Source organism: Agelaius tricolor, unplaced genomic scaffold (genome assembly GCF_023055355.1).
Source record: "Agelaius tricolor isolate 1412-34295 unplaced genomic scaffold, bAgeTri1.0.p SCAF_7, whole genome shotgun sequence".
Lineage (NCBI taxonomy): Eukaryota > Metazoa > Chordata > Aves > Passeriformes > Icteridae > Agelaius > Agelaius tricolor.
In genome coordinates, this window is record NW_027269267.1 from 51265482 (window position 1) to 51337570 (window position 72089).

Here is a 72089-nt window from a genome sequence, read left to right on the forward strand (position 1 = left end):
ATAAAACAGATCACATAGTAGGAAAAATACTAAGGCTAGCAAGTATTATATCACTGATAATTTTATGAGCTAAAAAATAGTTGTTTTCTTCTTAAAAATCAGAAAGAAAAAAAAAATACAACAAAAGAAACCCTGCATCTTGTTATATAAAAATGCTTGGTTTTGTTTGTTTCATTTATGCTGATCTTTTAAAATGTTTCTTATGCTATGGGAGGGGTTTCTGTATTACATTAAAAAAATCTATGAAAAGGTATTTCTGTACATATGAAAAGTCAAAATAGGAAAAATAAAAAGTTAGTCAATACAATAGACATGTTTAAAAACTATGATACTGAAGGGAGGGAGGGAGGGAGGGAGGGAGGGAGGGAGGGAAGGAAGGAAGGAAGGAAGGAAGGAAGGAAGGAAGGAAGGAAGGAAGGAAGGAAGGAAGGAAGGAAGGAAGGAAGGAAGGAAGGAAGGAAGGAAGGAAGGAAGGAAGGAAGGAAGGATTCAAAATAAATTATCAATATAATTAAATTTAAAAATAAGTCTCTGTTTAAAGTGGTAACATTTACTGATAAAAAGTATTTTTCTGTAATATTTGACTAGCTGCAGATGTAATTAGGTATATTAAGTATAATTATATAGTTGTGTGTATGAATATACACATAAATTATATGATATGGTGAGGATAAAGACAACTTAGATGGAGTGATCTTCCTGTACTTTAGACTGTAGATATATACATCTGATTTTACAAACTATCATTTTACAAGCTGCAGAAAGTGCATGACTCATTCAATGTGTCAGATGAATGCACTGAAGGGTGACTACCCCTTTACAGTGTCTGTTCTGTCCTTTGTCAGAGAAAGGAGGCTGAGGAGACCAGGGAAGGTTACACTGAGGCTGTATGTAGGGATAAATAAATCCTCTTGCCATAGTTTTGTCTCTTCTTTCTCTTCTGATTATTAAAAAAAATCATGTATCTAATATCACCTTCTGCTATACAAAACTTTTGTATTCATTAGTTTATTTTCACTTACAAGTGGATCTTATAAATAGCAAAAATCAAGCACAGATGTAGATAATGTAGCAATGATGACGAAAAGTGCTTAATAATTAACCTTAAGTTAGAGTGAGGCTTTCCTAAAAGTTAATGAGGTGGTTATTAGATTAATTAGGGCCCAAGAAGGAAATTATAACTTAGATTATATAAAAATAATACATGACAAATGGCACACCACATGGTCTTTTAACGCACTATTAAATTGCAACTGTTGCTGGTAAAAAAAATATATACAAGGACTCTCAGGAAAACTCCATGTAATATATCATTTTCTTCCTCATAACAATTACCTGTCAGTGTAGAAATATGGTCTGAGAAATAATTCAAATTAAATAGCAGTTTTTCAGATGTCAGAGCTCCTACACAGCTCTTACGACTTTCTAGAAGGATTATATTTATTACATTGCATGAAATAAACATACACAGTGGTCAAATTAACAAAATTATTTTGTCCCTGGTAACTATTAAAAGTTTCATATACAGTGAATGTCCATCACAGAAAATTAAAACTATGAAAGGAGCACAATATAGTCATGATTTTCCATGTTCAAATACCAACTGATGACCTCTTACATTCTGCAAGTATTTATATCATATTATTTGGTCCATCAGCAAACAACTATAATTGGATAACCCAGTCATTCAAAGTACCAATCATTATTTCCCATTAACGAAAGTGTTCTACCAACATGCTTATGCATCCTTCAAACTATCTAGTAAATATGGGACAATCACTGTATCTTCACCTTATCCAATTATTTTAAGAACGAGAAGGACTAGTGGGACCTTTAGTAAAATAAAGGACACAAAATGAACACAACTTGTTTTTCTGGAAAAACTAAGGATGAGAGGGAATGTAATTGTTGCCTACAAATAAACCAGTGGTAAACCCAAGGGACACAAAAGAGTTATTTAGCTAACAGACAGTGCTGGCACAAGCATAAATGGGTATAGAATAGCTGTGCATAATCAATAGAGCCTTGAGAGAGAATGTATGTGTGTGAGTTGAGGAATGAATCCTGGAGAAAGTGTTTAACAAGAATAATAGAAACAAAACCAAACCAAGAAGGAAACAAAGACTCCTAAAAAAAAGAAAAGAAACACCCAAAAGAGAGAAAAAGCCGAGGAACTGCTAGGAAAGAAAAGGGTTAATTTATGAAGTGAATTATACAAAGTGATTAAATGTAAAGAGAGGAAGAACGGACCCATGACCTAGAAGCCCCTTTCAAATTCAATATTTCATTATAGTTTTTTAATTTGATTTCTGAAAACAAAGCTAAAAAAAGTAGAGTATATTGCAAAAAAGGCTAAAAAATACAGTTTTAAAACAAGGCCAAGGAGTAAAATCATACTAAAAAAGAGTTGAAAAGATTTCTGAAAATATGTTGAATGACAGACAACAGAGCAGTTGATTAAAACTGAACTTCAGAAAATATCCAGATTTTGCATTGATAATATCCTTGGTTGTGTATAAAAAGACTGAGAAAGATGACTTTTTTTTTCTCCCCCTGGAAAAGGGGAAAAAAAATATAAACCATATAAAATAAGAACAATTTTTGATAACAATGGAAAAATCAGCAGAAATGTTGCCAACACTACATAGAGGTCTGAGGTCTTCTGGATTTCATTTTCAGTATTTTAAGACAATTCTACTCTAAAAATCACAACAATATCAGTGATGTATTTTGTTGGAAATTAATACCTCCTTATATTTCAGAGCTTGAAAGATGAGCTGTAGACCACACTGTTGAATCTATAAGAGTTTATGTCATCAAAAAGCACCAAAAAGACAGGCTTACAAACACTCTGGAAAGGAGGTAGGATCAAATGAAATGCAATTGAAAAAAACCCCAAAAACTCCAGAAAATTGGGAGATGTGTTGTCCTCCAAAACTGCTCTGTGAGGAAATGAGCTGCAGTGCAAAGGACCAAAGGAGGCCAAAACTAAGCAGAGAGATGTTGCAAAAGCAGGGGGAAAAGTTAAGGAGGAAGACACAACGTGGAAGGGAAGATATGAGGGACATGGCATGGATACGTTAAAAAAAAAAAAAAAAATCTTGCCCAAAGTCAAAGCCATCAAATGCAGGCCATATGCCATCAAATGCAGGCAAATGCAGCAAAGCTTGGAAAATGGATCCCTGCTTAAGGCCAAAACAGATAAGAAGGACTTAGAAACACACTGGAATGGAGATACCATGAAAGGAATTGCATTTGGAGGAGAAAAAAAAAAAATTTGGGAAATTTGAGAAATTAGTGACTACATGGAGATGGACCAGGATTGTATCAAGTGCAGGGAAAAGGACCAAAAGAGGGTAAAACAAGAGCTCACAGATGCTGCAAAAGCAGGGGGAAAAGTTAAGGAGGAAGACACAGCTTGGAGGGAAAGATAGGAGGAATATGGCATAGATACTTATTAAAAAAAAAAAAGAAAAAAAATCTTGCCCAATGTCAAAGCCATCAAAAGGCATGGCATGCCATCAAGTGCAGGCACATGCTGCAAAGATTCCTCTAGTGGTCCCCATTGAAATCGCAAGATTCCCTTTCCCTTCCCGAAAGGAAATTTCATTTCCTTTCGGGAAGGGAAAGGGAATCTTGCGAACCCAAAAAGAAAGGCTTACAAACACTCTGGAAAGGAGATAGGATCAAATGAAATGCAATTGAAAAAACCCCAAAAACTCCAGAAAATTGGGAGATGTGTTGTCCTCCAAAACTGCTCTGTGAGGAAATGAGCTGCAGTGCAAAGGACCAAAGGAGGCCAAAACTAAGCAGAGAGATGTTGCAAAAGCAGGGGGAAAAGTTAAGGAGGAAGACACAACGTGGAAGGGAAGATATGAGGGACATGGCATGGACACTTTAAAAAAAAAAAAAAAAAATCTTGCCCAAAATCAAAGCCATCAAATGCAGGCCATATGCCATCAAATGCAGGCAAATGCAGCAAAGCTTGGAAAATTGATCCCTGCTTAAGGCCAAAACAGATAAGAAGGACTTAGAAACACACTGGAATGGAGATACCATGAAAGGAATTGCATTTGGAGGAGGAAAAAAAAAAATTTGGGAAATTTGAGAAATTAGTGACTACATGGAGATGGACCAGGATTGTATCAAGTGCAGGGAAAAGGACCAAAAGAGGGTAAAACAAGAGCTCACAGATGTTGCAAAAGCAGGGGAAAAAGTTAAGGAGGAAGACACATCTTGCAGGGGAAGATATGAGAGACATGGCATGGATATGTTAAAAAAAGAAAAAAAAAAAATCTTGCCCAAAGTCAAAGCCATCAAATGCAGGCCATATGCCATCAAATGCAGGCCATATGCCATCAAATGCAGGCAAATGCAGCAAAGCTTGGAAAATTGATCCCTGCTTAAGGCCAAAACAGATAAGAAGGACTTAGAAACACACTGGAATGGAGATACCATGAAAGGAATTGCATTTGGAGGAGGAAAAAAAAAAATTTGGGAAATTTGGGAAATTAGTGACTACAAGGAGATGGACCAGGATTTTATCAAATGCAGGGAAAAGGACCAAAAGAGGGTAAAACAAGAGCTCACAGATGCTGCAAAAGCAGGGGGAAAAGTTAAGGAGGAAGACACAGCTTGGAGGGAAAGATAGGAGGAATATGGCATAGATACTTATTAAAAAAAAAAAAGAAAAAAAATCTTGCCCAAAGTCAAAGCCATCAAAAGGCATGGCATGCCATCAAGTGCAGGCACATGCTGCAAAGATTCCTCTAGTGGTCCCCATTGAAATCGCAAGATTCCCTTTCCCTTCCCGAAAGGAAATGAAATTTCCTTTCGGGAAGGGAAAGGGAATCTTGCGAACCCAAAAAGAAAGGCTTACAAACACTCTGGAAAGGAGATAGGATCAAATGAAATGCAATTGAAAAAAACCCCAAAAACTCCAGAAAATTGGGAGATGTGTTGTCCTCCAAAACTGCTCTGTGAGGAAATGAGCTGCAGTGCAAAGGACCAAAGGAGGCCAAAACTAAGCAGAGAGATGTTGCAAAAGCAGGGGGAAAAGTTAAGGAGGAAGACACAACGTGGAAGGGAAGATATGAGGGACATGGCATGGACACTTTAAAAAAAAAAAAAAAAATCTTGCCCAAAATCAAAGCCATCAAATGCAGGCCATATGCCATCAAATGCAGGCAAATGCAGCAAAGCTTGGAAAATTGATCCCTGCTTAAGGCCAAAACAGATAAGAAGGACTTAGAAACACACTGGAATGGAGATACCATGAAAGGAATTGCATTTGGAGGAGGAAAAAAAAAAATTTGGGAAATTTGGGAAATTAGTGACTACAAGGAGATGGACCAGGATTTTATCAAGTGCAGGGAGAAGGACCAAAAGAGGGTAAAACAAGAGCTCACAGATGCTGCAAAAGCAGGGGGAAAAGTTAAGGAGGAAGACACAGCTTGGAGGGAAAGATAGGAGGAATATGGCATAGATACTTATTAAAAAAAAAAAAGAAAAAAAATCTTGCCCAAAGTCAAAGCCATCAAAAGGCATGGCATGCCATCAAGTGCAGGCACATGCTGCAAAGATTCCTCTAGTGGTCCCCATTGAAATCGCAAGATTCCCTTTCCCTTCCCGAAAGGAAATGAAATTTCCTTTCGGGAAGGGAAAGGGAATCTTGCGAACCCAAAAAGAAAGGCTTACAAACACTCTGGAAAGGAGATAGGATCAAATGAAATGCAATTGAAAAAAACCCCAAAAACTCCAGAAAATTGGGAGATGTGTTGTCCTCCAAAACTGCTCTGTGAGGAAATGAGCTGCAGTGCAAAGGACCAAAGGAGGCCAAAACTAAGCAGAGAGATGTTGCAAAAGCAGGGGGAAAAGTTAAGGAGGAAGACACAACGTGGAAGGGAAGATATGAGGGACATGGCATGGACACTTTAAAAAAAAAAAAAAAAAATCTTGCCCAAAATCAAAGCCATCAAATGCAGGCCATATGCCATCAAATGCAGGCAAATGCAGCAAAGCTTGGAAAATTGATCCCTGCTTAAGGCCAAAACAGATAAGAAGGACTTAGAAACACACTGGAATGGAGATACCATGAAAGGAATTGCATTTGGAGGAGGAAAAAAAAAAATTTGGGAAATTTGAGAAATTAGTGACTACATGGAGATGGACCAGGATTGTATCAAGTGCAGGGAAAAGGACCAAAAGAGGGTAAAACAAGAGCTCACAGATGTTGCAAAAGCAGGGGAAAAAGTTAAGGAGGAAGACACATCTTGCAGGGGAAGATATGAGAGACATGGCATGGATATGTTAAAAAAAGAAAAAAAAAAAATCTTGCCCAAAGTCAAAGCCATCAAATGCAGGCCATATGCCATCAAATGCAGGCAAATGCAGCAAAGCTTGGAAAATTGATCCCTGCTTAAGGCCAAAACAGATAAGAAGGACTTAGAAACACACTGGAATGGAGATACCATGAAAGGAATTGCATTTGGAGGAGGAAAAAAAAAAATTTGGGAAATTTGGGAAATTAGTGACTACATGGAGATGGACCAGGATTTTATCAAGTGCAGGGAAAAGGACCAAAAGAGGGTAAAACAAGAGCTCACAGATGCTGCAAAAGCAGGGGGAAAAGTTAAGGAGGAAGACACAGCTTGGAGGGAAAGATAGGAGGAATATGGCATAGATACTTATTAAAAAAAAAAAAGAAAAAAAATCTTGCCCAAAGTCAAAGCCATCAAAAGGCATGGCATGCCATCAAGTGCAGGCACATGCTGCAAAGATTCCTCTAGTGGTCCCCATTGAAATCGCAAGATTCCCTTTCCCTTCCCGAAAGGAAATGAAATTTCCTTTCGGGAAGGGAAAGGGAATCTTGCGAACCCAAAAAGAAAGGCTTACAAACACTCTGGAAAGGAGATAGGATCAAATGAAATGCAATTGAAAAAAACCCCAAAAACTCCAGAAAATTGGGAGATGTGTTGTCCTCCAAAACTGCTCTGTGAGGAAATGAGCTGCAGTGCAAAGGACCAAAGGGGGCCAAAACTAAGCAGAGAGATGTTGCAAAAGCAGGGGGAAAAGTTAAGGAGGAAGACACAACGTGGAAGGGAAGATATGAGGGACATGGCATGGACACTTTAAAAAAAAAAAAAAAAAATCTTGCCCAAAGTCAAAGCCATCAAATGCAGGCCATATGCCATCAAATGCAGGCAAATGCAGCAAAGCTTGGAAAATGGATCCCTGCTTAAGGCCAAAACAGATAAGAAGGACTTAGAAACACACTGGAATGGAGATACCATGAAAGGAATTGCATTTGGAGGAGGAAAAAAAAAAATTTGGGAAATTTGAGAAATTAGTGACTACATGGAGATGGACCAGGATTGTATCAAGTGCAGGGAAAAGGACCAAAAGAGGGTAAAACAAGAGCTCACAGATGTTGCAAAAGCAGGGGAAAAAGTTAAGGAGGAAGACACATCTTGCAGGGGAAGATATGAGAGACATGGCATGGATATGTTAAAAAAAGAAAAAAAAAAAAAATTCTTGCCCAAAGTCAAAGCCATCAAATGCAGGCCATATGCCATCAAATGCAGGCAAATGCAGCAAAGCTTGGAAAATTGATCCCTGCTTAAGGCCAAAACAGATAAGAAGGACTTAGAAACACACTGGAATGGAGATACCATGAAAGGAATTGCATTTGGAGGAGGAAAAAAAAAAATTTGGGAAATTTGGGAAATTAGTGACTACAAGGAGATGGACCAGGAATTTATCAAGTGCAGGGAAAAGGACCAAAAGAGGGTAAAACAAGAGCTCACAAATGCTGCAAAAGCAGGGGAAAAAGTTAAGGAGGAAGACACAACGTGGAAGAGAAGATATGAGGGACATGGCATGGACACTTTAAAAAAAAAAAAAAAAAATCTTGCCCAAAATCAAAGCCATCAAATGCAGGCCATATGCCATCAAATGCAGGCCATATGCCATCAAATGCAGGCAAATGCAGCAAAGCTTGGAAAATTGATCCCTGCTTAAGGCCAAAACAGATAAGAAGGACTTAGAAACACACTGGAATGGAGATACCATGAAAGGAATTGCATTTGGAGGAGGAAAAAAAAAAATTTGGGAAATTTGGGAAATTAGTGACTACAAGGAGATGGACCAGGATTTTATCAAATGCAGGGAAAAGGACCAAAAGAGGGTAAAACAAGAGCTCACAGATGCTGCAAAAGCAGGGGGAAAAGTTAAGGAGGAAGACACAGCTTGGAGGGAAAGATAGGAGGAATATGGCATAGATACTTATTAAAAAAAAAAAAGAAAAAAAATCTTGCCCAAAGTCAAAGCCATCAAAAGGCATGGCATGCCATCAAGTGCAGGCACATGCTGCAAAGATTCCTCTAGTGGTCCCCATTGAAATCGCAAGATTCCCTTTCCCTTCCCGAAAGGAAATGAAATTTCCTTTCGGGAAGGGAAAGGGAATCTTGCGAACCCAAAAAGAAAGGCTTACAAACACTCTGGAAAGGAGATAGGATCAAATGAAATGCAATTGAAAAAAACCCCAAAAACTCCAGAAAATTGGGAGATGTGTTGTCCTCCAAAACTGCTCTGTGAGGAAATGAGCTGCAGTGCAAAGGACCAAAGGAGGCCAAAACTAAGCAGAGAGATGTTGCAAAAGCAGGGGGAAAAGTTAAGGAGGAAGACACAACGTGGAAGGGAAGATATGAGGGACATGGCATGGACACTTTAAAAAAAAAAAAAAAAATCTTGCCCAAAATCAAAGCCATCAAATGCAGGCCATATGCCATCAAATGCAGGCAAATGCAGCAAAGCTTGGAAAATTGATCCCTGCTTAAGGCCAAAACAGATAAGAAGGACTTAGAAACACACTGGAATGGAGATACCATGAAAGGAATTGCATTTGGAGGAGGAAAAAAAAAAATTTGGGAAATTTGAGAAATTAGTGACTACATGGAGATGGACCAGGATTGTATCAAGTGCAGGGAAAAGGACCAAAAGAGGGTAAAACAAGAGCTCACAGATGTTGCAAAAGCAGGGGAAAAAGTTAAGGAGGAAGACACATCTTGCAGGGGAAGATATGAGAGACATGGCATGGATATGTTAAAAAAAGAAAAAAAAAAAATCTTGCCCAAAGTCAAAGCCATCAAATGCAGGCCATATGCCATCAAATGCAGGCAAATGCAGCAAAGCTTGGAAAATTGATCCCTGCTTAAGGCCAAAACAGATAAGAAGGACTTAGAAACACACTGGAATGGAGATACCATGAAAGGAATTGCATTTGGAGGAGGAAAAAAAAAAATTTGGGAAATTTGGGAAATTAGTGACTACATGGAGATGGACCAGGATTGTATCAAGTGCAGGGAAAAGGACCAAAAGAGGGTAAAACAAGAGCTCACAGATGCTGCAAAAGCAGGGGGAAAAGTTAAGGAGGAAGACACAGCTTGGAGGGAAAGATAGGAGGAATATGGCATAGATACTTATTAAAAAAAAAAAAGAAAAAAAATCTTGCCCAAAGTCAAAGCCATCAAAAGGCATGGCATGCCATCAAGTGCAGGCACATGCTGCAAAGATTCCTCTAGTGGTCCCCATTGAAATCGCAAGATTCCCTTTCCCTTCCCGAAAGGAAATGAAATTTCCTTTCGGGAAGGGAAAGGGAATCTTGCGAACCCAAAAAGAAAGGCTTACAAACACTCTGGAAAGGAGATAGGATCAAATGAAATGCAATTGAAAAAAACCCCAAAAACTCCAGAAAATTGGGAGATGTGTTGTCCTCCAAAACTGCTCTGTGAGGAAATGAGCTGCAGTGCAAAGGACCAAAGGGGGCCAAAACTAAGCAGAGAGATGTTGCAAAAGCAGGGGGAAAAGTTAAGGAGGAAGACACAACGTGGAAGGGAAGATATGAGGGACATGGCATGGACACTTTAAAAAAAAAAAAAAAAAATCTTGCCCAAAGTCAAAGCCATCAAATGCAGGCCATATGCCATCAAATGCAGGCAAATGCAGCAAAGCTTGGAAAATGGATCCCTGCTTAAGGCCAAAACAGATAAGAAGGACTTAGAAACACACTGGAATGGAGATACCATGAAAGGAATTGCATTTGGAGGAGGAAAAAAAAAAATTTGGGAAATTTGAGAAATTAGTGACTACATGGAGATGGACCAGGATTGTATCAAGTGCAGGGAAAAGGACCAAAAGAGGGTAAAACAAGAGCTCACAGATGTTGCAAAAGCAGGGGAAAAAGTTAAGGAGGAAGACACATCTTGCAGGGGAAGATATGAGAGACATGGCATGGATATGTTAAAAAAAGAAAAAAAAAAAAAATTCTTGCCCAAAGTCAAAGCCATCAAATGCAGGCCATATGCCATCAAATGCAGGCAAATGCAGCAAAGCTTGGAAAATTGATCCCTGCTTAAGGCCAAAACAGATAAGAAGGACTTAGAAACACACTGGAATGGAGATACCATGAAAGGAATTGCATTTGGAGGAGGAAAAAAAAAAATTTGGGAAATTTGGGAAATTAGTGACTACAAGGAGATGGACCAGGAATTTATCAAGTGCAGGGAAAAGGACCAAAAGAGGGTAAAACAAGAGCTCACAAATGCTGCAAAAGCAGGGGAAAAAGTTAAGGAGGAAGACACAACGTGGAAGAGAAGATATGAGGGACATGGCATGGACACTTTAAAAAAAAAAAAAAAAAATCTTGCCCAAAATCAAAGCCATCAAATGCAGGCCATATGCCATCAAATGCAGGCCATATGCCATCAAATGCAGGCAAATGCAGCAAAGCTTGGAAAATTGATCCCTGCTTAAGGCCAAAACAGATAAGAAGGACTTAGAAACACACTGGAATGGAGATACCATGAAAGGAATTGCATTTGGAGGAGGAAAAAAAAAAATTTGGGAAATTTGGGAAATTAGTGACTACAAGGAGATGGACCAGGATTTTATCAAATGCAGGGAAAAGGACCAAAAGAGGGTAAAACAAGAGCTCACAGATGCTGCAAAAGCAGGGGGAAAATTTAAGGAGGAAGACACAGCTTGGAGGGAAAGATAGGAGGAATATGGCATAGATACTTATTAAAAAAAAAAAAGAAAAAAAATCTTGCCCAAAGTCAAAGCCATCAAAAGGCATGGCATGCCATCAAGTGCAGGCACATGCTGCAAAGATTCCTCTAGTGGTCCCCATTGAAATCGCAAGATTCCCTTTCCCTTCCCGAAAGGAAATGAAATTTCCTTTCGGGAAGGGAAAGGGAATCTTGCGAACCCAAAAAGAAAGGCTTACAAACACTCTGGAAAGGAGATAGGATCAAATGAAATGCAATTGAAAAAAACCCCAAAAACTCCAGAAAATTGGGAGATGTGTTGTCCTCCAAAACTGCTCTGTGAGGAAATGAGCTGCAGTGCAAAGGACCAAAGGAGGCCAAAACTAAGCAGAGAGATGTTGCAAAAGCAGGGGGAAAAGTTAAGGAGGAAGACACAACGTGGAAGGGAAGATATGAGGGACATGGCATGGACACTTTAAAAAAAAAAAAAAAAAATCTTGCCCAAAATCAAAGCCATCAAATGCAGGCCATATGCCATCAAATGCAGGCAAATGCAGCAAAGCTTGGAAAATTGATCCCTGCTTAAGGCCAAAACAGATAAGAAGGACTTAGAAACACACTGGAATGGAGATACCATGAAAGGAATTGCATTTGGAGGAGGAAAAAAAAAAATTTGGGAAATTTGGGAAATTAGTGACTACAAGGAGATGGACCAGGATTTTATCAAGTGCAGGGAAAAGGACCAAAAGAGGGTAAAACAAGAGCTCACAGATGCTGCAAAAGCAGGGGGAAAAGTTAAGGAGGAAGACACAGCTTGGAGGGAAAGATAGGAGGAATATGGCATAGATACTTATTAAAAAAAAAAAAGAAAAAAAATCTTGCCCAATGTCAAAGCCATCAAAAGGCATGGCATGCCATCAAGTGCAGGCACATGCTGCAAAGATTCCTCTAGTGGTCCCCATTGAAATCGCAAGATTCCCTTTCCCTTCCCGAAAGGAAATGAAATTTCCTTTCGGGAAGGGAAAGGGAATCTTGCGAACCCAAAAAGAAAGGCTTACAAACACTCTGGAAAGGAGATAGGATCAAATGAAATGCAATTGAAAAAAACCCCAAAAACTCCAGAAAATTGGGAGATGTGTTGTCCTCCAAAACTGCTCTGTGAGGAAATGAGCTGCAGTGCAAAGGACCAAAGGAGGCCAAAACTAAGCAGAGAGATGTTGCAAAAGCAGGGGGAAAAGTTAAGGAGGAAGACACAACGTGGAAGGGAAGATATGAGGGACATGGCATGGACACTTTAAAAAAAAAAAAAAAAAATCTTGCCCAAAATCAAAGCCATCAAATGCAGGCCATATGCCATCAAATGCAGGCAAATGCAGCAAAGCTTGGAAAATGGATCCCTGCTTAAGGCCAAAACAGATAAGAAGGACTTAGAAACACACTGGAATGGAGATACCATGAAAGGAATTGCATTTGGAGGAGGAAAAAAAAAAATTTGGGAAATTTGAGAAATTAGTGACTACATGGAGATGGACCAGGATTGTATCAAGTGCAGGGAAAAGGACCAAAAGAGGGTAAAACAAGAGCTCACAGATGTTGCAAAAGCAGGGGAAAAAGTTAAGGAGGAAGACACATCTTGCAGGGGAAGATATGAGAGACATGGCATGGATATGTTAAAAAAAGAAAAAAAAAAAATCTTGCCCAAAGTCAAAGCCATCAAATGCAGGCCATATGCCATCAAATGCAGGCCATATGCCATCAAATGCAGGCAAATGCAGCAAAGCTTGGAAAATTGATCCCTGCTTAAGGCCAAAACAGATAAGAAGGACTTAGAAACACACTGGAATGGAGATACCATGAAAGGAATTGCATTTGGAGGAGGAAAAAAAAAAATTTGGGAAATTTGGGAAATTAGTGACTACAAGGAGATGGACCAGGATTTTATCAAGTGCAGGGAAAAGGACCAAAAGAGGGTAAAACAAGAGCTCACAGATGCTGCAAAAGCAGGGGGAAAAGTTAAGGAGGAAGACACAGCTTGGAGGGAAAGATAGGAGGAATATGGCATAGATACTTATTAAAAAAAAAAAAGAAAAAAAATCTTGCCCAAAGTCAAAGCCATCAAAAGGCATGGCATGCCATCAAGTGCAGGCACATGCTGCAAAGATTCCTCTAGTGGTCCCCATTGAAATCGCAAGATTCCCTTTCCCTTCCCGAAAGGAAATTTCATTTCCTTTCGGGAAGGGAAAGGGAATCTTGCGAACCCAAAAAGAAAGGCTTACAAACACTCTGGAAAGGAGATAGGATCAAATGAAATGCAATTGAAAAAAACCCCAAAAACTCCAGAAAATTGGGAGATGTGTTGTCCTCCAAAACTGCTCTGTGAGGAAATGAGCTGCAGTGCAAAGGACCAAAGGAGGCCAAAACTAAGCAGAGAGATGTTGCAAAAGCAGGGGGAAAAGTTAAGGAGGAAGACACAACGTGGAAGGGAAGATATGAGGGACATGGCATGGACACTTTAAAAAAAAAAAAAAAAAATCTTGCCCAAAATCAAAGCCATCAAATGCAGGCCATATGCCATCAAATGCAGGCAAATGCAGCAAAGCTTGGAAAATGGATCCCTGCTTAAGGCCAAAACAGATAAGAAGGACTTAGAAACACACTGGAATGGAGATACCATGAAAGGAATTGCATTTGGAGGAGGAAAAAAAAAAATTTGGGAAATTTGGGAAATTAGTGACTACAAGGAGATGGACCAGGATTTTATCAAGTGCAGGGAAAAGGACCAAAAGAGGGTAAAACAAGAGCTCACAGATGCTGCAAAAGCAGGGGGAAAAGTTAAGGAGGAAGACACAGCTTGGAGGGAAAGATAGGAGGAATATGGCATAGATACTTATTAAAAAAAAAAAAGAAAAAAAATCTTGCCCAAAGTCAAAGCCATCAAAAGGCATGGCATGCCATCAAGTGCAGGCACATGCTGCAAAGATTCCTCTAGTGGTCCCCATTGAAATCGCAAGATTCCCTTTCCCTTCCCGAAAGGAAATGAAATTTCCTTTCGGGAAGGGAAAGGGAATCTTGCGAACCCAAAAAGAAAGGCTTACAAACACTCTGGAAAGGAGATAGGATCAAATGAAATGCAATTGAAAAAAACCCCAAAAACTCCAGAAAATTGGGAGATGTGTTGTCCTCCAAAACTGCTCTGTGAGGAAATGAGCTGCAGTGCAAAGGACCAAAGGAGGCCAAAACTAAGCAGAGAGATGTTGCAAAAGCAGGGGGAAAAGTTAAGGAGGAAGACACAACGTGGAAGGGAAGATATGAGGGACATGGCATGGACACTTTAAAAAAAAAAAAAAAAAATCTTGCCCAAAATCAAAGCCATCAAATGCAGGCCATATGCCATCAAATGCAGGCAAATGCAGCAAAGCTTGGAAAATGGATCCCTGCTTAAGGCCAAAACAGATAAGAAGGACTTAGAAACACACTGGAATGGAGATACCATGAAAGGAATTGCATTTGGAGGAGGAAAAAAAAAAATTTGGGAAATTTGAGAAATTAGTGACTACATGGAGATGGACCAGGATTGTATCAAGTGCAGGGAAAAGGACCAAAAGAGGGTAAAACAAGAGCTCACAGATGTTGCAAAAGCAGGGGAAAAAGTTAAGGAGGAAGACACATCTTGCAGGGGAAGATATGAGAGACATGGCATGGATATGTTAAAAAAAGAAAAAAAAAAAATCTTGCCCAAAGTCAAAGCCATCAAATGCAGGCCATATGCCATCAAATGCAGGCCATATGCCATCAAATGCAGGCAAATGCAGCAAAGCTTGGAAAATTGATCCCTGCTTAAGGCCAAAACAGATAAGAAGGACTTAGAAACACACTGGAATGGAGATACCATGAAAGGAATTGCATTTGGAGGAGGAAAAAAAAAAATTTGGGAAATTTGGGAAATTAGTGACTACAAGGAGATGGACCAGGATTTTATCAAGTGCAGGGAAAAGGACCAAAAGAGGGTAAAACAAGAGCTCACAGATGCTGCAAAAGCAGGGGGAAAAGTTAAGGAGGAAGACACAGCTTGGAGGGAAAGATAGGAGGAATATGGCATAGATACTTATTAAAAAAAAAAAAGAAAAAAAATCTTGCCCAAAGTCAAAGCCATCAAAAGGCATGGCATGCCATCAAGTGCAGGCACATGCTGCAAAGATTCCTCTAGTGGTCCCCATTGAAATCGCAAGATTCCCTTTCCCTTCCCGAAAGGAAATTTCATTTCCTTTCGGGAAGGGAAAGGGAATCTTGCGAACCCAAAAAGAAAGGCTTACAAACACTCTGGAAAGGAGATAGGATCAAATGAAATGCAATTGAAAAAAACCCCAAAAACTCCAGAAAATTGGGAGATGTGTTGTCCTCCAAAACTGCTCTGTGAGGAAATGAGCTGCAGTGCAAAGGACCAAAGGAGGCCAAAACTAAGCAGAGAGATGTTGCAAAAGCAGGGGGAAAAGTTAAGGAGGAAGACACAACGTGGAAGGGAAGATATGAGGGACATGGCATGGACACTTTAAAAAAAAAAAAAAAAAATCTTGCCCAAAATCAAAGCCATCAAATGCAGGCCATATGCCATCAAATGCAGGCAAATGCAGCAAAGCTTGGAAAATGGATCCCTGCTTAAGGCCAAAACAGATAAGAAGGACTTAGAAACACACTGGAATGGAGATACCATGAAAGGAATTGCATTTGGAGGAGGAAAAAAAAAAATTTGGGAAATTTGGGAAATTAGTGACTACAAGGAGATGGACCAGGATTTTATCAAGTGCAGGGAAAAGGACCAAAAGAGGGTAAAACAAGAGCTCACAGATGCTGCAAAAGCAGGGGGAAAAGTTAAGGAGGAAGACACAGCTTGGAGGGAAAGATAGGAGGAATATGGCATAGATACTTATTAAAAAAAAAAAAGAAAAAAAATCTTGCCCAAAGTCAAAGCCATCAAAAGGCATGGCATGCCATCAAGTGCAGGCACATGCTGCAAAGATTCCTCTAGTGGTCCCCATTGAAATCGCAAGATTCCCTTTCCCTTCCCGAAAGGAAATGAAATTTCCTTTCGGGAAGGGAAAGGGAATCTTGAGAACCCAAAAAGAAAGGCTTACAAACACTCTGGAAAGGAGATAGGATCAAATGAAATGCAATTGAAAAAAACCCCAAAAACTCCAGAAAATTGGGAGATGTGTTGTCCTCCAAAACTGCTCTGTGAGGAAATGAGCTGCAGTGCAAAGGACCAAAGGAGGCCAAAACTAAGCAGAGAGATGTTGCAAAAGCAGGGGGAAAAGTTAAGGAGGAAGACACAACGTGGAAGGGAAGATATGAGGGACATGGCATGGACACTTTAAAAAAAAAAAAAAAAATCTTGCCCAAAATCAAAGCCATCAAATGCAGGCCATATGCCATCAAATGCAGGCAAATGCAGCAAAGCTTGGAAAATGGATCCCTGCTTAAGGCCAAAACAGATAAGAAGGACTTAGAAACACACTGGAATGGAGATACCATGAAAGGAATTGCATTTGGAGGAGGAAAAAAAAAAATTTGGGAAATTTGGGAAATTAGTGACTACAAGGAGATGGACCAGGATTTTATCAAGTGCAGGGAAAAGGACCAAAAGAGGGTAAAACAAGAGCTCACAGATGCTGCAAAAGCAGGGGGAAAAGTTAAGGAGGAAGACACAGCTTGGAGGGAAAGATAGGAGGAATATGGCATAGATACTTATTAAAAAAAAAAAAGAAAAAAAATCTTGCCCAAAGTCAAAGCCATCAAAAGGCATGGCATGCCATCAAGTGCAGGCACATGCTGCAAAGATTCCTCTAGTGGTCCCCATTGAAATCGCAAGATTCCCTTTCCCTTCCCGAAAGGAAATTTCATTTCCTTTCGGGAAGGGAAAGGGAATCTTGCGAACCCAAAAAGAAAGGCTTACAAACACTCTGGAAAGGAGATAGGATCAAATGAAATGCAATTGAAAAAAACCCCAAAAACTCCAGAAAATTGGGAGATGTGTTGTCCTCCAAAACTGCTCTGTGAGGAAATGAGCTGCAGTGCAAAGGACCAAAGGAGGCCAAAACTAAGCAGAGAGATGTTGCAAAAGCAGGGGGAAAAGTTAAGGAGGAAGACACAACGTGGAAGGGAAGATATGAGGGACATGGCATGGACACTTTAAAAAAAAAAAAAAAAAATCTTGCCCAAAGTCAAAGCCATCAAATGCAGGCCATATGCCATCAAATGCAGGCAAATGCAGCAAAGCTTGGAAAATGGATCCCTGCTTAAGGCCAAAACAGATAAGAAGGACTTAGAAACACACTGGAATGGAGATACCATGAAAGGAATTGCATTTGGAGGAGGAAAAAAAAAAATTTGGGAAATTTGGGAAATTAGTGACTACAAGGAGATGGACCAGGATTTTATCAAGTGCAGGGAGAAGGACCAAAAGAGGGTAAAACAAGAGCTCACAGATGCTGCAAAAGCAGGGGGAAAAGTTAAGGAGGAAGACACAGCTTGGAGGGAAAGATAGGAGGAATATGGCATAGATACTTATTAAAAAAAAAAAGAAAAAAAATCTTGCCCAAAGTCAAAGCCATCAAAAGGCATGGCATGCCATCAAGTGCAGGCACATGCTGCAAAGATTCCTCTAGTGGTCCCCATTGAAATCGCAAGATTCCCTTTCCCTTCCCGAAAGGAAATGAAATTTCCTTTCGGGAAGGGAAAGGGAATCTTGCGAACCCAAAAAGAAAGGCTTACAAACACTCTGGAAAGGAGATAGGATCAAATGAAATGCAATTGAAAAAAACCCCAAAAACTCCAGAAAATTGGGAGATGTGTTGTCCTCCAAAACTGCTCTGTGAGGAAATGAGCTGCAGTGCAAAGGACCAAAGGAGGCCAAAACTAAGCAGAGAGATGTTGCAAAAGCAGGGGGAAAAGTTAAGGAGGAAGACACAACGTGGAAGGGAAGATATGAGGGACATGGCATGGACACTTAAAAAAAAAAAAAAAAATCTTGCCCAAAATCAAAGCCATCAAATGCAGGCCATATGCCATCAAATGCAGGCAAATGCAGCAAAGCTTGGAAAATTGATCCCTGCTTAAGGCCAAAACAGATAAGAAGGACTTAGAAACACACTGGAATGGAGATACCATGAAAGGAATTGCATTTGGAGGAGGAAAAAAAAAAATTTGGGAAATTTGAGAAATTAGTGACTACATGGAGATGGACCAGGATTGTATCAAGTGCAGGGAAAAGGACCAAAAGAGGGTAAAACAAGAGCTCACAGATGTTGCAAAAGCAGGGGAAAAAGTTAAGGAGGAAGACACATCTTGCAGGGGAAGATATGAGAGACATGGCATGGATATGTTAAAAAAAGAAAAAAAAAAAATCTTGCCCAAAGTCAAAGCCATCAAATGCAGGCCATATGCCATCAAATGCAGGCCATATGCCATCAAATGCAGGCAAATGCAGCAAAGCTTGGAAAATTGATCCCTGCTTAAGGCCAAAACAGATAAGAAGGACTTAGAAACACACTGGAATGGAGATACCATGAAAGGAATTGCATTTGGAGGAGGAAAAAAAAAAATTTGGGAAATTTGGGAAATTAGTGACTACAAGGAGATGGACCAAGATTTTATCAAGTGCAGGGAAAAGGACCAAAAGAGGGTAAAACAAGAGCTCACAGATGCTGCAAAAGCAGGGGGAAAAGTTAAGGAGGAAGACACAGCTTGGAGGGAAAGATAGGAGGAATATGGCATAGATACTTATTAAAAAAAAAAAAGAAAAAAAATCTTGCCCAAAGTCAAAGCCATCAAAAGGCATGGCATGCCATCAAGTGCAGGCACATGCTGCAAAGATTCCTCTAGTGGTCCCCATTGAAATCGCAAGATTCCCTTTCCCTTCCCGAAAGGAAATTTCATTTCCTTTCGGGAAGGGAAAGGGAATCTTGCGAACCCAAAAAGAAAGGCTTACAAACACTCTGGAAAGGAGATAGGATCAAATGAAATGCAATTGAAAAAAACCCCAAAAACTCCAGAAAATTGGGAGATGTGTTGTCCTCCAAAACTGCTCTGTGAGGAAATGAGCTGCAGTGCAAAGGACCAAAGGAGGCCAAAACTAAGCAGAGAGATGTTGCAAAAGCAGGGGGAAAAGTTAAGGAGGAAGACACAACGTGGAAGGGAAGATATGAGGGACATGGCATGGACACTTTAAAAAAAAAAAAAAAAAATCTTGCCCAAAATCAAAGCCATCAAATGCAGGCCATATGCCATCAAATGCAGGCAAATGCAGCAAAGCTTGGAAAATGGATCCCTGCTTAAGGCCAAAACAGATAAGAAGGACTTAGAAACACACTGGAATGGAGATACCATGAAAGGAATTGCATTTGGAGGAGGAAAAAAAAAAATTTGGGAAATTTGAGAAATTAGTGACTACATGGAGATGGACCAGGATTTTATCAAGTGCAGGGAAAAGGACCAAAAGAGGGTAAAACAAGAGCTCACAGATGTTGCAAAAGCAGGGGAAAAAGTTAAGGAGGAAGACACATCTTGCAGGGGAAGATATGAGAGACATGGCATGGATATGTTAAAAAAAGAAAAAAAAAAAAAATCTTGCCCAAAGTCAAAGCCATCAAATGCAGGCCATATGCCATCAAATGCAGGCAAATGCAGCAAAGCTTGGAAAATGGATCCCTGCTTAAGGCCAAAACAGATAAGAAGGACTTAGAAACACACTGGAATGGAGATACCATGAAAGGAATTGCATTTGGAGGAGGAAAAAAAAAAATTTGGGAAATTTGGGAAATTAGTGACTACAAGGAGATGGACCAGGATTTTATCAAGTGCAGGGAGAAGGACCAAAAGAGGGTAAAACAAGAGCTCACAGATGCTGCAAAAGCAGGGGGAAAAGTTAAGGAGGAAGACACAGCTTGGAGGGAAAGATAGGAGGAATATGGCATAGATACTTATTAAAAAAAAAAAGAAAAAAAATCTTGCCCAAAGTCAAAGCCATCAAAAGGCATGGCATGCCATCAAGTGCAGGCACATGCTGCAAAGATTCCTCTAGTGGTCCCCATTGAAATCGCAAGATTCCCTTTCCCTTCCCGAAAGGAAATGAAATTTCCTTTCGGGAAGGGAAAGGGAATCTTGCGAACCCAAAAAGAAAGGCTTACAAACACTCTGGAAAGGAGATAGGATCAAATGAAATGCAATTGAAAAAAACCCCAAAAACTCCAGAAAATTGGGAGATGTGTTGTCCTCCAAAACTGCTCTGTGAGGAAATGAGCTGCAGTGCAAAGGACCAAAGGAGGCCAAAACTAAGCAGAGAGATGTTGCAAAAGCAGGGGGAAAAGTTAAGGAGGAAGACACAACGTGGAAGGGAAGATATGAGGGACATGGCATGGACACTTAAAAAAAAAAAAAAAATCTTGCCCAAAATCAAAGCCATCAAATGCAGGCCATATGCCATCAAATGCAGGCAAATGCAGCAAAGCTTGGAAAATTGATCCCTGCTTAAGGCCAAAACAGATAAGAAGGACTTAGAAACACACTGGAATGGAGATACCATGAAAGGAATTGCATTTGGAGGAGGAAAAAAAAAAATTTGGGAAATTTGAGAAATTAGTGACTACATGGAGATGGACCAGGATTGTATCAAGTGCAGGGAAAAGGACCAAAAGAGGGTAAAACAAGAGCTCACAGATGTTGCAAAAGCAGGGGAAAAAGTTAAGGAGGAAGACACATCTTGCAGGGGAAGATATGAGAGACATGGCATGGATATGTTAAAAAAAGAAAAAAAAAAAATCTTGCCCAAAGTCAAAGCCATCAAATGCAGGCCATATGCCATCAAATGCAGGCCATATGCCATCAAATGCAGGCAAATGCAGCAAAGCTTGGAAAATTGATCCCTGCTTAAGGCCAAAACAGATAAGAAGGACTTAGAAACACACTGGAATGGAGATACCATGAAAGGAATTGCATTTGGAGGAGGAAAAAAAAAAATTTGGGAAATTTGGGAAATTAGTGACTACAAGGAGATGGACCAGGATTTTATCAAGTGCAGGGAAAAGGACCAAAAGAGGGTAAAACAAGAGCTCACAGATGCTGCAAAAGCAGGGGGAAAAGTTAAGGAGGAAGACACAGCTTGGAGGGAAAGATAGGAGGAATATGGCATAGATACTTATTAAAAAAAAAAAAGAAAAAAAATCTTGCCCAAAGTCAAAGCCATCAAAAGGCATGGCATGCCATCAAGTGCAGGCACATGCTGCAAAGATTCCTCTAGTGGTCTCCATTGAAATCGCAAGATTCCCTTTCCCTTCCCGAAAGGAAATTTCATTTCCTTTCGGGAAGGGAAAGGGAATCTTGCGAACCCAAAAAGAAAGGCTTACAAACACTCTGGAAAGGAGATAGGATCAAATGAAATGCAATTGAAAAAAACCCCAAAAACTCCAGAAAATTGGGAGATGTGTTGTCCTCCAAAACTGCTCTGTGAGGAAATGAGCTGCAGTGCAAAGGACCAAAGGAGGCCAAAACTAAGCAGAGAGATGTTGCAAAAGCAGGGGGAAAAGTTAAGGAGGAAGACACAACGTGGAAGGGAAGATATGAGGGACATGGCATGGACACTTTAAAAAAAAAAAAAAAAATCTTGCCCAAAATCAAAGCCATCAAATGCAGGCCATATGCCATCAAATGCAGGCAAATGCAGCAAAGCTTGGAAAATGGATCCCTGCTTAAGGCCAAAACAGATAAGAAGGACTTAGAAACACACTGGAATGGAGATACCATGAAAGGAATTGCATTTGGAGGAGGAAAAAAAAAAATTTGGGAAATTTGGGAAATTAGTGACTACAAGGAGATGGACCAGGATTTTATCAAGTGCAGGGAAAAGGACCAAAAGAGGGTAAAACAAGAGCTCACAGATGCTGCAAAAGCAGGGGGAAAAGTTAAGGAGGAAGACACAGCTTGGAGGGAAAGATAGGAGGAATATGGCATAGATACTTATTAAAAAAAAAAAAGAAAAAAAATCTTGCCCAAAGTCAAAGCCATCAAAAGGCATGGCATGCCATCAAGTGCAGGCACATGCTGCAAAGATTCCTCTAGTGGTCCCCATTGAAATCGCAAGATTCCCTTTCCCTTCCCGAAAGGAAATTTCATTTCCTTTCGGGAAGGGAAAGGGAATCTTGCGAACCCAAAAAGAAAGGCTTACAAACACTCTGGAAAGGAGATAGGATCAAATGAAATGCAATTGAAAAAAACCCCAAAAACTCCAGAAAATTGGGAGATGTGTTGTCCTCCAAAACTGCTCTGTGAGGAAATGAGCTGCAGTGCAAAGGACCAAAGGAGGCCAAAACTAAGCAGAGAGATGTTGCAAAAGCAGGGGGAAAAGTTAAGGAGGAAGACACAACGTGGAAGGGAAGATATGAGGGACATGGCATGGACACTTTAAAAAAAAAAAAAAAAATCTTGCCCAAAATCAAAGCCATCAAATGCAGGCCATATGCCATCAAATGCAGGCAAATGCAGCAAAGCTTGGAAAATTGATCCCTGCTTAAGGCCAAAACAGATAAGAAGGACTTAGAAACACACTGGAATGGAGATACCATGAAAGGAATTGCATTTGGAGGAGGAAAAAAAAAAATTTGGGAAATTTGGGAAATTAGTGACTACAAGGAGATGGACCAGGATTTTATCAAGTGCAGGGAAAAGGACCAAAAGAGGGTAAAACAAGAGCTCACAGATGCTGCAAAAGCAGGGGGAAAAGTTAAGGAGGAAGACACAGCTTGGAGGGAAAGATAGGAGGAATATGGCATAGATACTTATTAAAAAAAAAAAAGAAAAAAAATCTTGCCCAATGTCAAAGCCATCAAAAGGCATGGCATGCCATCAAGTGCAGGCACATGCTGCAAAGATTCCTCTAGTGGTCCCCATTGAAATCGCAAGATTCCCTTTCCCTTCCCGAAAGGAAATTTCATTTCCTTTCGGGAAGGGAAAGGGAATCTTGCGAACCCAAAAAGAAAGGCTTACAAACACTCTGGAAAGGAGATAGGATCAAATGAAATGCAATTGAAAAAAACCCCAAAAACTCCAGAAAATTGGGAGATGTGTTGTCCTCCAAAACTGCTCTGTGAGGAAATGAGCTGCAGTGCAAAGGACCAAAGGGGGCCAAAACTAAGCAGAGAGATGTTGCAAAAGCAGGGGGAAAAGTTAAGGAGGAAGACACAACGTGGAAGGGAAGATATGAGGGACATGGCATGGACACTTTAAAAAAAAAAAAAAAAAATCTTGCCCAAAGTCAAAGCCATCAAATGCAGGCCATATGCCATCAAATGCAGGCAAATGCAGCAAAGCTTGGAAAATGGATCCCTGCTTAAGGCCAAAACAGATAAGAAGGACTTAGAAACACACTGGAATGGAGATACCATGAAAGGAATTGCATTTGGAGGAGGAAAAAAAAAAATTTGGGAAATTTGAGAAATTAGTGACTACATGGAGATGGACCAGGATTGTATCAAGTGCAGGGAAAAGGACCAAAAGAGGGTAAAACAAGAGCTCACAGATGTTGCAAAAGCAGGGGAAAAAGTTAAGGAGGAAGACACATCTTGCAGGGGAAGATATGAGAGACATGGCATGGATATGTTAAAAAAAGAAAAAAAAAAAAAAATTCTTGCCCAAAGTCAAAGCCATCAAATGCAGGCCATATGCCATCAAATGCAGGCAAATGCAGCAAAGCTTGGAAAATTGATCCCTGCTTAAGGCCAAAACAGATAAGAAGGACTTAGAAACACACTGGAATGGAGATACCATGAAAGGAATTGCATTTGGAGGAGGAAAAAAAAAAATTTGGGAAATTTGGGAAATTAGTGACTACAAGGAGATGGACCAGGAATTTATCAAGTGCAGGGAAAAGGACCAAAAGAGGGTAAAACAAGAGCTCACAGATGCTGCAAAAGCAGGGGGAAAAGTTAAGGAGGAAGACACAGCTTGGAGGGAAAGATAGGAGGAATATGGCATAGATACTTATTAAAAAAAAAAAAGAAAAAAAATCTTGCCCAAAGTCAAAGCCATCAAAAGGCATGGCATGCCATCAAGTGCAGGCACATGCTGCAAAGATTCCTCTAGTGGTCCCCATTGAAATCGCAAGATTCCCTTTCCCTTCCCGAAAGGAAATGAAATTTCCTTTCGGGAAGGGAAAGGGAATCTTGCGAACCCAAAAAGAAAGGCTTACAAACACTCTGGAAAGGAGATAGGATCAAATGAAATGCAATTGAAAAAAACCCCAAAAACTCCAGAAAATTGGGAGATGTGTTGTCCTCCAAAACTGCTCTGTGAGGAAATGAGCTGCAGTGCAAAGGACCAAAGGAGGCCAAAACTAAGCAGAGAGATGTTGCAAAAGCAGGGGGAAAAGTTAAGGAGGAAGACACAACGTGGAAGGGAAGATATGAGGGACATGGCATGGACACTTTAAAAAAAAAAAAAAAAAATCTTGCCCAAAATCAAAGCCATCAAATGCAGGCCATATGCCATCAAATGCAGGCAAATGCAGCAAAGCTTGGAAAATGGATCCCTGCTTAAGGCCAAAACAGATAAGAAGGACTTAGAAACACACTGGAATGGAGATACCATGAAAGGAATTGCATTTGGAGGAGGAAAAAAAAAAATTTGGGAAATTTGAGAAATTAGTGACTACAAGGAGATGGACCAGGATTGTATCAAGTGCAGGGAAAAGGACCAAAAGAGGGTAAAACAAGAGCTCACAGATGCTGCAAAAGCAGGGGAAAAAGTTAAGGAGGAAGACACATCTTGCAGGGGAAGATATGAGAGACATGGCATGGATATGTTAAAAAAAGAAAAAAAAAAAAAATCTTGCCCAAAGTCAAAGCCATCAAATGCAGGCCATATGCCATCAAATGCAGGCAAATGCAGCAAAGCTTGGAAAATGGATCCCTGCTTAAGGCCAAAACAGATAAGAAGGACTTAGAAACACACTGGAATGGAGATACCATGAAAGGAATTGCATTTGGAGGAGGAAAAAAAAAAATTTGGGAAATTTGGGAAATTAGTGACTACAAGGAGATGGACCAGGATTTTATCAAGTGCAGGGAAAAGGACCAAAAGAGGGTAAAACAAGAGCTCACAGATGCTGCAAAAGCAGGGGGAAAAGTTAAGGAGGAAGACACAGCTTGGAGGGAAAGATAGGAGGAATATGGCATAGATACTTATTAAAAAAAAAAAAGAAAAAAAATCTTGCCCAAAGTCAAAGCCATCAAAAGGCATGGCATGCCATCAAGTGCAGGCACATGCTGCAAAGATTCCTCTAGTGGTCCCCATTGAAATCGCAAGATTCCCTTTCCCTTCCCGAAAGGAAATGAAATTTCCTTTCGGGAAGGGAAAGGGAATCTTGCGAACCCAAAAAGAAAGGCTTACAAACACTCTGGAAAGGAGATAGGATCAAATGAAATGCAATTGAAAAAAACCCCAAAAACTCCAGAAAATTGGGAGATGTGTTGTCCTCCAAAACTGCTCTGTGAGGAAATGAGCTGCAGTGCAAAGGACCAAAGGAGGCCAAAACTAAGCAGAGAGATGTTGCAAAAGCAGGGGGAAAAGTTAAGGAGGAAGACACAACGTGGAAGGGAAGATATGAGGGACATGGCATGGACACTTTAAAAAAAAAAAAAAAAAAATCTTGCCCAAAATCAAAGCCATCAAATGCAGGCCATATGCCATCAAATGCAGGCAAATGCAGCAAAGCTTGGAAAATTGATCCCTGCTTAAGGCCAAAACAGATAAGAAGGACTTAGAAACACACTGGAATGGAGATACCATGAAAGGAATTGCATTTGGAGGAGGAAAAAAAAAAATTTGGGAAATTTGAGAAATTAGTGACTACATGGAGATGGACCAGGATTTTATCAAGTGCAGGGAAAAGGACCAAAAGAGGGTAAAACAAGAGCTCACAGATGTTGCAAAAGCAGGGGAAAAAGGTAAGGAGGAAGACACATCTTGCAGGGGAAGATATGAGAGACATGGCATGGATATGTTAAAAAAAGAAAAAAAAAAAATCTTGCCCAAAGTCAAAGCCATCAAATGCAGGCCATATGCCATCAAATGCAGGCCATATGCCATCAAATGCAGGCAAATGCAGCAAAGCTTGGAAAATGGATCCCTGCTTAAGGCCAAAACAGATAAGAAGGACTTAGAAACACACTGGAATGGAGATACCATGAAAGGAATTGCATTTGGAGGAGGAAAAAAAAAAATTTGGGAAATTTGGGAAATTAGTGACTACAAGGAGATGGACCAGGATTTTATCAAGTGCAGGGAAAAGGACCAAAAGAGGGTAAAACAAGAGCTCACAGATGCTGCAAAAGCAGGGGGAAAAGTTAAGGAGGAAGACACAGCTTGGAGGGAAAGATAGGAGGAATATGGCATAGATACTTATTAAAAAAAAAAAAGAAAAAAAATCTTGCCCAAAGTCAAAGCCATCAAAAGGCATGGCATGCCATCAAGTGCAGGCACATGCTGCAAAGATTCCTCTAGTGGTCCCCATTGAAATCGCAAGATTCCCTTTCCCTTCCCGAAAGGAAATTTCATTTCCTTTCAGGAAGGGAAAGGGAATCTTGCGAACCCAAAAAGAAAGGCTTACAAACACTCTGGAAAGGAGATAGGATCAAATGAAATGCAATTGAAAAAAACCCCCAAAACTCCAGAAAATTGGGAGATGTGTTGTCCTCCAAAACTGCTCTGTGAGGAAATGAGCTGCAGTGCAAAGGACCAAAGGAGGCCAAAACTAAGCAGAGAGATGTTGCAAAAGCAGGGGGAAAAGTTAAGGAGGAAGACACAACGTGGAAGGGAAGATATGAGGGACATGGCATGGACACTTTAAAAAAAAAAAAAAAAATCTTGCCCAAAATCAAAGCCATCAAATGCAGGCCATATGCCATCAAATGCAGGCCCATGCAGCAAAGCTTGGAAAATTGATCCCTGCTTAAGGCCAAAACAGATAAGAAGGACTTAGAAACACACTGGAATGGAGATACCATGAAAGGAATTGCATTTGGAGGAGGAAAAAAAAAAATTTGGGAAATTTGGGAAATTAGTGACTACAAGGAGATGGACCAGGATTTTATCAAGTGCAGGGAAAAGGACCAAAAGAGGGTAAAACAAGAGCTCACAGATGCTGCAAAAGCAGGGGGAAAAGTTAAGGAGGAAGACACAGCTTGGAGGGAAAGATAGGAGGAATATGGCATAGATACTTATTAAAAAAAAAAAAGAAAAAAAATCTTGCCCAAAGTCAAAGCCATCAAAAGGCATGGCATGCCATCAAGTGCAGGCACATGCTGCAAAGATTCCTCTAGTGGTCCCCATTGAAATCGCAAGATTCCCTTTCCCTTCCCGAAAGGAAATGAAATTTCCTTTCGGGAAGGGAAAGGGAATCTTGAGAACCCAAAAAGAAAGGCTTACAAACACTCTGGAAAGGAGATAGGATCAAATGAAATGCAATTGAAAAAAACCCCAAAAACTCCAGAAAATTGGGAGATGTGTTGTCCTCCAAAACTGCTCTGTGAGGAAATGAGCTGCAGTGCAAAGGACCAAAGGAGGCCAAAACTAAGCAGAGAGATGTTGCAAAAGCAGGGGGAAAAGTTAAGGAGGAAGACACAACGTGGAAGGGAAGATATGAGGGACATGGCATGGACACTTTAAAAAAAAAAAAAAAAAAATCTTGCCCAAAATCAAAGCCATCAAATGCAGGCCATATGCCATCAAATGCAGGCAAATGCAGCAAAGCTTGGAAAATGGATCCCTGCTTAAGGCCAAAACAGATAAGAAGGACTTAGAAACACACTGGAATGGAGATACCATGAAAGGAATTGCATTTGGAGGAGGAAAAAAAAAAATTTGGGAAATTTGAGAAATTAGTGACTACATGGAGATGGACCAGGATTTTATCAAGTGCAGGGAAAAGGACCAAAAGAGGGTAAAACAAGAGCTCACAGATGTTGCAAAAGCAGGGGAAAAAGTTAAGGAGGAAGACACATCTTGCAGGGGAAGATATGAGAGACATGGCATGGATATGTTAAAAAAAGAAAAAAAAAAAATCTTGCCCAAAGTCAAAGCCATCAAATGCAGGCCATATGCCATCAAATGCAGGCCATATGCCATCAAATGCAGGCAAATGCAGCAAAGCTTGGAAAATGGATCCCTGCTTAAGGCCAAAACAGATAAGAAGGACTTAGAAACACACTGGAATGGAGATACCATGAAAGGAATTGCATTTGGAGGAGGAAAAAAAAAAATTTGGGAAATTTGGGAAATTAGTGACTACAAGGAGATGGACCAGGATTTTATCAAGTGCAGGGAAAAGGACCAAAAGAGGGTAAAACAAGAGCTCACAGATGCTGCAAAAGCAGGGGGAAAAGTTAAGGAGGAAGACACAGCTTGGAGGGAAAGATAGGAGGAATATGGCATAGATACTTATTAAAAAAAAAAAAGAAAAAAAATCTTGCCCAAAGTCAAAGCCATCAAAAGGCATGGCATGCCATCAAGTGCAGGCACATGCTGCAAAGATTCCTCTAGTGGTCCCCATTGAAATCGCAAGATTCCCTTTCCCTTCCCGAAAGGAAATTTCATTTCCTTTCAGGAAGGGAAAGGGAATCTTGCGAACCCAAAAAGAAAGGCTTACAAACACTCTGGAAAGGAGATAGGATCAAATGAAATGCAATTGAAAAAAACCCCAAAAACTCCAGAAAATTGGGAGATGTGTTGTCCTCCAAAACTGCTCTGTGAGGAAATGAGCTGCAGTGCAAAGGACCAAAGGAGGCCAAAACTAAGCAGAGAGATGTTGCAAAAGCAGGGGGAAAAGTTAAGGAGGAAGACACAACGTGGAAGGGAAGATATGAGGGACATGGCATGGACACTTTAAAAAAAAAAAAAAAAATCTTGCCCAAAATCAAAGCCATCAAATGCAGGCCATATGCCATCAAATGCAGGCCCATGCAGCAAAGCTTGGAAAATTGATCCCTGCTTAAGGCCAAAACAGATAAGAAGGACTTAGAAACACACTGGAATGGAGATACCATGAAAGGAATTGCATTTGGAGGAGGAAAAAAAAAAATTTGGGAAATTTGGGAAATTAGTGACTACAAGGAGATGGACCAGGATTTTATCAAGTGCAGGGAAAAGGACCAAAAGAGGGTAAAACAAGAGCTCACAGATGCTGCAAAAGCAGGGGGAAAAGTTAAGGAGGAAGACACAGCTTGGAGGGAAAGATAGGAGGAATATGGCATAGATACTTATTAAAAAAAAAAAAGAAAAAAAATCTTGCCCAAAGTCAAAGCCATCAAAAGGCATGGCATGCCATCAAGTGCAGGCACATGCTGCAAAGATTCCTCTAGTGGTCCCCATTGAAATCGCAAGATTCCCTTTCCCTTCCCGAAAGGAAATTTCATTTCCTTTCGGGAAGGGAAAGGGAATCTTGCGAACCCAAAAAGAAAGGCTTACAAACACTCTGGAAAGGAGATAGGATCAAATGAAATGCAATTGAAAAAAACCCCAAAAACTCCAGAAAATTGGGAGATGTGTTGTCCTCCAAAACTGCTCTGTGAGGAAATGAGCTGCAGTGCAAAGGACCAAAGGAGGCCAAAACTAAGCAGAGAGATGTTGCAAAAGCAGGGGGAAAAGTTAAGGAGGAAGACACAACGTGGAAGGGAAGATATGAGGGACATGGCATGGACACTTTAAAAAAAAAAAAAAAAAATCTTGCCCAAAATCAAAGCCATCAAATGCAGGCCATATGCCATCAAATGCAGGCAAATGCAGCAAAGCTTGGAAAATGGATCCCTGCTTAAGGCCAAAACAGATAAGAAGGACTTAGAAACACACTGGAATGGAGATACCATGAAAGGAATTGCATTTGGAGGAGGAAAAAATAAAATTTGGGAAATTTGAGAAATTAGTGACTACAAGGAGATGGACCAGGATTTTATCAAGTGCAGGGAAAAGGACCAAAAGAGGGTAAAACAAGAGCTCACAGATGCTGCAAAAGCAGGGGAAAAAGTTAAGGAGGAAGACACATCTTGCAGGGGAAGATATGAGAGACATGGCATGGATATGTTAAAAAAAGAAAAAAAAAAAAATCTTGCCCAAAGTCAAAGCCATCAAATGCAGGCCATATGCCATCAAATGCAGGCAAATGCAGCAAAGCTTGGAAAATTGATCCCTGCTTAAGGCCAAAACAGATAAGAAGGACTTAGAAACACACTGGAATGGAGATACCATGAAAGGAATTGCATTTGGAGGAGGAAAAAAAAAAATTTGGGAAATTTGGGAAATTAGTGACTACAAGGAGATGGACCAGGATTTTATCAAGTGCAGGGAAAAGGACCAAAAGAGGGTAAAACAAGAGCTCACAGATGCTGCAAAAGCAGGGGGAAAAGTTAAGGAGGAAGACACAGCTTGGAGGGAAAGATAGGAGGAATATGGCATAGATACTTATTAAAAAAAAAAAAGAAAAAAAATCTTGCCCAAAGTCAAAGCCATCAAAAGGCATGGCATGCCATCAAGTGCAGGCACATGCTGCAAAGATTCCTCTAGTGGTCCCCATTGAAATCGCAAGATTCCCTTTCCCTTCCCGAAAGGAAATTTCATTTCCTTTCGGGAAGGGAAAGGGAATCTTGCGAACCCAAAAAGAAAGGCTTACAAACACTCTGGAAAGGAGATAGGATCAAATGAAATGCAATTGAAAAAAACCCCAAAAACTCCAGAAAATTGGGAGATGTGTTGTCCTCCAAAACTGCTCTGTGAGGAAATGAGCTGCAGTGCAAAGGACCAAAGGAGGCCAAAACTAAGCAGAGAGATGTTGCAAAAGCAGGGGGAAAAGTTAAGGAGGAAGACACAACGTGGAAGGGAAGATATGAGGGACATGGCATGGACACTTTAAAAAAAAAAAAAAAAAATCTTGCCCAAAATCAAAGCCATCAAATGCAGGCCATATGCCATCAAATGCAGGCAAATGCAGCAAAGCTTGGAAAATGGATCCCTGCTTAAGGCCAAAACAGATAAGAAGGACTTAGAAACACACTGGAATGGAGATACCATGAAAGGAATTGCATTTGGAGGAGGAAAAAATAAAATTTGGGAAATTTGAGAAATTAGTGACTACAAGGAGATGGACCAGGATTTTATCAAGTGCAGGGAAAAGGACCAAAAGAGGGTAAAACAAGAGCTCACAGATGCTGCAAAAGCAGGGGAAAAAGTTAAGGAGGAAGACACATCTTGCAGGGGAAGATATGAGAGACATGGCATGGATATGTTAAAAAAAGAAAAAAAAAAAAAATCTTGCCCAAAGTCAAAGCCATCAAATGCAGGCCATATGCCATCAAATGCAGGCAAATGCAGCAAACCTTGGAAAATGGATCCCTGCTTAAGGCCAAAACAGATAAGAAGGACTTAGAAACACACTGGAATGGAGATACCATGAAAGGAATTGCATTTGGAGGAGGAAAAAAAAAAATTTGGGAAATTTGGGAAATTAGTGACTACAAGGAGATGGACCAGGATTTTATCAAGTGCAGGGAAAAGGACCAAAAGAGGGTAAAACAAGAGCTCACAGATGCTGCAAAAGCAGGGGGAAAAGTTAAGGAGGAAGACACAGCTTGGAGGGAAAGATAGGAGGAATATGGCATAGATACTTATTAAAAAAAAAAAAGAAAAAAAATCTTGCCCAAAGTCAAAGCCATCAAAAGGCATGGCATGCCATCAAGTGCAGGCACATGCTGCAAAGATTCCTCTAGTGGTCCCCATTGAAATCGCAAGATTCCCTTTCCCTTCCCGAAAGGAAATTTCATTTCCTTTCGGGAAGGGAAAGGGAATCTTGCGAACCCAAAAAGAAAGGCTTACAAACACTCTGGAAAGGAGATAGGATCAAATGAAATGCAATTGAAAAAAACCCCAAAAACTCCAGAAAATTGGGAGATGTGTTGTCCTCCAAAACTGCTCTGTGAGGAAATGAGCTGCAGTGCAAAGGACCAAAGGAGGCCAAAACTAAGCAGAGAGATGTTGCAAAAGCAGGGGGAAAAGTTAAGGAGGAAGACACAACGTGGAAGGGAAGATATGAGGGACATGGCATGGACACATTAAAAAAAAAAAAAAAAAATCTTGCCCAAAATCAAAGCCATCAAATGCAGGCCATATGCCATCAAATGCAGGCAAATGCAGCAAAGCTTGGAAAATTGATCCCTGCTTAAGGCCAAAACAGATAAGAAGGACTTAGAAACACACTGGAATGGAGATACCATGAAAGGAATTGCATTTGGAGGAGGAAAAAAAAAAATTTGGGAAATTTGGGAAATTAGTGACTACAAGGAGATGGACCAGGATTTTATCAAGTGCAGGGAGAAGGACCAAAAGAGGGTAAAACAAGAGCTCACAGATGCTGCAAAAGCAGGGGGAAAAGTTAAGGAGGAAGACACAGCTTGGAGGGAAAGATAGGAGGAATATGGCATAGATACTTATTAAAAAAAAAAAGAAAAAAAATCTTGCCCAAAGTCAAAGCCATCAAAAGGCATGGCATGCCATCAAGTGCAGGCACATGCTGCAAAGATTCCTCTAGTGGTCCCCATTGAAATCGCAAGATTCCCTTTCCCTTCCCGAAAGGAAATTTCATTTCCTTTCGGGAAGGGAAAGGGAATCTTGCGAACCCAAAAAGAAAGGCTTACAAACACTCTGGAAAGGAGATAGGATCAAATGAAATGCAATTGAAAAAAACCCCAAAAACTCCAGAAAATTGGGAGATGTGTTGTCCTCCAAAACTGCTCTGTGAGGAAATGAGCTGCAGTGCAAAGGACCAAAGGAGGCCAAAACTAAGCAGAGAGATGTTGCAAAAGCAGGGGGAAAAGTTAAGGAGGAAGACACAACGTGGAAGGGAAGATATGAGGGACATGGCATGGACACTTAAAAAAAAAAAAAAAAATCTTGCCCAAAATCAAAGCCATCAAATGCAGGCCATATGCCATCAAATGCAGGCAAATGCAGCAAAGCTTGGAAAATTGATCCCTGCTTAAGGCCAAAACAGATAAGAAGGACTTAGAAACACACTGGAATGGAGATACCATGAAAGGAATTGCATTTGGAGGAGGAAAAAAAAAAATTTGGGAAATTTGAGAAATTAGTGACTACATGGAGATGGACCAGGATTGTATCAAGTGCAGGGAAAAGGACCAAAAGAGGGTAAAACAAGAGCTCACAGATGTTGCAAAAGCAGGGGAAAAAGTTAAGGAGGAAGACACATCTTGCAGGGGAAGATATGAGAGACATGGCATGGATATGTTAAAAAAAGAAAAAAAAAAAATCTTGCCCAAAGTCAAAGCCATCAAATGCAGGCCATATGCCATCAAATGCAGGCAAATGCAGCAAAGCTTGGAAAATTGATCCCTGCTTAAGGCCAAAACAGATAAGAAGGACTTAGAAACACACTGGAATGGAGATACCATGAAAGGAATTGCATTTGGAGGAGGAAAAAAAAAAATTTGGGAAATTTGGGAAATTAGTGACTACAAGGAGATGGACCAGGATTTTATCAAGTGCAGGGAAAAGGACCAAAAGAGGGTAAAACAAGAGCTCACAGATGCTGCAAAAGCAGGGGGAAAAGTTAAGGAGGAAGACACAGCTTGGAGGGAAAGATAGGAGGAATATGGCATAGATACTTATTAAAAAAAAAAAAGAAAAAAAATCTTGCCCAAAGTCAAAGCCATCAAAAGGCATGGCATGCCATCAAGTGCAGGCACATGCTGCAAAGATTCCTCTAGTGGTCCCCATTGAAATCGCAAGATTCCCTTTCCCTTCCCGAAAGGAAATGAAATTTCCTTTCGGGAAGGGAAAGGGAATCTTGCGAACCCAAAAAGAAAGGCTTACAAACACTCTGGAAAGGAGATAGGATCAAATGAAATGCAATTGAAAAAAACCCCAAAAACTCCAGAAAATTGGGAGATGTGTTGTCCTCCAAAACTGCTCTGTGAGGAAATGAGCTGCAGTGCAAAGGACCAAAGGAGGCCAAAACTAAGCAGAGAGATGTTGCAAAAGCAGGGGGAAAAGTTAAGGAGGAAGACACAACGTGGAAGGGAAGATATGAGGGACATGGCATGGACACTTTAAAAAAAAAAAAAAAAAATCTTGCCCAAAATCAAAGCCATCAAATGCAGGCCATATGCCATCAAATGCAGGCAAATGCAGCAAAGCTTGGAAAATTGATCCCTGCTTAAGGCCAAAACAGATAAGAAGGACTTAGAAACACACTGGAATGGAGATACCATGAAAGGAATTGCATTTGGAGGAGGAAAAAAAAAAATTTGGGAAATTTGGGAAATTAGTGACTACAAGGAGATGGACCAGGATTTTATCAAGTGCAGGGAGAAGGACCAAAAGAGGGTAAAACAAGAGCTCACAGATGCTGCAAAAGCAGGGGGAAAAGTTAAGGAGGAAGACACAGCTTGGAGGGAAAGATAGGAGGAATATGGCATAGATACTTATTAAAAAAAAAAAGAAAAAAAATCTTGCCCAAAGTCAAAGCCATCAAAAGGCATGGCATGCCATCAAGTGCAGGCACATGCTGCAAAGATTCCTCTAGTGGTCCCCATTGAAATCGCAAGATTCCCTTTCCCTTCCCGAAAGGAAATGAAATTTCCTTTCGGGAAGGGAAAGGGAATCTTGCGAACCCAAAAAGAAAGGCTTACAAACACTCTGGAAAGGAGATAGGATCAAATGAAATGCAATTGAAAAAAACCCCAAAAACTCCAGAAAATTGGGAGATGTGTTGTCCTCCAAAACTGCTCTGTGAGGAAATGAGCTGCAGTGCAAAGGACCAAAGGAGGCCAAAACTAAGCAGAGAGATGTTGCAAAAGCAGGGGGAAAAGTTAAGGAGGAAGACACAACGTGGAAGGGAAGATATGAGGGACATGGCATGGACACTTAAAAAAAAAAAAAAAAATCTTGCCCAAAATCAAAGCCATCAAATGCAGGCCATATGCCATCAAATGCAGGCAAATGCAGCAAAGCTTGGAAAATTGATCCCTGCTTAAGGCCAAAACAGATAAGAAGGACTTAGAAACACACTGGAATGGAGATACCATGAAAGGAATTGCATTTGGAGGAGGAAAAAAAAAAATTTGGGAAATTTGAGAAATTAGTGACTACATGGAGATGGACCAGGATTGTATCAAGTGCAGGGAAAAGGACCAAAAGAGGGTAAAACAAGAGCTCACAGATGTTGCAAAAGCAGGGGAAAAAGTTAAGGAGGAAGACACATCTTGCAGGGGAAGATATGAGAGACATGGCATGGATATGTTAAAAAAAGAAAAAAAAAAAATCTTGCCCAAAGTCAAAGCCATCAAATGCAGGCCATATGCCATCAAATGCAGGCCATATGCCATCAAATGCAGGCAAATGCAGCAAAGCTTGGAAAATTGATCCCTGCTTAAGGCCAAAACAGATAAGAAGGACTTAGAAACACACTGGAATGGAGATACCATGAAAGGAATTGCATTTGGAGGAGGAAAAAAAAAAATTTGGGAAATTTGGGAAATTAGTGACTACAAGGAGATGGACCAGGATTTTATCAAGTGCAGGGAAAAGGACCAAAAGAGGGTAAAACAAGAGCTCACAGATGCTGCAAAAGCAGGGGGAAAAGTTAAGGAGGAAGACACAGCTTGGAGGGAAAGATAGGAGGAATATGGCATAGATACTTATTAAAAAAAAAAAAGAAAAAAAATCTTGCCCAAAGTCAAAGCCATCAAAAGGCATGGCATGCCATCAAGTGCAGGCACATGCTGCAAAGATTCCTCTAGTGGTCCCCATTGAAATCGCAAGATTCCCTTTCCCTTCCCGAAAGGAAATGAAATTTCCTTTCGGGAAGGGAAAGGGAATCTTGAGAACCCAAAAAGAAAGGCTTACAAACACTCTGGAAAGGAGATAGGATCAAATGAAATGCAATTGAAAAAAACCCCAAAAACTCCAGAAAATTGGGAGATGTGTTGTCCTCCAAAACTGCTCTGTGAGGAAATGAGCTGCAGTGCAAAGGACCAAAGGAGGCCAAAACTAAGCAGAGAGATGTTGCAAAAGCAGGGGGAAAAGTTAAGGAGGAAGACACAACGTGGAAGGGAAGATATGAGGGACATGGCATGGACACTTTAAAAAAAAAAAAAAAAAAATCTTGCCCAAAATCAAAGCCATCAAATGCAGGCCATATGCCATCAAATGCAGGCAAATGCAGCAAAGCTTGGAAAATGGATCCCTGCTTAAGGCCAAAACAGATAAGAAGGACTTAGAAACACACTGGAATGGAGATACCATGAAAGGAATTGCATTTGGAGGAGGAAAAAAAAAAATTTGGGAAATTTGAGAAATTAGTGACTACATGGAGATGGACCAGGATTTTATCAAGTGCAGGGAAAAGGACCAAAAGAGGGTAAAACAAGAGCTCACAGATGTTGCAAAAGCAGGGGAAAAAGGTAAGGAGGAAGACACATCTTGCAGGGGAAGATATGAGAGACATGGCATGGATATGTTAAAAAAAGAAAAAAAAAAAATCTTGCCCAAAGTCAAAGCCATCAAATGCAGGCCATATGCCATCAAATGCAGGCCATATGCCATCAAATGCAGGCAAATGCAGCAAAGCTTGGAAAATGGATCCCTGCTTAAGGCCAAAACAGATAAGAAGGACTTAGAAACACACTGGAATGGAGATACCATGAAAGGAATTGCATTTGGAGGAGGAAAAAAAAAAATTTGGGAAATTTGGGAAATTAGTGACTACAAGGAGATGGACCAGGATTTTATCAAGTGCAGGGAAAAGGACCAAAAGAGGGTAAAACAAGAGCTCACAGATGCTGCAAAAGCAGGGGGAAAAGTTAAGGAGGAAGACACAGCTTGGAGGGAAAGATAGGAGGAATATGGCATAGATACTTATTAAAAAAAAAAAAGAAAAAAAATCTTGCCCAAAGTCAAAGCCATCAAAAGGCATGGCATGCCATCAAGTGCAGGCACATGCTGCAAAGATTCCTCTAGTGGTCCCCATTGAAATCGCAAGATTCCCTTTCCCTTCCCGAAAGGAAATTTCATTTCCTTTCGGGAAGGGAAAGGGAATCTTGCGAACCCAAAAAGAAAGGCTTACAAACACTCTGGAAAGGAGATAGGATCAAATGAAATGCAATTGAAAAAAACCCCAAAAACTCCAGAAAATTGGGAGATGTGTTGTCCTCCAAAACTGCTCTGTGAGGAAATGAGCTGCAGTGCAAAGGACCAAAGGAGGCCAAAACTAAGCAGAGAGATGTTGCAAAAGCAGGGGGAAAAGTTAAGGAGGAAGACACAACGTGGAAGGGAAGATATGAGGGACATGGCATGGACACTTTAAAAAAAAAAAAAAAAAATCTTGCCCAAAATCAAAGCCATCAAATGCAGGCCATATGCCATCAAATGCAGGCAAATGCAGCAAAGCTTGGAAAATGGATCCCTGCTTAAGGCCAAAACAGATAAGAAGGACTTAGAAACACACTGGAATGGAGATACCATGAAAGGAATTGCATTTGGAGGAGGAAAAAATAAAATTTGGGAAATTTGAGAAATTAGTGACTACAAGGAGATGGACCAGGATTTTATCAAGTGCAGGGAAAAGGACCAAAAGAGGGTAAAACAAGAGCTCACAGATGCTGCAAAAGCAGGGGAAAAAGTTAAGGAGGAAGACACATCTTGCAGGGGAAGATATGAGAGACATGGCATGGATATGTTAAAAAAAGAAAAAAAAAAAAAATCTTGCCCAAAGTCAAAGCCATCAAATGCAGGCCATATGCCATCAAATGCAGGCAAATGCAGCAAAGCTTGGAAAATTGATCCCTGCTTAAGGCCAAAACAGATAAGAAGGACTTAGAAACACACTGGAATGGAGATACCATGAAAGGAATTGCATTTGGAGGAGGAAAAAAAAAAATTTGGGAAATTTGGGAAATTAGTGACTACAAGGAGATGGACCAGGATTTTATCAAGTGCAGGGAAAAGGACCAAAAGAGGGTAAAACAAGAGCTCACAGATGCTGCAAAAGCAGGGGGAAAAGTTAAGGAGGAAGACACAGCTTGGAGGGAAAGATAGGAGGAATATGGCATAGATACTTATTAAAAAAAAAAAAGAAAAAAAATCTTGCCCAAAGTCAAAGCCATCAAAAGGCATGGCATGCCATCAAGTGCAGGCACATGCTGCAAAGATTCCTCTAGTGGTCCCCATTGAAATCGCAAGATTCCCTTTCCCTTCCCGAAAGGAAATTTCATTTCCTTTCGGGAAGGGAAAGGGAATCTTGCGAACCCAAAAAGAAAGGCTTACAAACACTCTGGAAAGGAGATAGGATCAAATGAAATGCAATTGAAAAAAACCCCAAAAACTCCAGAAAATTGGGAGATGTGTTGTCCTCCAAAACTGCTCTGTGAGGAAATGAGCTGCAGTGCAAAGGACCAAAGGAGGCCAAAACTAAGCAGAGAGATGTTGCAAAAGCAGGGGGAAAAGTTAAGGAGGAAGACACAACGTGGAAGGGAAGATATGAGGGACATGGCATGGACACTTTAAAAAAAAAAAAAAAAAAATCTTGCCCAAAATCAAAGCCATCAAATGCAGGCCATATGCCATCAAATGCAGGCAAATGCAGCAAAGCTTGGAAAATGGATCCCTGCTTAAGGCCAAAACAGATAAGAAGGACTTAGAAACACACTGGAATGGAGATACCATGAAAGGAATTGCATTTGGAGGAGGAAAAAAAAAAATTTGGGAAATTTGAGAAATTAGTGACTACATGGAGATGGACCAGGATTTTATCAAGTGCAGGGAAAAGGACCAAAAGAGGGTAAAACAAGAGCTCACAGATGCTGCAAAAGCAGGGGAAAAAGTTAAGGAGGAAGACACATCTTGCAGGGGAAGATATGAGAGACATGGCATGGATATGTTAAAAAAAGAAAAAAAAAAAATCTTGCCCAAAGTCAAAGCCATCAAATGCAGGCCATATGCCATCAAATGCAGGCAAATGCAGCAAAGCTTGGAAAATGGATCCCTGCTTAAGGCCAAAACAGATAAGAAGGACTTAGAAACACACTGGAATGGAGATACCATGAAAGGAATTGCATTTGGAGGAGGAAAAAAAAAAATTTGGGAAATTTGGGAAATTAGTGACTACAAGGAGATGGACCAGGATTTTATCAAGTGCAGGGAAAAGGACCAAAAGAGGGTAAAACAAGAGCTCACAGATGCTGCAAAAGCAGGGGGAAAAGTTAAGGAGGAAGACACAGCTTGGAGGGAAAGATAGGAGGAATATGGCATAGATACTTATTAAAAAAAAAACAGAAAAAAAATCTTGCCCAAAGTCAAAGCCATCAAAAGGCATGGCATGCCATCAAGTGCAGGCACATGCTGCAAAGATTCCTCTAGTGGTCCCCATTGAAATCGCAAGATTCCCTTTCCCTTCCCGAAAGGAAATTTCATTTCCTTTCAGGAAGGGAAAGGGAATCTTGCGAACCCAAAAAGAAAGGCTTACAAACACTCTGGAAAGGAGATAGGATCAAATGAAATGCAATTGAAAAAAACCCCCAAAACTCCAGAAAATTGGGAGATGTGTTGTCCTCCAAAACTGCTCTGTGAGGAAATGAGCTGCAGTGCAAAGGACCAAAGGAGGCCAAAACTAAGCAGAGAGATGTTGCAAAAGCAGGGGGAAAAGTTAAGGAGGAAGACACAACGTGGAAGGGAAGATATGAGGGACATGGCATGGACACTTTAAAAAAAAAAAAAAAAATCTTGCCCAAAATCAAAGCCATCAAATGCAGGCCATATGCCATCAAATGCAGGCCCATGCAGCAAAGCTTGGAAAATTGATCCCTGCTTAAGGCCAAAACAGATAAGAAGGACTTAGAAACACACTGGAATGGAGATACCATGAAAGGAATTGCATTTGGAGGAGGAAAAAAAAAAATTTGGGAAATTTGGGAAATTAGTGACTACAAGGAGATGGACCAGGATTTTATCAAGTGCAGGGAAAAGGACCAAAAGAGGGTAAAACAAGAGCTCACAGATGCTGCAAAAGCAGGGGGAAAAAGTTAAGGAGGAAGACACATCTTGCAGGGGAAGATATGAGGGACATGGCATGGATATGTTAAAAAAAGAAAAAAAAAAAAAATCTTGCCCAAAGTCAAAGCCATCAAATGCAGGCCATATGCCATCAAATGCAGGCAAATGCAGCAAAGCTTGGAAAATGGATCCCTGCTTAAGGCCAAAACAGATAAGAAGGACTTAGAAACACACTGGAATGGAGATACCATGAAAGGAATTGCATTTGGAGGAGGAAAAAAAAAAATTTGGGAAATTTGGGAAATTAGTGACTACAAGGAGATGGACCAGGATTTTATCAAGTGCAGGGAAAAGGACCAAAAGAGGGTAAAACAAGAGCTCACAGATGCTGCAAAAGCAGGGGGAAAAGTTAAGGAGGAAGACACAGCTTGGAGGGAAAGATAGGAGGAATATGGCATAGATACTTATTAAAAAAAAAAAAGAAAAAAAATCTTGCCCAAAGTCAAAGCCATCAAAAGGCATGGCATGCCATCAAGTGCAGGCACATGCTGCAAAGATTCCTCTAGTGGTCCCCATTGAAATCGCAAGATTCCCTTTCCCTTCCCGAAAGGAAATTTCATTTCCTTTCGGGAAGGGAAAGGGAATCTTGCGAACCCAAAAAGAAAGGCTTACAAACACTCTGGAAAGGAGATAGGATCAAATGAAATGCAATTGAAAAAAACCCCCAAAACTCCAGAAAATTGGGAGATGTGTTGTCCTCCAAAACTGCTCTGTGAGGAAATGAGCTGCAGTGCAAAGGACCAAAGGAGGCCAAAACTAAGCAGAGAGATGTTGCAAAAGCAGGGGGAAAAGTTAAGGAGGAAGACACAACGTGGAAGGGAAGATATGAGGGACATGGCATGGACACTTTAAAAAAAAAAAAAAAAAATCTTGCCCAAAATCAAAGCCATCAAATGCAGGCCATATGCCATCAAATGAAGGCCATATGCCATCAAATGCAGGCAAATGCAGCAAAGCTTGGAAAATGGATCCCTGCTTAAGGCCAAAACAGATAAGAAGGACTTATAAACACACCGGAATGGAGATACCATGAAAGGAATTGCATTTGGAGGAGGAAAAAAAAAAATTTGGGAAATTTGAGAAATTAGTGACTACATGGAGATGGACCAGGATTGTATCAAGTGCAGGGAAAAGGACCAAAAGAGGGTAAAACAAGAGCTCACAGATGTTGCAAAAGCAGGGGAAAAAGTTAAGGAGGAAGACACATCTTGCAGGGGAAGATATGAGAGACATGGCATGGATATGTTAAAAAAAGAAAAAAAAAAAAATCTTGCCCAAAGTCAAAGCCATCAAATGCAGGCCATATGCCATCAAATGCAGGCCATATGCCATCAAATGCAGGCAAATGCAGCAAAGCTTGGAAAATGGATCCCTGCTTAAGGCCAAAACAGATAAGAAGGACTTAGAAACACACTGGAATGGAGATACCATGAAAGGAATTGCATTTGGAGGAGGAAAAAAAAAAATTTGGGAAATTTGGGAAATTAGTGACTACAAGGAGATGGACCAGGATTTTATCAAGTGCAGGGAAAAGGACCAAAAGAGGGTAAAACAAGAGCTCACAGATGCTGCAAAAGCAGGGGGAAAAGTTAAGGAGGAAGACACAGCTTGGAGGGAAAGATAGGAGGAATATGGCATAGATACTTATTAAAAAAAAAACAGAAAAAAAATCTTGCCCAAAGTCAAAGCCATCAAAAGGCATGGCATGCCATCAAGTGCAGGCACATGCTGCAAAGATTCCTCTAGTGGTCCCCATTGAAATCGCAAGATTCCCTTTCCCTTCCCGAAAGGAAATTTCATTTCCTTTCAGGAAGGGAAAGGGAATCTTGCGAACCCAAAAAGAAAGGCTTACAAACACTCTGGAAAGGAGATAGGATCAAATGAAATGCAATTGAAAAAAACCCCCAAAACTCCAGAAAATTGGGAGATGTGTTGTCCTCCAAAACTGCTCTGTGAGGAAATGAGCTGCAGTGCAAAGGACCAAAGGAGGCCAAAACTAAGCAGAGAGATGTTGCAAAAGCAGGGGGAAAAGTTAAGGAGGAAGACACAACGTGGAAGGGAAGATATGAGGGACATGGCATGGACACTTTAAAAAAAAAAAAAAAAATCTTGCCCAAAATCAAAGCCATCAAATGCAGGCCATATGCCATCAAATGCAGGCCCATGCAGCAAAGCTTGGAAAATTGATCCCTGCTTAAGGCCAAAACAGATAAGAAGGACTTAGAAACACACTGGAATGGAGATACCATGAAAGGAATTGCATTTGGAGGAGGAAAAAAAAAAATTTGGGAAATTTGGGAAATTAGTGACTACAAGGAGATGGACCAGGATTTTATCAAGTGCAGGGAAAAGGACCAAAAGAGGGTAAAACAAGAGCTCACAGATGCTGCAAAAGCAGGGGGAAAAGTTAAGGAGGAAGACACAGCTTGGAGGGAAAGATAGGAGGAATATGGCATAGATACTTATTAAAAAAAAAAAGAAAAAAAATCTTGCCCAAAGTCAAAGCCATCAAAAGGCATGGCATGCCATCAAGTGCAGGCACATGCTGCAAAGATTCCTCTAGTGGTCCCCATTGAAATCGCAAGATTCCCTTTCCCTTCCCGAAAGGAAATGAAATTTCCTTTCGGGAAGGGAAAGGGAATCTTGCGAACCCAAAAAGAAAGGCTTACAAACACTCTGGAAAGGAGATAGGATCAAATGAAATGCAATTGAAAAAAACCCCAAAAACTCCAGAAAATTGGGAGATGTGTTGTCCTCCAAAACTGCTCTGTGAGGAAATGAGCTGCAGTGCAAAGGACCAAAGGAGGCCAAAACTAAGCAGAGAGATGTTGCAAAAGCAGGGGGAAAAGTTAAGGAGGAAGACACAACGTGGAAGGGAAGATATGAGGGACATGGCATGGACACTTTAAAAAAAAAAAAAAAAAAATCTTGCCCAAAATCAAAGCCATCAAATGCAGGCCATATGCCATCAAATGCAGGCAAATGCAGCAAAGCTTGGAAAATGGATCCCTGCTTAAGGCCAAAACAGATAAGAAGGACTTAGAAACACACTGGAATGGAGATACCATGAAAGGAATTGCATTTGGAGGAGGAAAAAAAAAAATTTGGGAAATTTGAGAAATTAGTGACTACATGGAGATGGACCAGGATTGTATCAAGTGCAGGGAAAAGGACCAAAAGAGGGTAAAACAAGAGCTCACAGATGTTGCAAAAGCAGGGGGAAAAAGTTAAGGAGGAAGACACATCTTGCAGGGGAAGATATGAGGGACATGGCATGGATATGTTAAAAAAAGAAAAAAAAAAAAAATCTTGCCCAAAGTCAAAGCCATCAAATGCAGGCCATATGCCATCAAATGCAGGCAAATGCAGCAAAGCTTGGAAAATGGATCCCTGCTTAAGGCCAAAACAGATAAGAAGGACTTAGAAACACACTGGAATGGAGATACCATGAAAGGAATTGCATTTGGAGGAGGAAAAAAAAAAATTTGGGAAATTTGGGAAATTAGTGACTACAAGGAGATGGACCAGGATTTTATCAAGTGCAGGGAAAAGGACCAAAAGAGGGTAAAACAAGAGCTCACAGATGCTGCAAAAGCAGGGGGAAAAGTTAAGGAGGAAGACACAGCTTGGAGGGAAAGATAGGAGGAATATGGCATAGATACTTATTAAAAAAAAAAAAGAAAAAAAATCTTGCCCAAAGTCAAAGCCATCAAAAGGCATGGCATGCCATCAAGTGCAGGCACATGCTGCAAAGATTCCTCTAGTGGTCCCCATTGAAATCGCAAGATTCCCTTTCCCTTCCCGAAAGGAAATTTCATTTCCTTTCGGGAAGGGAAAGGGAATCTTGCGAACCCAAAAAGAAAGGCTTACAAACACTCTGGAAAGGAGATAGGATCAAATGAAATGCAATTGAAAAAAACCCCCAAAACTCCAGAAAATTGGGAGATGTGTTGTCCTCCAAAACTGCTCTGTGAGGAAATGAGCTGCAGTGCAAAGGACCAAAGGAGGCCAAAACTAAGCAGAGAGATGTTGCAAAAGCAGGGGGAAAAGTTAAGGAGGAAGACACAACGTGGAAGGGAAGATATGAGGGACATGGCATGGACACTTTAAAAAAAAAAAAAAAAAATCTTGCCCAAAATCAAAGCCATCAAATGCAGGCCATATGCCATCAAATGAAGGCCATATGCCATCAAATGCAGGCAAATGCAGCAAAGCTTGGAAAATGGATCCCTGCTTAAGGCCAAAACAGATAAGAAGGACTTATAAACACACCGGAATGGAGATACCATGAAAGGAATTGCATTTGGAGGAGGAAAAAAAAAAATTTGGGAAATTTGAGAAATTAGTGACTACATGGAGATGGACCAGGATTGTATCAAGTGCAGGGAAAAGGACCAAAAGAGGGTAAAACAAGAGCTCACAGATGTTGCAAAAGCAGGGGAAAAAGTTAAGGAGGAAGACACATTTTGCAGGGGAAGATATGAGAGACATGGCATGGATATGTTAAAAAAAAAAAAAAAAACAAAATCTTGCCCAAAATCAAAGCCATCAAATGCAGGCCATATGCCATCAAATGCAGGCCATATGCCATCAAATGCAGGCAAATGCAGCAAAGCTTGGAAAATTGATCCCTGCTTAAGGCCAAAACAGATAAGAAGGACTTAGAAACACACTGGAATGGAGATACCATGAAAGGAATTGCATTTGGAGGAGGAAAAAAAAAAATTTGGGAAATTTGGGAAATTAGTGACTACAAGGAGATGGACCAGGATTTTATCAAGTGCAGGGAAAAGGACCAAAAGAGGGTAAAACAAGAGCTCACAGATGCTGCAAAAGCAGGGGGAAAAGTTAAGGAGGAAGACACAGCTTGGAGGGAAAGATAGGAGGAATATGGCATAGATACTTATTAAAAAAAAAAAAGAAAAAAAATCTTGCCCAAAGTCAAAGCCATCAAAAGGCATGGCATGCCATCAAGTGCAGGCACATGCTGCAAAGATTCCTCTAGTGGTCCCCATTGAAATCGCAAGATTCCCTTTCCCTTCCCGAAAGGAAATGAAATTTCCTTTCGGGAAGGGAAAGGGAATCTTGCGAACCCAAAAAGAAAGGCTTACAAACACTCTGGAAAGGAGATAGGATCAAATGAAATGCAATTGAAAAAAACCCCAAAAACTCCAGAAAATTGGGAGATGTGTTGTCCTCCAAAACTGCTCTGTGAGGAAATGAGCTGCAGTGCAAAGGACCAAAGGAGGCCAAAACTAAGCAGAGAGATGTTGCAAAAGCAGGGGGAAAAGTTAAGGAGGAAGACACAACGTGGAAGGGAAGATATGAGGGACATGGCATGGACACTTTAAAAAAAAAAAAAAAAAAATCTTGCCCAAAATCAAAGCCATCAAATGCAGGCCATATGCCATCAAATGCAGGCAAATGCAGCAAAGCTTGGAAAATGGATCCCTGCTTAAGGCCAAAACAGATAAGAAGGACTTAGAAACACACTGGAATGGAGATACCATGAAAGGAATTGCATTTGGAGGAGGAAAAAAAAAAATTTGGGAAATTTGGGAAATTAGTGACTACAAGGAGATGGACCAGGATTTTATCAAGTGCAGGGAAAAGGACCAAAAGAGGGTAAAACAAGAGCTCACAGATGCTGCAAAAGCAGGGGGAAAAGTTAAGGAGGAAGACACAGCTTGGAGGGAAAGATAGGAGGAATATGGCATAGATACTTATTAAAAAAAAAACAGAAAAAAAATCTTGCCCAAAGTCAAAGCCATCAAAAGGCATGGCATGCCATCAAGTGCAGGCACATGCTGCAAAGATTCCTCTAGTGGTCCCCATTGAAATCGCAAGATTCCCTTTCCCTTCCCGAAAGGAAATTTCATTTCCTTTCAGGAAGGGAAAGGGAATCTTGCGAACCCAAAAAGAAAGGCTTACAAACACTCTGGAAAGGAGATAGGATCAAATGAAATGCAATTGAAAAAAACCCCCAAAACTCCAGAAAATTGGGAGATGTGTTGTCCTCCAAAACTGCTCTGTGAGGAAATGAGCTGCAGTGCAAAGGACCAAAGGAGGCCAAAACTAAGCAGAGAGATGTTGCAAAAGCAGGGGGAAAAGTTAAGGAGGAAGACACAACGTGGAAGGGAAGATATGAGGGACATGGCATGGACACTTTAAAAAAAAAAAAAAAAATCTTGCCCAAAATCAAAGCCATCAAATGCAGGCCATATGCCATCAAATGCAGGCCCATGCAGCAAAGCTTGGAAAATTGATCCCTGCTTAAGGCCAAAACAGATAAGAAGGACTTAGAAACACACTGGAATGGAGATACCATGAAAGGAATTGCATTTGGAGGAGGAAAAAAAAAAATTTGGGAAATTTGGGAAATTAGTGACTACAAGGAGATGGACCAGGATTTTATCAAGTGCAGGGAAAAGGACCAAAAGAGGGTAAAACAAGAGCTCACAGATGCTGCAAAAGCAGGGGGAAAAGTTAAGGAGGAAGACACAGCTTGGAGGGAAAGATAGGAGGAATATGGCATAGATACTTATTAAAAAAAAAAAGAAAAAAAATCTTGCCCAAAGTCAAAGCCATCAAAAGGCATGGCATGCCATCAAGTGCAGGCACATGCTGCAAAGATTCCTCTAGTGGTCCCCATTGAAATCGCAAGATTCCCTTTCCCTTCCCGAAAGGAAATTTCATTTCCTTTCGGGAAGGGAAAGGGAATCTTGCGAACCCAAAAAGAAAGGCTTACAAACACTCTGGAAAGGAGATAGGATCAAATGAAATGCAATTGAAAAAAACCCCAAAAACTCCAGAAAATTGGGAGATGTGTTGTCCTCCAAAACTGCTCTGTGAGGAAATGAGCTGCAGTGCAAAGGACCAAAGGGGGCCAAAACTAAGCAGAGAGATGTTGCAAAAGCAGGGGGAAAAGTTAAGGAGGAAGACACAACGTGGAAGGGAAGATATGAGGGACATGGCATGGACACTTTAAAAAAAAAAAAAAAAAATCTTGCCCAAAGTCAAAGCCATCAAATGCAGGCCATATGCCATCAAATGCAGGCAAATGCAGCAAAGCTTGGAAAATGGATCCCTGCTTAAGGCCAAAACAGATAAGAAGGACTTAGAAACACACTGGAATGGAGATACCATGAAAGGAATTGCATTTGGAGGAGGAAAAAAAAAAATTTGGGAAATTTGAGAAATTAGTGACTACATGGAGATGGACCAGGATTGTATCAAGTGCAGGGAAAAGGACCAAAAGAGGGTAAAACAAGAGCTCACAGATGTTGCAAAAGCAGGGGAAAAAGTTAAGGAGGAAGACACATCTTGCAGGGGAAGATATGAGAGACATGGCATGGATATGTTAAAAAAAGAAAAAAAAAAAAAATCTTGCCCAAAGTCAAAGCCATCAAATGCAGGCCATATGCCATCAAATGCAGGCAAATGCAGCAAAGCTTGGAAAATGGATCCCTGCTTAAGGCCAAAACACATAAGAAGGACTTAGAAACACACTGGAATGGAGATACCATGAAAGGAATTGCATTTGGAGGAGGAAAAAAAAAAATTTGGGAAATTTGGGAAATTAGTGACTACAAGGAGATGGACCAGGATTTTATCAAGTGCAGGGAAAAGGACCAAAAGAGGGTAAAACAAGAGCTCACAGATGCTGCAAAAGCAGGGGGAAAAGTTAAGGAGGAAGACACAGCTTGGAGGGAAAGATAGGAGGAATATGGCATAGATACTTATTAAAAAAAAAAAAGAAAAAAAATCTTGCCCAAAGTCAAAGCCATCAAAAGGCATGGCATGCCATCAAGTGCAGGCACATGCTGCAAAGATTCCTCTAGTGGTCCCCATTGAAATCGCAAGATTCCCTTTCCCTTCCCGAAAGGAAATTTCATTTCCTTTCGGGAAGGGAAAGGGAATCTTGCGAACCCAAAAAGAAAGGCTTACAAACACTCTGGAAAGGAGATAGGATCAAATGAAATGCAATTGAAAAAAACCCCAAAAACTCCAGAAAATTGGGAGATGTGTTGTCCTCCAAAACTGCTCTGTGAGGAAATGAGCTGCAGTGCAAAGGACCAAAGGAGGCCAAAACTAAGCAGAGAGATGTTGCAAAAGCAGGGGGAAAAGTTAAGGAGGAAGACACAACGTGGAAGGGAAGATATGAGGGACATGGCATGGACACTTTAAAAAAAAAAAAAAAAAAATCTTGCCCAAAATCAAAGCCATCAAATGCAGGCCATATGCCATCAAATGCAGGCAAATGCAGCAAAGCTTGGAAAATGGATCCCTGCTTAAGGCCAAAACAGATAAGAAGGACTTAGAAACACACTGGAATGGAGATACCATGAAAGGAATTGCATTTGGAGGAGGAAAAAATAAAATTTGGGAAATTTGAGAAATTAGTGACTACAAGGAGATGGACCAGGATTTTATCAAGTGCAGGGAAAAGGACCAAAAGAGGGTAAAACAAGAGCTCACAGATGCTGCAAAAGCAGGGGAAAAAGTTAAGGAGGAAGACACATCTTGCAGGGGAAGATATGAGAGACATGGCATGGATATGTTAAAAAAAGAAAAAAAAAAAAAATCTTGCCCAAAGTCAAAGCCATCAAATGCAGGCCATATGCCATCAAATGCAGGCAAATGCAGCAAAGCTTGGAAAATTGATCCCTGCTTAAGGCCAAAACACATAAGAAGGACTTAGAAACACACTGGAATGGAGATACCATGAAAGGAATTGCATTTGGAGGAGGAAAAAAAAAAATTTGGGAAATTTGGGAAATTAGTGACTACAAGGAGATGGACCAGGATTTTATCAAGTGCAGGGAAAAGGACCAAAAGAGGGTAAAACAAGAGCTCACAGATGCTGCAAAAGCAGGGGGAAAAGTTAAGGAGGAAGACACAGCTTGGAGGGAAAGATAGGAGGAATATGGCATAGATACTTATTAAAAAAAAAAAAAGAAAAAAAATCTTGCCCAAAGTCAAAGCCATCAAAAGGCATGGCATGCCATCAAGTGCAGGCACATGCTGCAAAGATTCCTCTAGTGGTCCCCATTGAAATCGCAAGATTCCCTTTCCCTTCCCGAAAGGAAATTTCATTTCCTTTCAAGAAGGGAAAGGGAATCTTGCGAACCCAAAAAGAAAGGCTTACAAACACTCTGGAAAGGAGATAGGATCAAATGAAATGCAATTGAAAAAAACCCCAAAAACTCCAGAAAATTGGGAGATGTGTTGTCCTCCAAAACTGCTCTGTGAGGAAATGAGCTGCAGTGCAAAGGACCAAAGGAGGCCAAAACTAAGCAGAGAGATGTTGCAAAAGCAGGGGGAAAAGTTAAGGAGGAAGACACAACGTGGAAGGGAAGATATGAGGGACATGGCATGGACACTTTAAAAAAAAAAAAAAAAAATCTTGCCCAAAATCAAAGCCATCAAATGCAGGCCATATGCCATCAAATGCAGGCAAATGCAGCAAAGCTTGGAAAATGGATCCCTGCTTAAGGCCAAAACAGATAAGAAGGACTTAGAAACACACTGGAATGGAGATACCATGAAAGGAATTGCATTTGGAGGAGGAAAAAAAAAAATTTGGGAAATTTGAGAAATTAGTGACTACAAGGAGATGGACCAGGATTTTATCAAGTGCAGGGAAAAGGACCAAAAGAGGGTAAAACAAGAGCTCACAGATGCTGCAAAAGCAGGGGAAAAAGTTAAGGAGGAAGACACATTTTGCAGGGGAAGATATGAGAGACATGGCATGGATATGTTAAAAAAAAAAAAAAAAACAAAATCTTGCCCAAAATCAAAGCCATCAAATGCAGGCCATATGCCATCAAATGCAGGCCATATGCCATCAAATGCAGGCCCATGCAGCAAAGCTTGGAAAATTGATCCCTGCTTAAGGCCAAAACAGATAAGAAGGACTTAGAAACACACCGGAATGGAGATACCATGAAAGGAATTGCATTTGGAGGAGGAAAAAAAAAAATTTGGGAAATTTGGGAAATTAGTGACTACAAGGAGATGGACCAGGATTTTATCAAGTGCAGGGAAAAGGACCAAAAGAGGGTAAAACAAGAGCTCACAGATGCTGCAAAAGCAGGGGGAAAAGTTAAGGAGGAAGACACAGCTTGGAGGGAAAGATAGGAGGAATATGGCATAGATACTTATTAAAAAAAAAAAAGAAAAAAAATCTTGCCCAAAGTCAAAGCCATCAAAAGGCATGGCATGCCATCAAGTGCAGGCACATGCTGCAAAGATTCCTCTAGTGGTCCCCATTGAAATCGCAAGATTCCCTTTCCCTTCCCGAAAGGAAATGAAATTTCCTTTCGGGAAGGGAAAGGGAATCTTGCGAACCCAAAAAGAAAGGCTTACAAACACTCTGGAAAGGAGATAGGATCAAATGAAATGCAATTGAAAAAAACCCCAAAAACTCCAGAAAATTGGGAGATGTGTTGTCCTCCAAAACTGCTCTGTGAGGAAATGAGCTGCAGTGCAAAGGACCAAAGGGGGCCAAAACTAAGCAGAGAGATGTTGCAAAAGCAGGGGGAAAAGTTAAGGAGGAAGACACATCTTGCAGGGGAAGATATGAGAGACATGGCATGGATATGTTAAAAAAAAAAAAAAAAATCTTGCCCAAAGTCAAAGCCATCAAATGCAGGCCATATGCCATCAAATGCAGGCAAATGCAGCAAAGCTTGGAAAATGGATCCCTGCTTAAGGCCAAAACAGATAAGAAGGACTTAGAAACACACTGGAATGGAGATACCATGAAAGGAATTGCATTTGGAGGAGGAAAAAAAAAAATTTGGGAAATTTGAGAAATTAGTGACTACATGGAGATGGACCAGGATTTTATCAAGTGCAGGGAAAAGGACCAAAAGAGGGTAAAACAAGAGCTCACAGATGTTGCAAAAGCAGGGGAAAAAGGTAAGGAGGAAGACACATCTTGCAGGGGAAGATATGAGAGACATGGCATGGATATGTTAAAAAAAGAAAAAAAAAAAATCTTGCCCAAAGTCAAAGCCATCAAATGCAGGCCATATGCCATCAAATGCAGGCAAATGCAGCAAAGCTTGGAAAATGGATCCCTGCTTAAGGCCAAAACAGATAAGAAGGACTTAGAAACACACTGGAATGGAGATACCATGAAAGGAATTGCATTTGGAGGAGGAAAAAAAAAAATTTGGGAAATTTGGGAAATTAGTGACTACAAGGAGATGGACCAGGATTTTATCAAGTGCAGGGAAAAGGACCAAAAGAGGGTAAAACAAGAGCTCACAGATGCTGCAAAAGCAGGGGGAAAAGTTAAGGAGGAAGACACAGCTTGGAGGGAAAGATAGGAGGAATATGGCATAGATACTTATTAAAAAAAAAAAAGAAAAAAAATCTTGCCCAAAGTCAAAGCCATCAAAAGGCATGGCATGCCATCAAGTGCAGGCACATGCTGCAAAGATTCCTCTAGTGGTCCCCATTGAAATCGCAAGATTCCCTTTCCCTTCCCGAAAGGAAATTTCATTTCCTTTCAGGAAGGGAAAGGGAATCTTGCGAACCCAAAAAGAAAGGCTTACAAACACTCTGGAAAGGAGATAGGATCAAATGAAATGCAATTGAAAAAAACCCCCAAAACTCCAGAAAATTGGGAGATGTGTTGTCCTCCAAAACTGCTCTGTGAGGAAATGAGCTGCAGTGCAAAGGACCAAAGGAGGCCAAAACTAAGCAGAGAGATGTTGCAAAAGCAGGGGGAAAAGTTAAGGAGGAAGACACAACGTGGAAGGGAAGATATGAGGGACATGGCATGGACACTTTAAAAAAAAAAAAAAAAATCTTGCCCAAAATCAAAGCCATCAAATGCAGGCCATATGCCATCAAGTGCAGGCCCATGCAGCAAAGCTTGGAAAATGGATCCCTGCTTAAGGCCAAAACAGATAAGAAGGACTTAGAAACACACCGGAATGGAGATACCATGAAAGGAATTGCATTTGGAGGAGGAAAAAAAAAAATTTGGGAAATTTGAGAAATTAGTGACTACATGGAGATGGACCAGGATTGTATCAAGTGCAGGGAAAAGGACCAAAAGAGGGTAAAACAAGAGCTCACAGATGTTGCAAAAGCAGGGGAAAAAGTTAAGGAGGACGACACATCTTGCAGGGGAAGATATGAGAGACATGGCATGGATATGTTAAAAAAAGAAAAAAAAAAAAATCTTGCCCAAAGTCAAAGCCATCAAATGCAGGCCATATGCCATCAAATGCAGGCAAATGCAGCAAAGCTTGGAAAATGGATCCCTGCTTAAGGCCAAAACAGATAAGAAGGACTTAGAAACACACTGGAATGGAGATACCATGAAAGGAATTGCATTTGGAGGAGGAAAAAATAAAATTTGGGAAATTTGGGAAATTAGTGACTACAAGAAGATGGACCAGGATTTTATCAAGTGCAGGGAAAAGGACCAAAAGAGGGTAAAACAAGAGCTCACAGATGCTGCAAAAGCAGGGGGAAAAGTTAAGGAGGAAGACACAGCTTGGAGGGAAAGATAGGAGGAATATGGCATAGATACTTATTAAAAAAAAAAAAAGAAAAAAAATCTTGCCCAAAGTCAAAGCCATCAAAAGGCATGGCATGCCATCAAGTGCAGGCACATGCTGCAAAGATTCCTCTAGTGGTCCCCATTGAAATCGCAAGATTCCCTTTCCCTTCCCGAAAGGAAATGAAATTTCCTTTCGGGAAGGGAAAGGGAATCTTGCGAACCCAAAAAGAAAGGCTTACAAACACTCTGGAAAGGAGATAGGATCAAATGAAATGCAATTGAAAAAAACCCCAAAAACTCCAGAAAATTGGGAGATGTGTTGTCCTCCAAAACTGCTCTGTGAGGAAATGAGCTGCAGTGCAAAGGACCAAAGGAGGCCAAAACTAAGCAGAGAGATGTTGCAAAAGCAGGGGGAAAAGTTAGGGAGGAAGACACAACGTGGAAGGGAAGATATGAGGGACATGGCATGGACACTTTAAAAAAAAAAAAAAAAATCTTGCCCAAAATCAAAGCCATCAAATGCAGGCCATATGCCATCAAGTGCAGGCCCATGCAGCAAAGCTTGGAAAATGGATCCCTGCTTAAGGCCAAAACAGATAAGAAGGACTTAGAAACACACCGGAATGGAGATACCATGAAAGGAATTGCATTTGGAGGAGGAAAAAAAAAAATTTGGGAAATTTGAGAAATTAGTGACTACATGGAGATGGACCAGGATTGTATCAAGTGCAGGGAAAAGGACCAAAAGAGGGTAAAACAAGAGCTCACAGATGTTGCAAAAGCAGGGGAAAAAGTTAAGGAGGAAGACACATTTTGCAGGGGAAGATATGAGAGACATGGCATGGATATGTTAAAAAAAAAAAAAAAAACAAAATCTTGCCCAAAATCAAAGCCATCAAATGCAGGCCATATGCCATCAAATGCAGGCCATATGCCATCAAATGCAGGCAAATGCAGCAAAGCTTGGAAAATTGATCCCTGCTTATGGCCAAAACAGATAAGAAGGACTTAGAAACACACTGGAATGGAGATACCATGAAAGGAATTGCATTTGGAGGAGGAAAAAATAAAATTTGGGAAATTTGGGAAATTAGTGACTACAAGAAGATGGACCAGGATTTTATCAAGTGCAGGGAAAAGGACCAAAAGAGGGTAAAACAAGAGCTCACAGATGCTGCAAAAGCAGGGGGAAAAGTTAAGGAGGAAGACACAGCTTGGAGGGAAAGATAGGAGGAATATGGCATAGATACTTATTAAAAAAAAAAAAAGAAAAAAAATCTTGCCCAAAGTCAAAGCCATCAAAAGGCATGGCATGCCATCAAGTGCAGGCACATGCTGCAAAGATTCCTCTAGTGGTCCCCATTGAAATCGCAAGATTCCCTTTCCCTTCCCGAAAGGAAATTTCATTTCCTTTCGGGAAGGGAAAGGGAATCTTGCGAACCCAAAAAGAAAGGCTTACAAACACTCTGGAAAGGAGATAGGATCAAATGAAATGCAATTGAAAAAAACCCCAAAAACTCCAGAAAATTGGGAGATGTGTTGTCCTCCAAAACTGCTCTGTGAGGAAATGAGCTGCAGTGCAAAGGACCAAAGGAGGCCAAAACTAAGCAGAGAGATGTTGCAAAAGCAGGGGGAAAAGTTAGGGAGGAAGACACAACGTGGAAGGGAAGATATGAGGGACATGGCATGGACACTTTAAAAAAAAAAAAAAAAATCTTGCCCAAAGTCAAAGCCATCAAATGCAGGCCATATGCCATCAAGTGCAGGCCCATGCAGCAAAGCTTGGAAAATGGATCCCTGCTTAAGGCCAAAACAGATAAGAAGGACTTAGAAACACACTGGAATGGAGATACCATGAAAGGAATTGCATTTGGAGGAGGAAAAAAAAAAATTTGGGAAATTTGAGAAATTAGTGACTACATGGAGATGGACCAGGATTGTATCAAGTGCAGGGAAAAGGACCAAAAGAGGGTAAAACAAGAGCTCACAGATGTTGCAAAAGCAGGGGAAAAAGTTAAGGAGGAAGACACATCTTGCAGGGGAAGATATGAGAGACATGGCATGGATATTTTAAAAAAAGAAAAAAAAAAAAATCTTGCCCAAAGTCAAAGCCATCAAATGCAGGCCATATGCCATCAAATGCAGGCAAATGCAGCAAAGCTTGGAAAATGGATCCCTGCTTAAGGCCAAAACAGATAAGAAGGACTTAGAAACACACTGGAATGGAGATACCATGAAAGGAATTGCATTTGGAGGAGGAAAAAATAAAATTTGGGAAATTTGGGAAATTAGTGACTACAAGAAGATGGACCAGGATTTTATCAAGTGCAGGGAAAAGGACCAAAAGAGGGTAAAACAAGAGCTCACAGATGCTGCAAAAGCAGGGGGAAAAGTTAAGGAGGAAGACACAGCTTGGAGGGAAAGATAGGAGGAATATGGCATAGATACTTATTAAAAAAAAAAAAGAAAAAAAATCTTGCCCAAAGTCAAAGCCATCAAAAGGCATGGCATGCCATCAAGTGCAGGCACATGCTGCAAAGATTCCTCTAGTGGTCCCCATTGAAATCGCAAGATTCCCTTTCCCTTCCCGAAAGGAAATTTCATTTCCTTTCGGGAAGGGAAAGGGAATCTTGCGAACCCAAAAAGAAAGGCTTACAAACACTCTGGAAAGGAGATAGGATCAAATGAAATGCAATTGAAAAAAACCCCCAAAACTCCAGAAAATTGGGAGATGTGTTGTCCTCCAAAACTGCTCTGTGAGGAAATGAGCTGCAGTGCAAAGGACCAAAGGAGGCCAAAACTAAGCAGAGAGATGTTGCAAAAGCAGGGGGAAAAGTTAAGGAGGAAGACACAACGTGGAAGGGAAGATATGAGGGACATGGCATGGACACTTTAAAAAAAAAAAAAAAAATCTTGCCCAAAATCAAAGCCATCAAATGCAGGCCATATGCCATCAAATGAAGGCCATATGCCATCAAATGCAGGCAAATGCAGCAAAGCTTGGAAAATTGATCCCTGCTTAAGGCCAAAACAGATAAGAAGGACTTAGAAACACACCGGAATGGAGATACCATGAAAGGAATTGCATTTGGAGGAGGAAAAAAAAAAATTTGGGAAATTTGAGAAATTAGTGACTACATGGAGATGGACCAGGATTGTATCAAGTGCAGGGAAAAGGACCAAAAGAGGGTAAAACAAGAGCTCACAGATGTTGCAAAAGCAGGGGAAAAAGTTAAGGAGGAAGACACATTTTGCAGGGGAAGATATGAGAGACATGGCATGGATATGTTAAAAAAAAAAAAAAAAACAAAATCTTGCCCAAAATCAAAGCCATCAAATGCAGGCCATATGCCATCAAATGCAGGCCATATGCCATCAAATGCAGGCAAATGCAGCAAAGCTTGGAAAATGGATCCCTGCTTAAGGCCAAAACAGATAAGAAGGACTTAGAAACACACTGGAATGGAGATACCATGAAAGGAATTGCATTTGGAGGAGGAAAAAATAAAATTTGGGAAATTTGGGAAATTAGTGACTACAAGAAGATGGACCAGGATTTTATCAAGTGCAGGGAAAAGGACCAAAAGAGGGTAAAACAAGAGCTCACAGATGCTGCAAAAGCAGGGGGAAAAGTTAAGGAGGAAGACACAGCTTGGAGGGAAAGATAGGAGGAATATGGCATAGATACTTATTAAAAAAAAAAAAGAAAAAAAATCTTGCCCAAAGTCAAAGCCATCAAAAGGCATGGCATGCCATCAAGTGCAGGCACATGCTGCAAAGATTCCTCTAGTGGTCCCCATTGAAATCGCAAGATTCCCTTTCCCTTCCCGAAAGGAAATTTCATTTCCTTTCGGGAAGGGAAAGGGAATCTTGCGAACCCAAAAAGAAAGGCTTACAAACACTCTGGAAAGGAGATAGGATCAAATGAAATGCAATTGAAAAAAACCCCCAAAACTCCAGAAAATTGGGAGATGTGTTGTCCTCCAAAACTGCTCTGTGAGGAAATGAGCTGCAGTGCAAAGGACCAAAGGAGGCCAAAACTAAGCAGAGAGATGTTGCAAAAGCAGGGGGAAAAGTTAAGGAGGAAGACACAACGTGGAAGGGAAGATATGAGGGACATGGCATGGACACTTTAAAAAAAAAAAAAAAAATCTTGCCCAAAATCAAAGCCATCAAATGCAGGCCATATGCCATCAAATGAAGGCCATATGCCATCAAATGCAGGCAAATGCAGCAAAGCTTGGAAAATTGATCCCTGCTTAAGGCCAAAACAGATAAGAAGGACTTATAAACACACCGGAATGGAGATACCATGAAAGGAATTGCATTTGGAGGAGGAAAAAAAAAAATTTGGGAAATTTGAGAAATTAGTGACTACATGGAGATGGACCAGGATTGTATCAAGTGCAGGGAAAAGGACCAAAAGAGGGTAAAACAAGAGCTCACAGATGTTGCAAAAGCAGGGGAAAAAGTTAAGGAGGAAGACACATTTTGCAGGGGAAGATATGAGAGACATGGCATGGATATGTTAAAAAAAAAAAAAAAAAACAAAATCTTGCCCAAAATCAAAGCCATCAAATGCAGGCCATATGCCATCAAATGCAGGCCATATGCCATCAAATGCAGGCAAATGCAGCAAAGCTTGGAAAATGGATCCCTGCTTAAGGCCAAAACAGATAAGAAGGACTTAGAAACACACTGGAATGGAGATACCATGAAAGGAATTGCATTTGGAGGAGGAAAAAATAAAATTTGGGAAATTTGGGAAATTAGTGACTACAAGAAGATGGACCAGGATTTTATCAAGTGCAGGGAAAAGGACCAAAAGAGGGTAAAACAAGAGCTCACAGATGCTGCAAAAGCAGGGGGAAAAGTTAAGGAGGAAGACACAGCTTGGAGGGAAAGATAGGAGGAATATGGCATAGATACTTATTAAAAAAAAAAAAAGAAAAAAAATCTTGCCCAAAGTCAAAGCCATCAAAAGGCATGGCATGCCATCAAGTGCAGGCACATGCTGCAAAGATTCCTCTAGTGGTCCCCATTGAAATCGCAAGATTCCCTTTCCCTTCCCGAAAGGAAATGAAATTTCCTTTCGGGAAGGGAAAGGGAATCTTGCGAACCCAAAAAGAAAGGCTTACAAACACTCTGGAAAGGAGATAGGATCAAATGAAATGCAATTGAAAAAAACCCCAAAAACTCCAGAAAATTGGGAGATGTGTTGTCCTCCAAAACTGCTCTGTGAGGAAATGAGCTGCAGTGCAAAGGACCAAAGGAGGCAAAAACTAAGCAGAGAGATGTTGCAAAAGCAGGGGGAAAAGTTAGGGAGGAAGACACAACGTGGAAGGGAAGATATGAGGGACATGGCATGGACACTTTAAAAAAAAAAAAAAAAAATCTTGCCCAAAGTCAAAGCCATCAAATGCAGGCCATATGCCATCAAGTGCAGGCCCATGCAGCAAAGCTTGGAAAATGGATCCCTGCTTAAGGCCAAAACAGATAAGAAGGACTTAGAAACACACCGGAATGGAGATACCATGAAAGGAATTGCATTTGGAGGAGGAAAAAAAAAAATTTGGGAAATTTGAGAAATTAGTGACTACATGGAGATGGACCAGGATTGTATCAAGTGCAGGGAAAAGGACCAAAAGAGGGTAAAACAAGAGCTCACAGATGTTGCAAAAGCAGGGGAAAAAGGTAAGGAGGAAGACACATCTTGCAGGGGAAGATATGAGAGACATGGCATGGATATGTTAAAAAAAGAAAAAAAAAAAATCTTGCCCAAAGTCAAAGCCATCAAATGCAGGCCATATGCCATCAAATGCAGGCAAATGCAGCAAAGCTTGGAAAATGGATCCCTGCTTAAGGCCAAAACAGATAAGAAGGACTTAGAAACACACTGGAATGGAGATACCATGAAAGGAATTGCATTTGGAGGAGGAAAAAAAAAAATTTGGGAAATTTGGGAAATTAGTGACTACAAGAAGATGGACCAGGATTTTATCAAGTGCAGGGAAAAGGACCAAAAGAGGGTAAAACAAGAGCTCACAGATGCTGCAAAAGCAGGGGGAAAAGTTAAGGAGGAAGACACAGCTTGGAGGGAAAGATAGGAGGAATATGGCATAGATACTTATTAAAAAAAAAAAAAGAAAAAAAATCTTGCCCAAAGTCAAAGCCATCAAAAGGCATGGCATGCCATCAAGTGCAGGCACATGCTGCAAACATTCCTCTAGTGGTCCCCATTGAAATCGCAAGATTCCCTTTCCCTTCCCGAAAGGAAATGAAATTTCCTTTCGGGAAGGGAAAGGGAATCTTGCGAACCCAAAAAGAAAGGCTTACAAACACTCTGGAAAGGAGATAGGATCAAATGAAATGCAATTGAAAAAAACCCCAAAAACTCCAGAAAATTGGGAGATGTGTTGTCCTCCAAAACTGCTCTGTGAGGAAATGAGCTGCAGTGCAAAGGACCAAAGGAGGCCAAAACTAAGCAGAGAGATGTTGCAAAAGCAGGGGGAAAAGTTAGGGAGGAAGACACAACGTGGAAGGGAAGATATGAGGGACATGGCATGGACACTTTAAAAAAAAAAAAAAAAAATCTTGCCCAAAGTCAAAGCCATCAAATGCAGGCCATATGCCATCAAGTGCAGGCCCATGCAGCAAAGCTTGGAAAATGGATCCCTGCTTAAGGCCAAAACAGATAAGAAGGACTTAGAAACACACCGGAATGGAGATACCATGAAAGGAATTGCATTTGGAGGAGGAAAAAAAAAAATTTGGGAAATTTGAGAAATTAGTGACTACATGGAGATGGACCAGGATTGTATCAAGTGCAGGGAAAAGGACCAAAAGAGGGTAAAACAAGAGCTCACAGATGTTGCAAAAGCAGGGGAAAAAGTTAAGGAGAAAGACACATCTTGCAGGGGAAGATATGAGAGACATGGCATGGATATGTTAAAAAAAGAAAAAAAAAAATCTTGCCCAAAGTCAAAGCCATCAAATGCAGGCCATATGCCATCAAATGCAGGCAAATGCAGCAAAGCTTGGAAAATGGATCCCTGCTTAAGGCCAAAACAGATAAGAAGGACTTAGAAACACACCGGAATGGAGATACCATGAAAGGAATTGCATTTGGAGGAGGAAAAAATAAAATTTGGGAAATTTGGGAAATTAGTGACTACAAGAAGATGGACCAGGATTTTATCAAGTGCAGGGAAAAGGACCAAAAGAGGGTAAAACAAGAGCTCACAGATGCTGCAAAAGCAGGGGGAAAAGTTAAGGAGGAAGACACAGCTTGGAGGGAAAGATAGGAGGAATATGGCATAGATACTTATTAAAAAAAAAAAAAGAAAAAAAATCTTGCCCAAAGTCAAAGCCATCAAAAGGCATGGCATGCCATCAAGTGCAGGCACATGCTGCAAAGATTCCTCTAGTGGTCCCCATTGAAATCGCAAGATTCCCTTTCCCTTCCCGAAAGGAAATGAAATTTCCTTTCGGGAAGGGAAAGGGAATCTTGCGAACCCAAAAAGAAAGGCTTACAAACACTCTGGAAAGGAGATAGGATCAAATGAAATGCAATTGAAAAAAACCCCAAAAACTCCAGAAAATTGGGAGATGTGTTGTCCTCCAAAACTGCTCTGTGAGGAAATGAGCTGCAGTGCAAAGGACCAAAGGAGGCCAAAACTAAGCAGAGAGATGTTGCAAAAGCAGGGGGAAAAGTTAGGGAGGAAGACACAACGTGGAAGGGAAGATATGAGGGACATGGCATGGACACTTTAAAAAAAAAAAAAAAAAATCTTGCCCAAAGTCAAAGCCATCAAATGCAGGCCATATGCCATCAAGTGCAGGCCCATGCAGCAAAGCTTGGAAAATGGATCCCTGCTTAAGGCCAAAACAGATAAGAAGGACTTAGAAACACACCGGAATGGAGATACCATGAAAGGAATTGCATTTGGAGGAGGAAAAAAAAAAATTTGGGAAATTTGAGAAATTAGTGACTACATGGAGATGGACCAGGATTGTATCAAGTGCAGGGAAAAGGACCAAAAGAGGGTAAAACAAGAGCTCACAGATGTTGCAAAAGCAGGGGAAAAAGTTAAGGAGAAAGACACATCTTGCAGGGGAAGATATGAGAGACATGGCATGGATATGTTAAAAAAAGAAAAAAAAAAAATCTTGCCCAAAGTCAAAGCCATCAAATGCAGGCCATATGCCATCAAATGCAGGCAAATGCAGCAAAGCTTGGAAAATGGATCCCTGCTTAAGGCCAAAACAGATAAGAAGGACTTAGAAACACACTGGAATGGAGATACCATGAAAGGAATTGCATTTGGAGGAGGAAAAAAAAAAATTTGGGAAATTTGGGAAATTAGTGACTACAAGAAGATGGACCAGGATTTTATCAAGTGCAGGGAAAAGGACCAAAAGAGGGTAAAACAAGAGCTCACAGATGCTGCAAAAGCAGGGGGAAAAGTTAAGGAGGAAGACACAGCTTGGAGGGAAAGATAGGAGGAATATGGCATAGATACTTATTAAAAAAAAAAAAAGAAAAAAAATCTTGCCCAAAGTCAAAGCCATCAAAAGGCATGGCATGCCATCAAGTGCAGGCACATGCTGCAAAGATTCCTCTAGTGGTCCCCATTGAAATCGCAAGATTCCCTTTCCCTTCCCGAAAGGAAATTTCATTTCCTTTCGGGAAGGGAAAGGGAATCTTGCGAACCCAAAAAGAAAGGCTTACAAACACTCTGGAAAGGAGATAGGATCAAATGAAATGCAATTGAAAAAAACCCCAAAAACTCCAGAAAATTGGGAGATGTGTTGTCCTCCAAAACTGCTCTGTGAGGAAATGAGCTGCAGTGCAAAGGACCAAAGGAGGCCAAAACTAAGCAGAGAGATGTTGCAAAAGCAGGGGGAAAAGTTAGGGAGGAAGACACAACGTGGAAGGGAAGATATGAGGGACATGGCATGGACACTTTAAAAAAAAAAAAAAAAAATCTTGCCCAAAGTCAAAGCCATCAAATGCAGGCCATATGCCATCAAGTGCAGGCCCATGCAGCAAAGCTTGGAAAATGGATCCCTGCTTAAGGCCAAAACAGATAAGAAGGACTTAGAAACACACCGGAATGGAGATACCATGAAAGGAATTGCATTTGGAGGAGGAAAAAAAAAAATTTGGGAAATTTGAGAAATTAGTGACTACATGGAGATGGACCAGGATTGTATCAAGTGCAGGGAAAAGGACCAAAAGAGGGTAAAACAAGAGCTCACAGATGTTGCAAAAGCAGGGGAAAAAGTTAAGGAGAAAGACACATCTTGCAGGGGAAGATATGAGAGACATGGCATGGATATGTTAAAAAAAGAAAAAAAAAAATCTTGCCCAAAGTCAAAGCCATCAAATGCAGGCCATATGCCATCAAATGCAGGCAAATGCAGCAAAGCTTGGAAAATGGATCCCTGCTTAAGGCCAAAACAGATAAGAAGGACTTAGAAACACACCGGAATGGAGATACCATGAAAGGAATTGCATTTGGAGGAGGAAAAAATAAAATTTGGGAAATTTGGGAAATTAGTGACTACAAGAAGATGGACCAGGATTTTATCAAGTGCAGGGAAAAGGACCAAAAGAGGGTAAAACAAGAGCTCACAGATGCTGCAAAAGCAGGGGGAAAAGTTAAGGAGGAAGACACAGCTTGGAGGGAAAGATAGGAGGAATATGGCATAGATACTTATTAAAAAAAAAAAAAGAAAAAAAATCTTGCCCAAAGTCAAAGCCATCAAAAGGCATGGCATGCCATCAAGTGCAGGCACATGCTGCAAAGATTCCTCTAGTGGTCCCCATTGAAATCGCAAGATTCCCTTTCCCTTCCCGAAAGGAAATGAAATTTCCTTTCGGGAAGGGAAAGGGAATCTTGCGAACCCAAAAAGAAAGGCTTACAAACACTCTGGAAAGGAGATAGGATCAAATGAAATGCAATTGAAAAAAACCCCAAAAACTCCAGAAAATTGGGAGATGTGTTGTCCTCCAAAACTGCTCTGTGAGGAAATGAGCTGCAGTGCAAAGGACCAAAGGAGGCCAAAACTAAGCAGAGAGATGTTGCAAAAGCAGGGGGAAAAGTTAGGGAGGAAGACACAACGTGGAAGGGAAGATATGAGGGACATGGCATGGACACTTTAAAAAAAAAAAAAAAAAATCTTGCCCAAAGTCAAAGCCATCAAATGCAGGCCATATGCCATCAAGTGCAGGCCCATGCAGCAAAGCTTGGAAAATGGATCCCTGCTTAAGGCCAAAACAGATAAGAAGGACTTAGAAACACACCGGAATGGAGATACCATGAAAGGAATTGCATTTGGAGGAGGAAAAAAAAAAATTTGGGAAATTTGAGAAATTAGTGACTACATGGAGATGGACCAGGATTGTATCAAGTGCAGGGAAAAGGACCAAAAGAGGGTAAAACAAGAGCTCACAGATGTTGCAAAAGCAGGGGAAAAAGTTAAGGAGAAAGACACATCTTGCAGGGGAAGATATGAGAGACATGGCATGGATATGTTAAAAAAAGAAAAAAAAAAAATCTTGCCCAAAGTCAAAGCCATCAAATGCAGGCCATATGCCATCAAATGCAGGCAAATGCAGCAAAGCTTGGAAAATGGATCCCTGCTTAAGGCCAAAACAGATAAGAAGGACTTAGAAACACACTGGAATGGAGATACCATGAAAGGAATTGCATTTGGAGGAGGAAAAAAAAAAATTTGGGAAATTTGGGAAATTAGTGACTACAAGAAGATGGACCAGGATTTTATCAAGTGCAGGGAAAAGGACCAAAAGAGGGTAAAACAAGAGCTCACAGATGCTGCAAAAGCAGGGGGAAAAGTTAAGGAGGAAGACACAGCTTGGAGGGAAAGATAGGAGGAATATGGCATAGATACTTATTAAAAAAAAAAAAGAAAAAAAATCTTGCCCAAAGTCAAAGCCATCAAAAGGCATGGCATGCCATCAAGTGCAGGCACATGCTGCAAAGATTCCTCTAGTGGTCCCCATTGAAATCGCAAGATTCCCTTTCCCTTCCCGAAAGGAAATTTCATTTCCTTTCGGGAAGGGAAAGGGAATCTTGCGAACCCAAAAAGAAAGGCTTACAAACACTCTGGAAAGGAGATAGGATCAAATGAAATGCAATTGAAAAAAACCCCAAAAACTCCAGAAAATTGGGAGATGTGTTGTCCTCCAAAACTGCTCTGTGAGGAAATGAGCTGCAGTGCAAAGGACCAAAGGAGGCCAAAACTAAGCAGAGAGATGTTGCAAAAGCAGGGGGAAAAGTTAGGGAGGAAGACACAACGTGGAAGGGAAGATATGAGGGACATGGCATGGACACTTTAAAAAAAAAAAAAAAAAATCTTGCCCAAAGTCAAAGCCATCAAATGCAGGCCATATGCCATCAAGTGCAGGCCCATGCAGCAAAGCTTGGAAAATGGATCCCTGCTTAAGGCCAAAACAGATAAGAAGGACTTAGAAACACACCGGAATGGAGATACCATGAAAGGAATTGCATTTGGAGGAGGAAAAAAAAAAATTTGGGAAATTTGAGAAATTAGTGACTACATGGAGATGGACCAGGATTGTATCAAGTGCAGGGAAAAGGACCAAAAGAGGGTAAAACAAGAGCTCACAGATGTTGCAAAAGCAGGGGAAAAAGTTAAGGAGGAAGACACATCTTGCAGGGGAAGATATGAGAGACATGGCATGGATATGTTAAAAAAAGAAAAAAAAAAAATCTTGCCCAAAGTCAAAGCCATCAAATGCAGGCCATATGCCATCAAATGCAGGCAAATGCAGCAAAGCTTGGAAAATGGATCCCTGCTTAAGGCCAAAACAGATAAGAAGGACTTAGAAACACACTGGAATGGAGATACCATGAAAGGAATTGCATTTGGAGGAGGAAAAAAAAAAATTTGGGAAATTTGGGAAATTAGTGACTACAAGAAGATGGACCAGGATTTTATCAAGTGCAGGGAAAAGGACCAAAAGAGGGTAAAACAAGAGCTCACAGATGCTGCAAAAGCAGGGGGAAAAGTTAAGGAGGAAGACACAGCTTGGAGGGAAAGATAGGAGGAATATGGCATAGATACTTATTAAAAAAAAAAAAGAAAAAAAATCTTGCCCAAAGTCAAAGCCATCAAAAGGCATGGCATGCCATCAAGTGCAGGCACATGCTGCAAAGATTCCTCTAGTGGTCCCCATTGAAATCGCAAGATTCCCTTTCCCTTCCCGAAAGGAAATGAAATTTCCTTTCGGGAAGGGAAAGGGAATCTTGCGAACCCAAAAAGAAAGGCTTACAAACACTCTGGAAAGGAGATAGGATCAAATGAAATGCAATTGAAAAAAACCCCAAAAACTCCAGAAAATTGGGAGATGTGTTGTCCTCCAAAACTGCTCTGTGAGGAAATGAGCTGCAGTGCAAAGGACCAAAGGAGGCCAAAACTAAGCAGAGAGATGTTGCAAAAGCAGGGGGAAAAGTTAGGGAGGAAGACACAACGTGGAAGGGAAGATATGAGGGACATGGCATGGACACTTTAAAAAAAAAAAAAAAAATCTTGCCCAAAGTCAAAGCCATCAAATGCAGGCCATATGCCATCAAGTGCAGGCCCATGCAGCAAAGCTTGGAAAATGGATCCCTGCTTAAGGCCAAAACAGATAAGAAGGACTTAGAAACACACCGGAATGGAGATACCATGAAAGGAATTGCATTTGGAGGAGGAAAAAAAAAAATTTGGGAAATTTGAGAAATTAGTGACTACATGGAGATGGACCAGGATTGTATCAAGTGCAGGGAAAAGGACCAAAAGAGGGTAAAACAAGAGCTCACAGATGTTGCAAAAGCAGGGGAAAAAGTTAAGGAGGAAGACACATCTTGCAGGGGAAGATATGAGAGACATGGCATGGATATGTTAAAAAAAGAAAAAAAAAAAAATCTTGCCCAAAGTCAAAGCCATCAAATGCAGGCCATATGCCATCAAGTGCAGGCAAATGCAGCAAAGCTTGGAAAATGGATCCCTGCTTAAGGCCAAAACAGATAAGAAGGACTTAGAAACACACTGGAATGGAGATACCATGAAAGGAATTGCATTTGGAGGAGGAAAAAATAAAATTTGGGAAATTTGGGAAATTAGTGACTACAAGGAGATGGACCAGGATTTTATCAAGTGCAGGGAAAAGGACCAAAAGAGGGTAAAACAAGAGCTCACAGATGCTGCAAAAGCAGGGGGAAAAGTTAAGGAGGAAGACACAGCTTGGAGGGAAAGATAGGAGGAATATGGCATAGATACTTATTAAAAAAAAAAAAAGAAAAAAAATCTTGCCCAAAGTCAAAGCCATCAAAAGGCATGGCATGCCATCAAGTGCAGGCACATGCTGCAAAGATTCCTCTAGTGGTCCCCATTGAAATCGCAAGATTCCCTTTCCCTTCCCGAAAGGAAATTTCATTTCCTTTCGGGAAGGGAAAGGGAATCTTGCGAACCCAAAAAGAAAGGCTTACAAACACTCTGGAAAGGAGATAGGATCAAATGAAATGCAATTGAAAAAAACCCCCAAAACTCCAGAAAATTGGGAGATGTGTTGTCCTCCAAACCTGCTCTGTGAGGAAATGAGCTGCAGTGCAAAGGACCAAAGGAGGCCAAAACTAAGCAGAGAGATGTTGCAAAAGCAGGGGGAAAAGTTAGGGAGGAAGACACAACGTGGAAGGGAAGATATGAGGGACATGGCATGGACACTTTAAAAAAAAAAAAAAAAATCTTGCCCAAAGTCAAAGCCATCAAATGCAGGCCATATGCCATCAAGTGCAGGCCCATGCAGCAAAGCTTGGAAAATGGATCCCTGCTTAAGGCCAAAACAGATAAGAAGGACTTAGAAACACACCGGAATGGAGATACCATGAAAGGAATTGCATTTGGAGGAGGAAAAAAAAAAATTTGGGAAATTTGAGAAATTAGTGACTACATGGAGATGGACCAGGATTGTATCAAGTGCAGGGAAAAGGACCAAAAGAGGGTAAAACAAGAGCTCACAGATGTTGCAAAAGCAGGGGAAAAAGTTAAGGAGGAAGACACATCTTGCAGGGGAAGATATGAGAGACATGGCATGGATATGTTAAAAAAAGAAAAAAAAAAAAATCTTGCCCAAAGTCAAAGCCATCAAATGCAGGCCATATGCCATCAAATGCAGGCAAATGCAGCAAAGCTTGGAAAATGGATCCCTGCTTAAGGCCAAAACAGATAAGAAGGACTTAGAAACACACTGGAATGGAGATACCATGAAAGGAATTGCATTTGGAGGAGGAAAAAAAAAAATTTGGGAAATTTGGGAAATTAGTGACTACAAGAAGATGGACCAGGATTTTATCAAGTGCAGGGAAAAGGACCAAAAGAGGGTAAAACAAGAGCTCACAGATGCTGCAAAAGCAGGGGGAAAAGTTAAGGAGGAAGACACAGCTTGGAGGGAAAGATAGGAGGAATATGGCATAGATACTTATTAAAAAAAAAAAAAGAAAAAAAATCTTGCCCAAAGTCAAAGCCATCAAAAGGCATGGCATGCCAACAAGTGCAGGCACATGCTGCAAAGATTCCTCTAGTGGTCCCCATTGAAATCGCAAGATTCCCTTTCCCTTCCCGAAAGGAAATTTCATTTCCTTTCGGGAAGGGAAAGGGAATCTTGCGAACCCAAAAAGAAAGGCTTACAAACACTCTGGAAAGGAGATAGGATCAAATGAAATGCAATTGAAAAAAACCCCAAAAACTCCAGAAAATTGGGAGATGTGTTGTCCTCCAAAACTGCTCTGTGAGGAAATGAGCTGCAGTGCAAAGGACCAAAGGAGGCCAAAACTAAGCAGAGAGATGTTGCAAAAGCAGGGGGAAAAGTTAGGGAGGAAGACACAACGTGGAAGGGAAGATATGAGGGACATGGCATGGACACTTTAAAAAAAAAAAAAAAAATCTTGCCCAAAGTCAAAGCCATCAAATGCAGGCCATATGCCATCAAGTGCAGGCCCATGCAGCAAAGCTTGGAAAATGGATCCCTGCTTAAGGCCAAAACAGATAAGAAGGACTTAGAAACACACCGGAATGGAGATACCATGAAAGGAATTGCATTTGGAGGAGGAAAAAAAAAAATTTGGGAAATTTGAGAAATTAGTGACTACATGGAGATGGACCAGGATTGTATCAAGTGCAGGGAAAAGGACCAAAAGAGGGTAAAACAAGAGCTCACAGATGTTGCAAAAGCAGGGGAAAAAGTTAAGGAGGAAGACACATCTTGCAGGGGAAGATATGAGAGACATGGCATGGATATGTTAAAAAAAGAAAAAAAAAAAAATCTTGCCCAAAGTCAAAGCCATCAAATGCAGGCCATATGCCATCAAATGCAGGCAAATGCAGCAAAGCTTGGAAAATGGATCCCTGCTTAAGGCCAAAACAGATAAGAAGGACTTAGAAACACACTGGAATGGAGATACCATGAAAGGAATTGCATTTGGAGGAGGAAAAAATAAAATTTGGGAAATTTGGGAAATTAGTGACTACAAGAAGATGGACCAGGATTTTATCAAGTGCAGGGAAAAGGACCAAAAGAGGGTAAAACAAGAGCTCACAGATGCTGCAAAAGCAGGGGGAAAAGTTAAGGAGGAAGACACAGCTTGGAGGGAAAGATAGGAGGAATATGGCATAGATACTTATTAAAAAAAAAAAAAGAAAAAAAATCTTGCCCAAAGTCAAAGCCATCAAAAGGCATGGCATGCCATCAAGTGCAGGCACATGCTGCAAAGATTCCTCTAGTGGTCCCCATTGAAATCGCAAGATTCCCTTTCCCTTCCCGAAAGGAAATTTCATTTCCTTTCGGGAAGGGAAAGGGAATCTTGCGAACCCAAAAAGAAAGGCTTACAAACACTCTGGAAAGGAGATAGGATCAAATGAAATGCAATTGAAAAAAACCCCAAAAACTCCAGAAAATTGGGAGATGTGTTGTCCTCCAAAACTGCTCTGTGAGGAAATGAGCTGCAGTGCAAAGGACCAAAGGAGGCCAAAACTAAGCAGAGAGATGTTGCAAAAGCAGGGGGAAAAGTTAGGGAGGAAGACACAACGTGGAAGGGAAGATATGAGGGACATGGCATGGACACTTTAAAAAAAAAAAAAAAAATCTTGCCCAAAGTCAAAGCCATCAAATGCAGGCCATATGCCATCAAGTGCAGGCCCATGCAGCAAAGCTTGGAAAATGGATCCCTGCTTAAGGCCAAAACAGATAAGAAGGACTTAGAAACACACCGGAATGGAGATACCATGAAAGGAATTGCATTTGGAGGAGGAAAAAAAAAAATTTGGGAAATTTGAGAAATTAGTGACTACATGGAGATGGACCAGGATTGTATCAAGTGCAGGGAAAAGGACCAAAAGAGGGTAAAACAAGAGCTCACAGATGTTGCAAAAGCAGGGGAAAAAGTTAAGGAGGAAGACACATCTTGCAGGGGAAGATATGAGAGACATGGCATGGATATGTTAAAAAAAGAAAAAAAAAAAAATCTTGCCCAAAGTCAAAGCCATCAAATGCAGGCCATATGCCATCAAGTGCAGGCAAATGCAGCAAAGCTTGGAAAATGGATCCCTGCTTAAGGCCAAAACAGATAAGAAGGACTTAGAAACACACTGGAATGGAGATACCATGAAAGGAATTGCATTTGGAGGAGGAAAAAATAAAATTTGGGAAATTTGGGAAATTAGTGACTACAAGAAGATGGACCAGGATTTTATCAAGTGCAGGGAAAAGGACCAAAAGAGGGTAAAACAAGAGCTCACAGATGCTGCAAAAGCAGGGGGAAAAGTTAAGGAGGAAGACACAGCTTGGAGGGAAAGATAGGAGGAATATGGCATAGATACTTATTAAAAAAAAAAAAAGAAAAAAAATCTTGCCCAAAGTCAAAGCCATCAAAAGGCATGGCATGCCATCAAGTGCAGGCACATGCTGCAAAGATTCCTCTAGTGGTCCCCATTGAAATCGCAAGATTCCCTTTCCCTTCCCGAAAGGAAATGAAATTTCCTTTCGGGAAGGGAAAGGGAATCTTGCGAACCCAAAAAGAAAGGCTTACAAACACTCTGGAAAGGAGATAGGATCAAATGAAATGCAATTGAAAAAAACCCCAAAAACTCCAGAAAATTGGGAGATGTGTTGTCCTCCAAAACTGCTCTGTGAGGAAATGAGCTGCAGTGCAAAGGACCAAAGGAGGCCAAAACTAAGCAGAGAGATGTTGCAAAAGCAGGGGGAAAAGTTAGGGAGGAAGACACAACGTGGAAGGGAAGATATGAGGGACATGGCATGGACACTTTAAAAAAAAAAAAAAAAAATCTTGCCCAAAGTCAAAGCCATCAAATGCAGGCCATATGCCATCAAGTGCAGGCCCATGCAGCAAAGCTTGGAAAATGGATCCCTGCTTAAGGCCAAAACAGATAAGAAGGACTTAGAAACACACCGGAATGGAGATACCATGAAAGGAATTGCATTTGGAGGAGGAAAAAAAAAAATTTGGGAAATTTGAGAAATTAGTGACTACATGGAGATGGACCAGGATTGTATCAAGTGCAGGGAAAAGGACCAAAAGAGGGTAAAACAAGAGCTCACAGATGTTGCAAAAGCAGGGGAAAAAGGTAAGGAGGAAGACACATCTTGCAGGGGAAGATATGAGAGACATGGCATGGATATGTTAAAAAAAGAAAAAAAAAAAATCTTGCCCAAAGTCAAAGCCATCAAATGCAGGCCATATGCCATCAAATGCAGGCAAATGCAGCAAAGCTTGGAAAATGGATCCCTGCTTAAGGCCAAAACAGATAAGAAGGACTTAGAAACACACTGGAATGGAGATACCATGAAAGGAATTGCATTTGGAGGAGGAAAAAATAAAATTTGGGAAATTTGGGAAATTAGTGACTACAAGAAGATGGACCAGGATTTTATCAAGTGCAGGGAAAAGGACCAAAAGAGGGTAAAACAAGAGCTCACAGATGCTGCAAAAGCAGGGGGAAAAGTTAAGGAGGAAGACACAGCTTGGAGGGAAAGATAGGAGGAATATGGCATAGATACTTATTAAAAAAAAAAAAAGAAAAAAAATCTTGCCCAAAGTCAAAGCCATCAAAAGGCATGGCATGCCATCAAGTGCAGGCACATGCTGCAAAGATTCCTCTAGTGGTCCCCATTGAAATCGCAAGATTCCCTTTCCCTTCCCGAAAGGAAATGAAATTTCCTTTCGGGAAGGGAAAGGGAATCTTGCGAACCCAAAAAGAAAGGCTTACAAACACTCTGGAAAGGAGATAGGATCAAATGAAATGCAATTGAAAAAAACCCCAAAAACTCCAGAAAATTGGGAGATGTGTTGTCCTCCAAAACTGCTCTGTGAGGAAATGAGCTGCAGTGCAAAGGACCAAAGGAGGCCAAAACTAAGCAGAGAGATGTTGCAAAAGCAGGGGGAAAAGTTAGGGAGGAAGACACAACGTGGAAGGGAAGATATGAGGGACATGGCATGGACACTTTAAAAAAAAAAAAAAAAAATCTTGCCCAAAGTCAAAGCCATCAAATGCAGGCCATATGCCATCAAGTGCAGGCCCATGCAGCAAAGCTTGGAAAATGGATCCCTGCTTAAGGCCAAAACAGATAAGAAGGACTTAGAAACACACCGGAATGGAGATACCATGAAAGGAATTGCATTTGGAGGAGGAAAAAAAAAAATTTGGGAAATTTGAGAAATTAGTGACTACATGGAGATGGACCAGGATTGTATCAAGTGCAGGGAAAAGGACCAAAAGAGGGTAAAACAAGAGCTCACAGATGTTGCAAAAGCAGGGGAAAAAGTTAAGGAGGAAGACACATCTTGCAGGGGAAGATATGAGAGACATGGCATGGATATGTTAAAAAAAGAAAAAAAAAAAATCTTGCCCAAAGTCAAAGCCATCAAATGCAGGCCATATGCCATCAAGTGCAGGCAAATGCAGCAAAGCTTGGAAAATGGATCCCTGCTTAAGGCCAAAACAGATAAGAAGGACTTAGAAACACACTGGAATGGAGATACCATGAAAGGAATTGCATTTGGAGGAGGAAAAAATAAAATTTGGGAAATTTGGGAAATTAGTGACTACAAGAAGATGGACCAGGATTTTATCAAGTGCAGGGAAAAGGACCAAAAGAGGGTAAAACAAGAGCTCACAGATGCTGCAAAAGCAGGGGGAAAAGTTAAGGAGGAAGACACAGCTTGGAGGGAAAGATAGGAGGAATATGGCATAGATACTTATTAAAAAAAAAAAAAGAAAAAAAATCTTGCCCAAAGTCAAAGCCATCAAAAGGCATGGCATGC